We start from the raw sequence: 72089 nt of genomic DNA, 5'->3' as shown, positions 1-72089 counted from the left end.
ATACAGAGTTTTATATATTAATATATTTTCATGTAAAGTTAAAGGTACCCAAGTTTAATTTGACTTAGGACAAAAGCTTAAACAACCGATATTTTTAGTAGAGGGGGTAAAAGTGAACCCATTCGTCCAGATATAATATATGGACGTTAAAATTGTCCTCTTCTACATCTTTAAAATTTATTATTAACGCATGCATTTGCACTAGACATACCACACTCTGGCCTCTATTCTGCCAGTCCAAATGGGAACGCGCGAAAGATAGAGCACATTAATAAATGTGCAGCTCACCACGAGCACAAGCACAAGGATATTATTGTTTATAAATACTTTGCATATAGTGGCCCTTATCAGCGGAATTATTGCCAAATATTCTTGACACTAGCTCTAATCAGGAGCCGGAAACCTGTTAGGTTTAGTTCATTGGATGCAAGGTTGGCTTGGAATTAGGCATTGTGAAGATCGGAGGGATCAACACCTCGAACAATACACTAGAGCTACCGTTGAAAACCTACAAGACATGCTACAAGTCCAAGACACCAAGTAGAACAAGCCCAGAAGCGAAGACACTAAGAAAAGGAGCAAAATGAATTCCAGAAGGCGTCGCTGTTGTAATTCATCTGGCTTCGATGGATGTCACCTCTGGTGGTTGCCCTTCAATTCTCGGTGCCCGCTTGATGTGTGGGGGTTGGTCTTGTAGCGTAAAGTCGGAGCTGTTGCGTCAAGAGATGTGGCTAGGCAACGATGACATGGGACGAACTTGTTGCCCATCTCTGACATGCGGATCAGACTCCACCAGATCCCATCTGCATATCCCGCCATCACCATGCAAACCACCCTCTATTTATGTACCCCACGGCCAGTTGGCCATCGCAACAAGCAATAACACTTCATCGAAGACCAAGCCAGGTAGCATCACTACGCCAGATTTGCACATCACTGCCGGCCTCATCACTGTCGGATTTGTGAGAACCGGCAGTGATGTACCTTCACTGTCGGTTATGAGCTTGAAAATGAAAAAAAATGATTGGTGCTGGGCAAAAACCGGCAGTGAAGTACCACATCACTATCGGTTTTTGGCTTGAACCAGTAGTGTTTTGGCGGGCACTCATCACTGCCGGTTTAAGCCCAGTGATTTGGCACTATCACTGTCGGTTCTAGCCAAGAACCGACGGTGATAAGCCTACAACACAAAAAGGCTGCAGCCGTCCTCGCCTTCCTTCTCTCTTCCATCCCGAGAACAGAGGCGCGTATTTGGACCCTTCCCTCCATTGTTGCGGCTGCTCTTCACCATGAAGCTAGTGCTTGTATTTTGAAGAATGGCTTGATCTTTTTGCTTTAAGGCTAGTAACAAACATCCACTCCTTTGATTTTGTTGTTTAATTAGCTTCGTTTTGATGGCTACATTGCTTGATTCTCATTCTAGTTCTTTCTCCATTCTAGAGAGCACTTTTCTAATTGGACATTTGTGCAAGGCTCAAATTGTGGTGAATCTATCATCCAAAAGGTTGGTGTCTATGAACACATTTAAATTCCTAGCTAATTATTCCATGGTGGTCAAGATCATCATTGTTAGTATGTGATGCTATAATTAGTTCTTAGAAGTAGAGTAGAATAGTTGTTCTTCAATATTGTGCAATAATTATTTTTTACTACGATTTTCAATTTACAGGGCTGGGCTACCAATTTCAATTTTTCAATAATTAGTGTACAATAATGTTTTCAAAAATGGTACTTTCGAGCTACAATTGTTGTTCATGAAGCTCGATTTCTTATTAATTCTTTGTAATTACTGTCTCAGTATTTTTTTGTGCAGAGATGGATCGAGAGTAGATGCATCTGTCCCGAATGGACAAGCGGTACATGCATGGCGTCGGCCAGTTTATCACTGATGCCAAAGCCCATATTGGGAATGGGAACCCTGTCTTCTGCCCATGCAAAGATTACAAGAATCATAGGAACTTTCGTCAAATTAAGTCTATATGATCGCACTTGATTACTAGGGGGTTCATGCCAAACTATACGATATGGACTATGCATGGCGAGGTTGGTGTGAATGTTCTACAGAGAAACGATGATGATGTGGACATGCCTGACGTAGCCATCCATGATGCTGACGAGGAACCCGGTGTCAACACGGAACCTATGGCCACAGTTAATAATGTGTTTAGGAACACGCTAGCTGATGACACCGAGGATAACGATGGCATTTCTTAGCTGCTACGTAATGTTGAGACCGGATGTCTTAGTGAAAGACAGCTGGGAAAGCTAGAAAAAATAAGACAAGATGGCAAAACACTATTGTATAGGAATTGTCCAATGAGCAAACTAGAAGCCGACATCATGCTATTAGAGTTCAAATCGACAAACGGATTGAGCGATAAAGGCTTCAATTAGTTGTTTGGTATAATAAGGAAAATGCTCAAAAAATGAGTTGCCAGAAAAGACATACTTGGCCAAGCAAATGATTTGCCCCATCGGCCTCGAGGTTGAAAAAATCCACGCGTGTTCCAATGATTACATATTTTACCGTGGAGAAAAATACAAAGACTTGGACAAGTGCCCCAAGTGTGAAGCTCCATGGTACAAGGAAGGGCCGTCAGATGAGGGTACCAAGACCAGAGGAGGTCCCGTAAAGGTCGTTTGGTATTTCCCTATAGCTCCCCAGGTGCATAGGCTATTTGCATATGCAAAGGCAGCTAAGCGGTTACGCTGGCATGGTGAAGAGCGTAAGAAAGATACAATGATGAGGCACCTCGCCGATGGGCATGACTGGAGGACTACCAATACTATGTTCTATAAGGATATCGGTGGAGAGGTAAGGCACCTTTCGTTTGCTTTGAGCACAGATGGGATGAATCCTATCGACCAGGTTAGAAGTAATCATAGCACCTGGCCAGTGACGCTCTGTATATACAACCTTCCACCTTGGGTTTATATAAAGCGGTCGTACATCCAGATGCCACTACTAATCCAAGGACCAAGACAACCTGGGAATGACATCGATGTGTTTCTAGAAACCAGTGATCGATGAACTAGTGGAGATGTTTGAAAAGGGTGTGCCGGATGTTTGGGACGAGTACAAAAAAGAACATGTCACGATCAAGGGAGTACTCATCGCTACAATCACCGACCTGCCAGGTCGTGGTTTGTTGTCCGGAGAGAAGACAAAAGGCTATACTGGATGTGTCGAGTGCTTGGACAACACCGATGCGGTAAATCTGCCAAATAACTCAAACATAGTTTATATGGGACACCGTAGGTTCCTACCTAAGGATCACCCTTACCGCAGGAATAGAAAAGATTTCAACGGTACTATTGAGAAACGCTTAGCTCCAAAGTATCGAGATGGGCCTGCGATACTTCGAGAACTCAACAAACTGGAGGTTGTCCTTGGGAAGGGGGACAATGCAATAGCAGCGCCTGATGGGAGTGTTTGGAAGAAAAAATTGGTTTTCTGGAAACTACCTTACTAGCCATTTCTGAGTGTACGCCACTGTCTTGATCCCATGCACATCACTAAAAATGTGTGCGCAAACACTCTTAACACCTTGATGGACACCGAGGGGACATCGAAGGATTCACTAGCCACACGCCTGGACATGCAACACTTGGGAATCAGGAAGGAGCTGTATCTCGTGGAGCTAGAGAATGGCCAGTTCGAACTTCTGGTTGCATCATGGACATTGAAGAAGGAAGAAAAGTATGCGCTTATTTCTTTCTTCAATGAACTCAAAGTCCCAACAGGCTATTGTGCGAACCCAAAGAGGCTAGTGAACATGAGAGAACTCAAGTTCAACTATGGCTCCCTATTGCCCTACGTGGTATCCTTCTCCCCAAAGGTCCGTGCTCCAATCATAAAGCTTTGCTCGTTCTTCAATGCGATCTCAAAAAAGGTCATTGATGTGTCCACGCTAGAGCAGCTATAGCGGGACATAGCCAAAACTCTCATTAGGCTTGAGATGCATTTCTCGTCGACTTACTTTGATATCTCATTGCATCTGCTCATTCATCTTATTGACCAAATTAGAGCGCTTGGCCCAATGTACCTGCTTCAGATGTTCCATTTTGAAAGATTGATGAAAGTTTTTCAGGAGGTATGTTAGGAACAGATTCAGGCCAGAAGGGGGCATGGTTGAAGGATGGTCAACGAAGGAGGCCATTGAGTTCTACACATATTATCTGGATATCAAAAGGGTTGGAGTTCTAGAATCTCATCACGAGGGAAGACTATGTGGCAAAGGAATGATCGGAGAGAAATCTATTACAGTAGACGACCCTGTTTCTTTTAGACAGGCATAGTTCGCTGTTCTCCAGCAAGCCAAGGGTGTGCTGCCATACATTGATGAGCACAGGCAATCGCTGCAAACTCTATATCTGAGCAGGTCACAGGCTTGGCTGGATAAAAAACATAAGGAGGAATTTGTCAACTGGTTGCAACATCGCTTGCCTGGAATAAAGTTGGGTAATCAACTGGATGCCTTAGCCAAGGGACCTTTGAGTACATATCTTAAGTACCAAGGGTATGAGATCAATGGATTTACATTTTACACAAAAAAGCAAGATGGAAAGAGCACATACCAAAATAGTGGTGTTCATTTTGATGCTCATGACGAAAACGGCAACGTGCAGGCGACATAATATGGTTTCATAGAGGAGATATGGGAGCTAGCCTATGGTCCGTTGAAGGCAGCTCTTTTTCGCTGCCAGTGGGTCTGGCTCGAGGAAATCAACATTGACAGCGAAGGGTTCACTACCGTTGATCTCACTAAGACCGTATACAGAGACGACCCCTTTGTTCTTGCAAGAGATGTTATGCAAGTCTTTTATGCAAGGGACAACAAGACAAAAGAAAGGCTAAAAGTAGTCCTAGAAGGGAAAAAGAAGATTATCGGTGTCGATGGAGTGACGGACAAAGAAGACTACAGGGGCTATCCTTCAAGAGGGTAACGAACCTGCTTACGTACGAATTGATCACAATGAGACCCTCATTGTTGATGCACCTAAAGATAGTTAGATTATTGTTAATTATGTAATCATTATGCAGACGTTGTATCAGTAATTCGCACTGAATATTTAATTTATATTTTGTGCGCATCTCTACAGTTTAATTGTTGACTATGTAATCAAATATTAAGATGATGTTCACAAACACTATTATTTGATAATTATAGACCATTAATTAATTACCATAGAATTAAATAATTAAAACACAAATTTTTGTGTTATTTTAGAATATAAACTATTGCATTATTTCTATTAATAAATAAATAAAGGAAAGCAAACTAAGCGAACTCCCTATCCTAGCTCAGCGGTTAAGGCCGCGCACTCTATACTCTAAGACCCGCGTTCGAATCCCAGACGGGCCAAACTTTTTTGATTTTGCATTTATTATTTAGTAGTGCATTACAACAGGATAAAAGAAAAAAAACAACTAATTCTAACATAATCCCTATTCTAGCGTAGTGGTTAAGGCTCCAAACTAAGAACTCGAGACCTGGGATCGAATCCTAGGCTCGGAATTTTTTTTATATTTTTTATAAAAAGGCTACGAGACTGTGATTTTTTTAATATTTTTTTACTAAAAGGCTGCAATGGCGGCAGGGCCCTTCACTGCCGGTTTTGGTTTTAAAACCGGCAGTGATAGCGCTGCGATGGCAAGCTCCAAACCGATAGTCATTTTTTTTATTTTTTTACTAAAAGGCTGCGATGGCGGCAGGGCCCTTCACTGCTAGTTTTAGTTTTAAAACCGGCAGTGATAGCTTCTATCACAATCAGTTGCTCAAACCGACACAGAAGGCCCAATTCACTGTCGGTTTTTAAACAAAAACCGACAGTGATGTGTAGATGCTCCTCACATGCCAACAGTACTCCCATGACCACAACAGTTGGAACACTGCTCCCACCTACCCCGACAACTTTAGTTCAAAAATAAAAATGTACCACCACTGCTAGCCCCTATAAAATGGCCCTCGGCCAGGAGCTACCCTCTCCATGCATGTTGGTTTCAGCCAGGCCTTATCAGTCATGATATAATGTTTTTCTCTCACAACAAACCACAGATATCATTATGCATCGTAGTCCACAAAAATGGTGCACACATGAGGCCACCTTCACTGTCGGTTCTATTTAAAAATCAGTAGTGATGTCTATGCCTCCCTATATAAAACAAACTGCCAGCCACATACATCGATCCCATCCACCCATGAACTCTCTCAGTCTCATTTCTCACATTTCACTCTCACTTCTCAAGACATTCACTCTCTCTACGTGATTTGGTCATGGCTCCTACATTTTTCAATGGTATTGATATGTTGTCTTCTCCGATATTCTATCTATATTCATTTGATCTATATTTATATTCATGTTTCTTTGCATTCTACATTTATATATATTCTTATTCCTTGCATTCAATCTATATTTAATTATGTTGCCACATTTTATTTGGAAGAATTTTTTTATGCATATATTTTATGTTCATATTTTTTTTGCATTTTATTGATCAGGTGGCATGAACAACGGACCTCCCCCACCACAAGAACTAGGTTTCCACCCTGGTGATGAGCCATTCGCTCCTAATGTGACCATTCCACGGTTCCCTGTTCCAGCTATTGCATGAAATATTTTCCAACATGTTTTGTTTTTTGATGCTAACAAATAAGTGTAATTAATTTAATATCATTGTTGCATGCATATATGTCGCAGACTATATCACTAATAGATTGGCTGCGAATAGCACTTAGCTAGTTCTTTATCTTAGACATTGTCGAGAACACGACATCTAATGCAAGTGGTCGGTTATGGACGTGCGAACTCAGTTTTTTTATCCCTGTGAGGGGTTCAAATCATCGGAACCATATCCACGGGACAGGAATACAGAGCTCGGACATGATAAGCGCCCAATTAAGTGTCGTGCGCATTTGTTTAGAGGCACTTCGACGTATTTGCTATGATGTGCCTGATTTCTCACACTTAAAGGCACTTTCTTTGAATGCTGCTGATATCCCCGTCTCGTAAGCAAGCGAATGGTTTGCGAGCTACAACCATGTGGATGTGGTAAAATGGTCACTTATACCTGAGTCATGGTTATTTGTTGTTCATTATTGCAATAACATTCTCTAATTTTTTTTCTTTTTCTGTGCATGCAGATTGCGCTACAGGACCTTACCTATGTTGCATGTGGCTTGTGGGCTATTCTAGACTAAGCTATGGAGCAACTCAGGTACGATTGTGACTTCTACAATGGAAACCTCGGCCAGCTCACTATAGAAGGATGCCAGTACTACATAAGGATTACTAAAAGGAGTAGTGGTTGTTTAGTAGGTTACATCTATGGCCGATCATTCTTTTAGTATTGTGAGACATGAGAGAGTGCACTCATACGGGCATTGGATTTCATCGATACAAGCGGATACATAATCCATGACATCAATTACCATATATGGCTACAGAGGCATGTTAGTGTGCGTGGCACGATCGATCCTAGCAGTGATTCCGATAGTAATTAATGTTTATTTAGCTAGGTTTTCAAGGTCGTAGTTTAATTGGGTTCTAGTTTTAATAAGTATGGCTTTGTGTGTTTAATTATTGTCATGCATGTAATTCATGTAACATTTGTTGGGTAACTAGAAATATACATTCTGGTGTTGTATTGGTCTTAAAATTATTCTCAGGCTTGCATGTGCCATGTGTGAAGGAAACACCAAGTTTGGGATTTTTCGGAGATGGTTTGCTACTTTCTAAGGTTTAATTGAATTTCCGCGCGACGACACCTATTAATTATAGGTTGAACTGAGTCTATCCATGAAAAGATCTGAAATGGTGCCAAACCTTTACACAGACTCTAATGTGCCCTAGGGATAAGAATTTTGTGGAGGTGGATGAAAAAATCTATTGGGTCCAAGATGAAATTCGCCCTCTTTTGTCTCATTTGGCACAGAGAAAAATATAATAAATAAAAAATTGATCAGAAAAACCTTAGATCCTATGTGGGGTCTTAATTTGTGTGTACATGCTTGCCAAAAAAATTTCAAGCCATTTCAACATAGGCGGAGTATACATGCTTCACAGAGGTACATTTGTCTTTTCATCGAACCATGACTATACACATAGGTTATCAAGGTTTCTGTGGTTCATAGGCATTGCGGTGTTGTATTGGTCTCAAAATTATTCTCAGGCTTTCACGTGCCACATGTGAAGGAAACACCAAGTTTGAGATTTTTCGGAGATGGTTTGCTACTTTCTGAAGTTTAATTGAATTTCCGCGCGACGACACCTATTAATTATAGGTTGAACTGAGTGTACCCAAGAAAAGATCCGGAATGGTGTCAAACTTTTACATAGGCTCTAATGTGCCCTAGGGATAAGAATTTTGTGGAGGTGGATGAAAAAAATCTATTGGGTCCAAGATGAAATTCACCCTCTTTTGTCTCATTCAGCACACAGAAAAATATAATGAATAAAAAATGATTAGAAAGACCTAAGATCCTGTGTGGGATCTTAATTTAGGTGTACAAGTTTGCAAAAAAAAAATTCAAGCCATTTTGACATAGGAGAATACATATGCTTCTATTTATTCAGCATATAAAATAATTTTTTAATATATATAAACATCATTGTCGGTTTCAAAAAACCAACAGTGATGAGAAGAAACTGACAGTGATGCTGGTTATCACTGTCGGTTTATTTTGAAAACCAACAATGATGCTAGTATAGGATGTGTGCCAAGGTTTATTTTTTTTTATTTTTGACCTTTAGACCGTTTAATAAATTATAAAATTAAACCAAAAAATGTATGTCGCCTGGGATTCGAACATGAGTATCGGGGGCTAAGTTGTGGGGTCTTAACCGTTGAGCCAGTAGGAGGTATTCAAAAGAAGTGGAAAAGATAACGTAGTTATTCTGTAACCGCTACACGGCAATCACTGCTGGTTTAAAGAATGGCCCTGCAGTAATATTTCTTCATCACTGTCGGTTTATACTTACAACTGGCAGTGATGTACCCCTATCACTATTGGTTTATAATTAGAACCGGCAGTGATGAGGTCTGGTGTAAAAGCCCGGCGCGGGTTGAAATTATCCAAATTTCAACCCCGCACCAACCATTCCTAGCCCCGCACTCCTCTTCTTCGACGCCGACGCCCGTGCACCGCCCCACGCCGGAGCACCCTTCCACCGCCCCCGCGCCGCCGTTCCTAGCCCCGCGCTCCTCTTCTTCGACGCTGATGCCCGTGCACCGCCCCACGTCGGAGCACACGTCCACCACCCCCTATGCCGCCGTTCCCAGCCCCACACTCCTCTTCTTCGACGCTGACGTCCATGCACTGCCCCACGCCAGAGCACTCCCCACGCTGTCCACCGCCCCACGCCAGAGCACCGCCGAGGCCCTCAGGAGCGCGTAGATAGCAGCTTTCCCACCCCCAAAGGTAAGTGCACGGCTCACTACCCGCTAAATGTTTGATGAAATGCCCCACGGTTGTTGTCTTCCCAATAGCTGTCGATTCCTATTCGATTGAGTTACATGTTGTTACTCCTTGGTTTAGCTATCCTTATATGTACATGCTATTACATAAACCATTTAGTTTTTCCCTAAAGAGATTATGCTACCTACTGATTTGTTGAGGACCTAGTAATCGTGGCCCTAAACTATTTAAGAACCATTGGTGTTATTTGCATGTTGTCGCAACAAGTTATTCCCTCGAGTCACAGCTAAGTGACCTTTTGCGCTGTGTGTAGTCTAAGTATTTAAACATTGATCATCAACACCTCTTGACATAGTTAGATTGAATATGTGACAATGATATGAGTATATCTGTCTCGAATAGTAGTTGCATAATGTTATGATATCTCTATACTTTGTAATTATTGCAAGCAATGGAAACTAGCAGTCAAAGGTACATGTTAATGACTGTGGATGTCTTATTTGTGACGGTAGGGAGTGTTCTGTTTATGTAAGAGTTAGATAAGAATTTCTGCTCTTGCTTAAGCAATGATGGATTCTTGTCAAATGTGTACAGGTATAATCGCTATAGGTAGAGTGTTAATTGATTTTGATGGAATGTATAACATGCTTTAAAAAAGGCATCTGTAGATGTTTGTTCCTGAAAAAAGTTAAATACAACTTTTAAAATTGGCTCGGCGGCAACAGCAAGTATGATTACTAAACCACATTGATCTCCGAATAATAAACAATCCAATTATCGAGGTAATTTTTTATCATGTCAAGGATAAAGAACATTAAATAGATTTAGTTTGGCCATATAACTTGAATAATAACTCTTGTTCAGTGAGTTACCATTACCACTTACCACATGCCTAATTTACTTAAATGTATAGACAACCATGGCATCGTATGTAGTGCATGTTGGTCATGTGCCTAGGATTTATCGAACCTAGGAAGATTGCTATGCTCAAGTCAATCGCTATCTTGGTAATTTGCACAAAAAATACAACACAGAAGCAGAAGCTTTGAGGTCCTACTATAGTCATCCGGCCTACCTTGCAAACCATGGGCAACCGGCCTACTATGGTCTAATGAATGCAAACCATGGTCATCCGTTGGCACTGGAGATCGAAGAGAAGCCACCCGCCGGAGATGTGAAGATTAGGAGAATTGCTCCTTGGTCTTGGAAAGATGTCATGCTTTTATTTATGACTATGGTCATCGCTTTTCTTATTTGGAAGTTGATGTAGGCATAGTTTCGTAGAACAGTAGGTTGACTTTGTTGTATGTGGTCAATCAAACAATGAATTTGTTCTAGGTGAGCATATTCTATTATTTGACTTTGTTGTATGTGGACTTATTATTAGACTTTGCATTAAACATATTATATATATAATATGAACATATGCTATTAGTAGTTGTCCGCAACCAAAACTAACCATGATCGTGTCACAGCCATGACTCGTTGTCACCTGTTACCCCATCGCCGAAGAACAGATCGGCAACAAGAAGCGACTGATATCGTTGGGACGGGAGAGCCGCATGATCCGACAAACGGTGACTGTGTCAATCAAGACGGTGATTAGCTTAACTACCAATTATCCTTTGATGATGAGGATGACTGCGAGTCTTCGCCCACCCTTGATGATCACTCACCATCTCCCAACAGAGATCACTCCCCTCCTCATCCCTTGCTATCACCCCCGAGAAGACAGAGGTCTCCTTCTATTCCTCCTCGTTCGACTCCATCTTCATCAGCACCGAGAAAAGAGAAGACTCCTCCGCCTCCTCCTCCTCCTCCTCCTCCTCCATCTTCATTAGCCCTAGGGAAACATAATTCTCGTCGTCATCCTCCTGCTCCTCAACCTCAGCCCAAAACAAGATCAAAGGCATCCTTGCAGTCACAGAAAAGGTCCTTGGATTCAGTCGCTAATGCTCCCAAAGTGGACCAACAAAAAAGAAAAAGGTCGTTCAGTGGCAGTGTTACAAACTTGATGAAAGAAAAAATTACAGCACACATCTCGAAGGATGATTGTGTTAGTTTCTTCAATCTCTGTGCCTCACTGCCTTTGTTTTTTTTGAAGTCCGAATTCGAAAGGCAAACACAGAATAAATATGCTATAACAAGAGATGAAGAAATACACAATAAAGATTTAAGGAACATACATAAGTACCTCGAAGACAACCTAGGATTAACCATGGAAGAGGCCACGACCATCTATTATGATGTACAAGGGATGGCAACACCGGCAATGAAGTATGAAAGGGGCAATCTTTTAGTTCCCGATCATGAGTATAAAAATCTGACAACATATATGCGCTAGTTACATGAATATTACATGGCTCAAGCAACAGAGATGGATGACTTTGGTTTTGAGGTTATTATCCGTTCGCCACATGTTTTCCATTATCCTAAAGAAGAGAAGTTCGATGTCGAGTGGGAGTGCTTGTTCCAACTATACTAGAAACGCTCTCTTGATGTTCAAATGTTGACGCTGTGGACTATGTAAGTACCCTACATGCCTGATTTTACAATTAACTACTCTCTTAAGACAGAAATTGTTAACATTTGAGCACTTCCCATGATTTTATGTAGGTGTATAGCAAAATTATGCATTCTAAAAAGCAAATGGGATTACATAGGCTTCGTGGACCCCATGCGAGTCAATGAGAGGACATGTCTGGGCCTCTATGGATATGATGTGGAAGACCTGAAACAGAGATTGATTGCTGTTTTTGACGAATTCACGATGAAGAAGAAAACCAACATACTTCTAGCCTACAACTGCGAGTATGTGTTCTCGGCTTTTAATTTTATGCTTCATTTTTTGTTAAGATTATTTGATAATTAGGATTCTATGATTGCAGCATCCATTTCGTCTTCATTTGTGTTAATCTTGTCAAAAATCTGCTCGAGGTGTGGGACTCGAAGAAAAAACCATTTCATCATCTGGATGCACTGGTGGCAGTGCTGAATTAGTAAGCGATCCTAATAACATATTATTTTCTAATCACACATACCGCTTTCTAATGTTTCTCCTTTTAATGTTGCTCAGTGTCCGAAGAAGACATATCGGTGGGACGCCGGTCCCATTTAAGCTTGTCAAAATGGAGGTGAAGTACCTATCATAGCCGGCGGGAAACAATGAATGTGGGTTTTATGTAATGTGGGCAATGCTTCGCTACATCAACAGGAAATAGGAAGAAACTGATAAGTTGGTGTGTATAATCCCCATTTCATTTATGTCTGTTAATAATTCAACAAAATGATTTACTATTCCTCTTTGGATATCATCTTTTTTGAACGACAGCGCAAGAAATATAACCACGAAAGGTTGTTAGACATGGAGATCATCGCACTACAATCAGAGCTGACAAAATTCATCTTAGCCGAGGTATTAAAAAAAGATGGAGTATTTTCCATTGCACAGTCCGTGAAGTACAAGGACAGGTATGACCCAGAGCGGCTCGCCAGATTATTGTAAGAAGTCCGAGAAGCATGTGTGAAGTCCAAGAACATTTCTTTTTTATTTTGAGGGATCGAGATGTGGATAAGAACATTTGAATTGTAACCGTAACATTTGTAATGTTTAATATTGATGTACCTGTCGTCTACGTAGCGTATATAAAGCAAAACCTGATTCCAAAAAAATATAAATTAAAATCAATTATAAAACAATAAATTGCAAATGTGAAATCACTGCCGGTTATCAGAAAACCGGCAGTGTTGTCGTAAACATCACTATCGGTTAGCAACAAAACCGGCAGTGATGGCACTGCCGGCTCGAGCCACAAATCGGCAGTGATTCTTACTACAACACTGCCGGTTGAAACACAAACCGACAGTGTTGTTGGAACTGAGCCCTACCAGGTGGTCTTATGAACCGGCAGTGTTGGTTGAAATGAACACTACTGGTTGTGTAAAGAACCGGCAGTGAAGTTGAAGAACACTGTCGGTTTGTAGGAACCGAGAGTGATAGCTTACCCTCATCACTGCCGGTATGGTTGTGCCGGTTCAAAATCCGGTAGTGAAGGGGTATTTTGAACCGGCAGTGATGGGGTATTCTAATGTAGTGCATCATCTACCAATGGTGATGGCGGCCCAGCTCATCCTGCTCATGGCTGCTCTCATACGTGGCCATCGGCAGCTGCTCCTGTGCTGCATGGGATCTAAACATTATCCCGATGCCCACAATACGAGCGATAGAGGATGCTGTGGCCCGTCTCCAGGAAGGCATGGCCACGCCGCTAATCCACATGCTGCACACGCTGCAAGGCTTCGGTGGATACCTGGGCTGGCTCGCCGATGTGCTGTGCGACAACTGGCGGCTAGCCGTGGAGGCCTACAACAAGCGAGACTGGAAGACGGTGCCTACCAACTATGGGGACTACATCGACCACTACATGCACGGCCAGCAATACCGCCGAGACTCCCGCGTCTCATTGATGAGGCCATCGTGTACGCCAAGGGGCTCAAGGTCGCTAGCAACGGCAAGGAGGTGTGGGTGTTCAATGTCGATGAGACCTCGCTCTCCACCCTCCCCTACTACGCCAAAGAGGGCTTCGGGTACATACACACACGACATGATTCAACCAACGGATGTAATCTATATCCATATCTACATCTACATCTATATGTATCACTATGCTAGATTTGGACATCACTGTTGGATTTGTGACAACCGGCAGTGATGTACCTTCACTGCCGGTTATGAGCTTGAAAATGAAAAAATAATTGGGGCTGGTCTAAAATCGACAGTGAAGCACCACATCACTGCTAGTTTGTGGCTTGAACTGGTAGTGTTTCGATGGCCACTCATCACTGTCGGTTTAAGCCAAGAACCGATAGTGATTGGGCTCTATCACTATCGGTTCTAGCCAAGAACCGACGGTGATAAGCCTACAACACAAAAAGGCTGCAGCCATCCTCTCCTTCCTCCTCTCTTCCATCCCGAGAACAAAGGCGTGCGTTTAGGCCCTTCCCTCCATTGTTGTGGCGGCTCTTCACCATGAAGCTAGCGCTTGGATTTTGAAGAATGGCTTGATCTTTCTGCTTTAAGGTTAGTAACAAACATCCAATCCTTTGATTTTGTTCTTAATTAGCTTCGTTTTGATGGCTACATTGCTTGATTCTCATTCTAGTTCTTTCTCCATTCTAGAGAGCACTTTTCTAATTAGACATTTATGCAAGGCCAAGAAAATGATCTGCCCCATCATTCTCAAGGTTGAAAAAATCCACGCGTGTTCTAATGATTGCATATTGTAGTACGGAGAAAAATACAGAGACTTGAACAAGTGCCCCAAGTGTCAAGCTCCATGGTATAAGGAAGGGCCGTCAGATGAGGGTACCAAGACCAGAGGAGGTCCCGTAAAGGTCATTTGGTATTTCCCTATAGCTCCCCAAGTGCATAGGCTATTTGCATGTGCAAAGTCAGCCAAGCTATTGCGCTGGCATGGCGAAGAGTGTAAGAAAGATATAATGATGAGGAACCCTGCCGATGGGCATGACTGGAGGACTATCAATACTATGTTCTATAAGGACACCAATGGAGAGGTAAGGCACCTTTGGTTTGCTTTGAGCACAGATGGGATGAATCATTTTGACCAGGTTAGAAGCAATCATAGCACCTGGCCAGTGACGCTCTATATATATAACCTTCGACCTTAGGTCTGTATGAAGCGGTCATACATTTAGACGCCACTACTAATCCAAGGACCAAGACAACCTGGGAATGACATCGATGTGTTTCTGGAACCAGTGATCGATGAACTAGTGGAGATGTTTGGGACGAGTACAAAAAGGAACATGTCACGATCAAGGGAGTACTTATCGCTACAATCACCGACCTGCCAGGTCGAGGTTTGTTGTTCGGAGAGAAGACAAAAGGCTATACTAGATGTGTCGAGTGCTTGGACGACACCGATGCGGTAAATTTGTCAAATAACTCAAAAATAGTTTATATGGGACACCGTAGGTTCCTACATAAGGATCACCCTTACCATAGGAACAGAAAAGATTTCAATGGTACTATTGAGAAGTGCTTAGCTCTAAAATATTGAGACGGGCCTATGATACTTCGAGAACTCAACAAATTGGAGGTTGTCCTTGGGAAGGGGGGCAATGCAGTAGCAGCACCTGATGGGAGCATTTGAAAGAAAAAAATGGTTTTCTAGAAACTACCTTACTGGCCATTTCTGAGTGTACGCCAAGTCTCGATCCCATGCACATCACTAAAAATGTGTGCGCTAACACTCTTAACACCTTGATGGACACCGGGGGGACATCAAAGGATTCACTAGCTACACGCCTGGACATGCAACACTTGGGAATCTAGAAGGAGCTGCATCCCATGGAGCTAGAGAATGGCCATGTCGAACTTTCGGTTGCGTCATGGACATTGAAGAAGGAAGAAAAGTGTGCGCTTATTTCTTTCTTCAATAAGCTCAAAGTCCTGATGGGCTACTGTGCAAACCCAAAGAGGCTAGTGAACATGAGAGAACTCAAGTTCAACTATGGCCCTATGAGGGCCCATGATTGTCATGTCATTATGACTCAGCTGCTCCCTGTTGCCCTACGTGGTATCCTCCCCCAAAGGTCCGCGCCCCAATCATAAAGCTTTGCTCGTTCTTCAATGTGATCTAAAAAATGTCATTGATGTGTCCACGCTAGAGCAGCTACAGCGGGACATAGCCGAAACTCTTGTTAGGCTTGAGATGCATTTTCCGCCGACTTACTTTGATATCTCATTGCATCTGCTCATTCATCTTGTTGACCAAATTAGAGCCCTTGGCCCAATGTAGCTACATCAGATGTTCCCTTTCGAAAGATTGATGAAAGTTTTTAGGAGGTATGTTAGGAACAGATTTAGGACAGAAGGGGGCATGGTTGAAGGATGGTCAACGAAGGAGGCCATTGAGTTCTACACATATTATCTAGATATCAAAAGGGTTGGAGTTCCAGAATCTCGTCACGAGGGAAGACTACGTGGCAAAGGAACGATCGGGGAGAAATCTATTACAGTAGACGACCCTGTTTCTTTTAGACAGGCACAATTCACTATTCTCTAGCAAGCCGAGGGTGTGATGCTATACATTGATGAGCACAAGCAATCGCTGCAAACTCTGTATTCGAGCAGGTCATAGGCTTGGCTGGATAAAAACATAAGGAGGAATTTGTCAGCTGGTTGCAACGTCGCTTGCTTAGAATAAAGTTGGGTAATCAACTGGATGCCCTAGCCAAGGGACCTTCGAGTACATATCTTAAGTACCAAGGGTATGAGATCAATGGATTTACATTTTCCACAAAAAAGCAAGATGGAAAGAGCACATACCAAAATTGTGGTGTTCGTTTTGATGCTCACGACGAAAATGGCAACGTGCAGGCGACATACTATGGTTTCATAGAGGAGATATGGGAGCTAGCCTATGATCCATTGAAGGTTGCTCTTTTTCGCTGCCAGTGGGTCTGGCTTGAGGAAATCAACACTGACAGCAAAGGGTTCACTACCGTTGATCTCACTAAAACCGCATACAGAGACGACCCCTTCGTCCTTGCAAGAGATGTTATGCAAGTCTTCTATGGAAGGGACAACAAGACAAAAGGAAGGCTAAAAGTAGTCCTAGAAGGGAAAAGGAAGATTGTCGGTGTCGATGGAGTGATGGACGAAGAAGACTACAGGGGCTATCAGGAAATGCCTCCATTCGGGGCGAACGTACTCGTACCTATCCTTCATGAGGGTGACGAACCTATTTACGTACGGCTTGATCACAATGAGACCCTCATTATTGATGCACCTAAAGATAGTTAGATTATTGTTAACTATGTAATCATTATGCAGACGTTGTATCAGCAATTCACACTGAATATCTAAATTATATTTTGTGCGCATCTCTATAATTTAATTATTAACTATGTAATCAAATATTGAGATGATGTTCACAAACACTATTATTTGATAATTATATACTATTAATTAATTATCATAGAATTAAATAATCAAGACACATTTTTTTGTGTTATTTTAGAATATAAATTAACTGCATTATTTCTATTAATAAATAAATAAATAAAGCAAACTAACCGAACTTTCACTATCGGTTCTATGTAAAAACCGGTTGTGATATTAACTTTAACTGTCGGTTCTACTTAAAAACCGGTGGTGATGTCCATGTCCCCATATATAAAACAAACCACCGGCCACATACATCGATCCCACCCACCCACAAACTCTCATAGTCTTATTTCTCACGTTTCACTCTCACTTCTCAAGAAATCCACTCTCTCTCTATGTGATTTAGTCATGGCTCCTATATTTTTCAATGGTGTTGATATGTTGTCTTCTCCAATATTCTATCTATATTAATTTGATCTATATTTATATTCATGTTTGTTTGTATTCTACATTTATATATATTCTTATTCCTTGCATTCGATTTATATTTAATTATGTTGCCACATTTTACTTGGAAGATTTTTTTTTGTGCATATATTTTATGTTTATTTTTTTGGCATTTTATCGATCAGGTGGTATGAACAATGGACCTCCCCCACCACAAGAACTAGGTTTCCACCCTAGCGATGAGCCATTCGCTCCTAATGTGGCCATTCCACAGTTCCCTGTTCTAGCTATTGTATGAAATATTTTCCAACATCTTTTGTTTTTTGATGCTAACAAATAAGTGTAATTAGTTTAGTATCATTGCTACATACATATATGTCACAGACTATATCCCCAATAGATTGGCTGTGAACAACACTTAGCTAGTTCTTTATCTCGAACATCATCGAGAACACGGCATCTAATGCAAGTGGTCAGCTATGGACATGTGAACTCAGTTTTTCCATCCCTTTGATGGGTGCAAATCATCGGAACCATATCCATGAGACGGGAAGACAGAGCCCGGACATGATAAGCGCCTAATTTAATGTCGTGCGCATCTTTTTAGAGGCACTTCAACATGTTTGCTATGATGTGCCTGATTTCTCACACTTCAAGGCACTTGCTTTAAATGCTGGTGATATCACCGTCCCGCAAGCAAACGAATTGTTTGCGAGCTACAACCGTGCAGATGTGGTAAAATGGTCACTTATACCTAAGTCGTGGTTATTTGTTGTTTATTATTGTAATAACATTCTCTAATTTTTTTCTTTTTCTTCGCATGCAGATTGCGCTCCAGGACCTTACCTATGCTGCATGTGGGCCGTTCTAGACCAAGCTATAGAGCAACTCGGGTACGATTAGGACTTCTGTAATGGAAACCTTGGCCAGCTCAATATAGAAGGACGCTAGTACTGCATAAGGATTACTAATAGGGGAAGTGGTCATTCAATAGGTTACATCTATGGCCAACCAATCTTTTGGTATTGTGAGGCACGAGAGAGTGCACTCATACGGGCATTGACCTTCATCGATACAATCGGATACATAATCCGTAACATCAATTACCATATATGGCTATAGAGGCATGTTAGTGTGCGTGGCCCGATCGAACCCGACAGTGATTCCGATAATAATTAATATTTATTTAGCTAGGTTTTCAAGGTCATAATTTAATTGGGTTCTAATTTTAATTTGTATGGCTTTATGTGTTTAATTTTTGTCATGCATGTAATTCGTGTAACATTTGTTGGGCAACTAGAAATATACATTCCGGTGTCATTTGGTCTCAAAATTATTCTCAGGCTTGCACGTGACACAGGTAAAGGAAACACAAAGTTTGGGATTTTCCGGAGATGCTTTGCTACTTTCTGAGGTTTAATTGAATTTTCACACGACGGCACTGATTTATTATAGGTTGAACTGAGTCTACCCACGAAAAGGTTTTAATGTGCCCTAGGGATAAGAATTTTGTGGAGGTTGATGAAAAAATCTATTGGGTCCAAGATGTAATTCACCCTCTTTGGTCTCATTCAGCACAAAAAAATATATTAATAAAAAAATGATTAGAAAAACCTAAGATCTTGTTTGGGGCCTTAATTTGGGTATACATGCTTGCCAAAAAACTTTCAAGCCATTTCGACATAGGCGGAATATATATTCTTCACAGAGGTACATGAGCCCTTTCATCAAACTATGACTATACACATAGGTTATCAAGGTTTCTGTGGTTCATACGCATTCCGGTGTCATATTGGTCTCAAACTTTTTCTTAGGCTTGCACATACCACGTGTGAAGGAAACATCTAGTTTGGGATTTTTTAGAGATAGTTTGATACTTTCTGAGGTTTAATTGAATTTCTACGTGACGACACCGTTTAATTATAGGTTGAACTGAGTCTACCCACGAAAAGATCTAGAATAGTGCCAAACTTTTACACCGACTCTAATGTGCCCTAGGGATAAGAATTTGTTGAGGTCAATGAAAAAAATCTATTGGGTCCAAGATGAAATTCACCCTCTTTTGTCTCATTGAGCACAGAAAAAATATATTAATAAAAATGATTAGAAAAACCTCAGATCTTGTTTAGGGCCTTAATTTGGGTATACATGCTTTCCAAAAAACTTTTAAGCCATTTTGACATAGGCAGAATATATATTCTTCACAGAGGTAAATGAGCCCTTTCATCGAACCATGACTATACACATAGGTTATCAAGGTTTCTGTGGTTCATACATATTCCGATGTCATATTGGTCTCAAACTTTTTCTTAGGCTTGCACATACCACATGTGAAGGAAACATCTAGTTTCGGATTTTTCAGAGATGGTTTGATACTTTCTGAGGTTTAACTGAATTTTCGCGCGACGACACCGTTTAATTATAGGTTGAACTGAGTCTACCCACGAAAAGATCTAGAATAGTGCCAAACTTTTACACTGACTCTAACGTGCCCTAGGGATAAGAATTTTGTGGAGGTCAATGAAAAAAATCTATTGGGTCCAAGATGAAATTCACCCTCTTTTGTCTCATTCAGCACACAGAAAAATATAATAAATAAAAAAACTAATCAGAAAAACCTAAGATCCTATGTGTGGTCTTAATTTAGATGTACATGCTTGTCAAAACAATTTCAAGCCATTTCGACATAGGAATACATATGCTTCTATTTATTCAGTATATAAAAGAAATTTTTTAATATATATAAACATCACTGTTGGTTTCAAAAAATCGGCAGTGATGAGACGAAATCGACAGTGATGCTGGTTATCACTGTCGGTTTATTTTTAAAACCGGCAGTGATATATAAAAAATTAAAAATATTATGCAAGCCCTTAGGTTCAAGCTCGGGTCTCGGACTGCATAGTTCTGAGACTTAACCGATGCGCTAGTATAGGATGTGTGCTAAGGGCAATTTATTTTTTCTTTTTGACCTTTAGACCACTTAATAAATTATAAAATTAAACCAAAAAATTAGGCCGCCTAGGATTTGAACATGAGTCTCGAGGGCTAAGCTGCAGGGTTTTAACCGTTGAGCCAGTCGGAGGTATTCGAAAGAAATGGAAAAGTTATCCTACTTAACCCCTAACTGCTACACACACATCATTGCCGGTTTGATGGCACGGTTTTGTGTGGCTGCTATGCATTCATAGTCGCCACTATTTATACTGGGGCAATGGACAAGATTTGACTCTGTTGAATCACGACTTGTCCTGCTTATTCGTCTGATAAATCGCACATCAGACTCTAGCTTGCATTTGGTCATTCACCATGCACGCTTATATTCTCTAGTCTCTAGATATATGTTACATAAAAAGAATTAAGGCTGTAGTATAAAGATATAGAACGAAAAAAGAGAGCGAAGGATCACCCAGAACACAAAAGTAACGATAAAATGATTTCACGTAGTATCATGAAACAAAAAAGATAGCATAATTTTGAATTCGTAATTTTCCCTCTTGTGTCTTACTGCTCACATGGAACTACAAAAGCATATATACTATATATATTATTTGTATGGGTGCATTTTTCCTATTCTTACATGTACATACTCATTTATTAGTTTGAGTATGTTTATATACTCATTTTATGATACTCCAAATCATACTATGTGAATTTTTTTCAAAACAACAAGTATTTTTAATATGTTATTCTAATCCTATGACAGTAGTATACAAAATAAGTATAACCATATACTCAATGCATACTTAACATACATACTACCATAGATGGTCTAGTATGATCATATACTTCGTCAACGTACACTTTGTCGGGCCATATAGACCTTAAATCTAAAGATATACACATGGGAGTAGGAGCAACTACTCCCTGAGAGTAGGAAATAATTTCCCTTCTCTATATTAACACAAATATGAGTAATCTAGGCAATCAACACCAAAACTCCAGGGAGCATGTCATACTTTTTCATACATGTCCTTTTTTCCTCGACACTCTGCCAATTCAATTTGATTGATATTGCAACGCTTTGTCCATGGAGATAAGTACGTGGGTGTAGAAGTATTTTAATTTACTCTTAAATCACTAGCCAGAACCCCATGGCAATTGTCGCGGGCTAGACAGAGTTAGCTGGCATTTTGGGTTTTCCCCCTCTAAAACATTTATGCATCGATTATTTGTGGCTTGCATAGGTAAAGGTAGCAAAAGAAACAACATCAATTCCATTTATTCCAATCCTTTTAACAAAAAGAAAAAGGATAAACATATCCATGTCCCTAAATTAAAGCAAACATATGCTAATAGATAATTGAGCAGAGCATGGCACATCAGCGATGATAATGGAAGGAAAACTGCCAGTGCAAAAAATTGGGCCACCTAGGATTCAAACATGGGTCACGAGGACTAAGCTGTGGGGTCTTAACCGTTTAGCCAGTCGGAGGTATTCGAAAGAAATGGAAAAGTTATTCTACTTAACCCCTAACTGCTACACAAACATCACTGCTGGTTTGAGGATTGACCCGACAGTGATATTTCCTCATCACTATTGGTTTAGACTTGCAACCGGCAGTGATGAACAATTTCCCAAAGTCATTTAATAATTTATAAAATTGAAACAAAAAAATTGGACCGCTTGGGACTCGAACACGGGTCTCGGGGGCTAAGTTGCGGAGTCTTAACCGTTGAGCCAGTCGGAGGAATTCAAAAGGAAGGGAAAAGTTATACTACTTAACCCCTAACTGCTACTCTCCCATTACTGCCAGTTTGAGGAGTGACCCGGCAGTGATGGTTCCTCATCACTATGATTTATTATTAGAACCGGCAGTGATGAAGCTCATTGGTATATATCAAGGCGCGGGTTGAAATCTTCCAAATTCATTTCAACCCCGCGCCAACCCCTCCCCCTGCACCGTTAGAGCACCACCCCACGCCGACGGGCACCACCGTTCTCCGCGCACCCGTCCACCGCCCCCGCGCTGCTGTTCCTAGCCCCACGCTCCTCTTCTTCAACGTTGATGCCCGTGCACCGCCCCACGCCATTGACTGCCCGACGCCAGACCACCATGCTATCAGTGCTCTCGTTCCTTGTCCACGACGCCGGTCATGCCCCTCCTCCTCCAAGCCTGCACTCCCACCACCGAGGCCTTCAGGAGCGCATGGACAGCTACTTTCCCACCCCGCACGGTGAGTGTGTGGCTCACTGCCGTCTTTGTGTTTGATGAAATGCCCCACCATCTTTGTGAGGCCTCTTAGTGATTGCTCAAGCTCGAGTTGAATTTGTTAATGAAAATGGTTATACTGAGAACATGTCCATTGTTGAAATATGTTTGTTATATAAATATGAGCACATGTCCATGCCAATGACGATTGATTATATTATGAGGATTTCTCTATACCAAGCACATGTCTATGCTTAAGATGGTTGTTTTTAATTTGAGCATTGATCCATTGCCAATGGTGTCTTCTTACTTCTTAGCACTGTCCATTTCCTATGATGTCAGTGCCGATGACAACTATATTTAATCTGAGTGTTTTCTCTTGTCTATGATGGGACTTAGACTAAGGTTATGATGACTTAATATATTAATTGGACTGAGGCTATGGTCATGTGCAATGATGATATAATCATAAGTTGTAGTAACTATTACTAAGGCTACAAACATATGTGCTATGGTCATGTGTTGTTATCTTTTTGATATAATCATAAGTTGCCGTAGATTCCACAGTCATGATTAGTGAGTGAGTGTGGATTGCAGCCCAGTAGCTAGGAAGGAGCACCACATAGTGGTCCTGTGATGCCACAACCTGCTCCATCCATGAGCACGCTTTGGGAATGCACCAACAGCTTGGTGGGTTAGCAGATAGCAGAACTAGATTTTTCATTGTAGTTGCTGTTCCGAATCACGACCACTTATGGCGATTCAAATTTCCCACCAGTTATATAACCCATTCTGATAACCCGGGATCAAAATCATGAAAATAGGTGTTTGTCTTTTTATGATACAGAGAGAACTTGGCACATGACCATGTTTCCAAGTTGTTATTAATTGTCTTAATCTATTAGAAACGCCCTTGTATTTATTGGAAATGGCTAGATACTGTTCAACTGACTTTGATAGCATCGGAGTGGACTACAATGTTGGTCCTCCTTAAAATATTACGTGTGCATAGTAAAAAAGTAATGACATATGATGCTGCATGCTAGCAAGTATAATTACTAAACCACATTGATCTCCGAATAATAAATAGTCCCATTATTCAGGTAATTTTTTATCATGTCAAGGATAAAGAACATTAAATAGATTTAGTTTGGCCATATAACTTGAATAATAACTCTTGTTCAGTGAGTTACCATTACCACTTACCACATGCCAAAAGACTATAAATTGAAGCTCACTAGCCCAGCCTCAACAAGTCTATGCAGTTCATATCTAAAAGGATGCCTATAACTAGATAGTGCTTCCCAAGCCTAAAAAGTGCTCAAGTTCATGTCTTAGGCTTGAACCACTGTAAAAACTTTTGGTCCCTCTTTCGGAACAGGTTGTAACTAATAGTTGTTTTCCAAACACTCCTATCTATGCAATGGTTGTGTGTTATTCATAAATATATTAAATTTTATAAGAATACATCATGTTTGAATGACAACCTAATTTACTTAAATGTATAGACAACCATGGCATGGTATGTAGTGCATGTTGGTCATGTGCCTGGGATTTATCAAACTTGGGAAGATTGCTACACTCAAGTCAATCGCTACCGTGGTAATTTGCACAAAAAATAAACACACAGAAGCTGAAGCTTTGAGGGCCTACTATAGTCATCTGGCCTACCTTGCAAACCATGGGCCACTAGCCTACTATGGTCCAATGAATGCAAACCATGGCCATCCGCTGGCACTGGAGATTGAAGAGAACCACCCGCCGGAGATGTGAAGATTAGGAGAATTGCTCCTTGGTCTTGGAAAGATGTCATGCTTTTATTTATGGCTATGGTCATTGCTTTTCTTATCTGGAAGTTGATGTAGGCTTAGATTCGTAGAACAGTAGGTGGACTTTGTTATATGTGGTCAATCAAATAATGAATTTGTTCTAAGTGAACATATGCTATTATTTGAATTTGTTGTATGTGAACTTATTATTAGACTTAGCATTAAACATTATATATATATATATATAATATGAACATATGCTATTAGTAGTTGTCCGCAACCAAAACTAACCATGATCGTGTCACAGCCATGACTCGTTGTCACCTGTTACCCCATCGCCGAAGAACAGATTGGCAACAAGAAGCTTCTAATATCGCTGGGACGAGAGAGCCGCATGATCCGACAAACGGTGACTGTGTCAATCAAGACGGTGAGAACGAACAGCCATGGACCACGTCCGCCCTGCTCGATCTGGGTCAAAATGACCAAGATGACCAGGTAACTTTGGTATCATGTGACTATGTAGCCACACATGCTAATCAACTGAGAGGGTCATAGCTTACTTGGTGTCTCTAGCAGGAGCCTCCGCCGGCCGAGGAGGCAGAGGGTTTGGGTAGCAGGAAGGCCAGATCCAAGCGAGGCGTGTCAAAGATTCCTGTTGGTAGAAATGCACACTAGCACATCACTGAGTTTGATGAATTCGGGGATCCGCTCTCACCGCCTATAGCTTTGACCAAATACAAGATTATACTCAGGTTACCTATAAGGGACTTCATCCCGATTAGGTACTGGAAGTGGATTGGGAAAGATGATGACCTGTGGAGGGTTCCCAAAAGTGAGAAGGATTACATATGGGATATCAAGATCCCAGAGTATTTCACTTTCCCAACGGAGTATGATAAGGAGTTAGTGAAGAAAAAAGCAAAAGAAATCATGGGGACATGCTTCAAGAATTTCAAGGGGACATTGTACAAGAATTTTGTCCTCTAAAATAAAGAGCCAAATTTTGATGGAGGACGATTTAGCTAGCAGAAGGACTTCTGGCAGGATTTCAAGAAATATAGGTTATCCGAGGAGTACTTAGAACTGAGTAGGAAGAATAAGGAGAACTCATAGAAAGCGATGAATCCTTATCATCTCGGCTCTCGTGGCTATGCCAAAAAGATGCCAGAATTTGAAGCAAAACTTGAAAAGATAGATCGCCTTGCTGAGGAAGGTGTTTAGGTTGAGACCGCCGATTGGGAGCCAAGATCGGTAATATACTGTATGGGGTGAAATGTACGCCACACAAAGGATGGAAGCTTTAGCTCCACAAATCAACCCATGAGCGAACTCCTCCAGATGATCTCCTAGGTAACTGAGGAGGTGAGGCAAGGGACTCGCACTTCTAATAGGGAGAAAGATGTGCTCATCCAAGCACTCGGAACCAAGGAGCACCCTGGTCGCACTAGAAGAACCGGTGTTGTTCCTTGGAAACTAGCATTCCCCCAAGAATCTAACACTTACCAGAGCCGCTCGAGGGGTAGAGCGGACCAGGAGGCAGAGTATTTGAGGCGACTAAAAGAGATGGAAGAAAGAATGGTTGCACGGATTGAGGCGACTGTTGAAGCATGAGTCCCACAAATTTTGCTATCCAAGGGGTCAGGAGTACCACAAAACCCTACTCCTACTGCCTTTAGCCCATAGTTTAGGGGTCGCAGCTGCTGCAGATCGACCCCGCTCGGCAAAGAAGATGCAAATGTGCCTCATCTGGTGGATGGCATCACTGAACCCATCAATGTCAAGTTGTAGATCCATTAGGAATAGACAAAGGACAAGGTGGCGCTTGGCTAGGCCTAGCCTACGGGAGACAGGACCATTAATGCCCGCCCAATTCCACAGGGGTACGCTCGTGTCACCATTAATAGAATACTTGATAAGAAGTATAACAAGATACACATTGAGTACCCCGTAGTAGAAGACAGGCCGAAACTTGGTCATAACAAGGCTCTCAAGTGGCCTAGCGCAAGCGCTTCATTAAGCTTGACTACCAATTATCCTTTGATGATGAGGACGACTGCGAGTCTTCGCCCACCCTTGATGATCACTCACCATCTCCCAATAGAGATCACTCCCCTCCTCATCCCTTGTCATCACCCCCAAGAAGACAGAGGTCTCCTTCTATTCCTCCTCGTTCGACTCCATCTACATCAGCACCGAGAAAAGAGAAGACTCCTCTGCCTCCTCCTCCTCCTCCTCCTCCATCTTCATTAGCCCTAGGGAACCAAATTCTCGTCGTCATCCCCCTGCTCCTCAACCTCAGCACAAAACTAGATCAAAGGCATCCTTGCAGTCGCAGAAAAGGTCCTTGGATTCAGTCGCTAATGCTCCCAAAGTGGACCAACAAAAAAGAAAAAGGTCGTTCAGTGGCAGCGTTACAAACTTGATGAAAGAAAAATTTACAGCACACATCTCGAAGGAAGATTGTGTTAGTTTCTTCAATCTCTGTGCCTCACTGCCTCCATTTTTGTTGAAGTCCAAATTCGAAAGGCAAACACAGAATTAGTATGCTACAACAAGAGCCAAAGAAGTACACAATGAAGATTTAAGGAAGATACAGAAGTACGTCGAAGACAACCCCGAATTAACCATGGAAGAGGCCGCGAACATCTATTATGATGTACAAGGGACGGGAACACCAACAATGAAGTATGAAAGGGGCAATCTTTTGGTTCCCGATCACGAGGATAAAAATTTGACAACATATATGCGCCAGTTGCATGAATATTACATGGCTCAAGCAACAGAGACGGAGGACTTTGGTTTTGAAGTTATTATCCGTTCGCCATATGTTTTTCATTATCCTGAAGAAGAGAAGTTCGATGTCGAGTGGGAGTGCTTGTTCCTGCTATACCAGAAACGCTCTCTCGATACATAAATGTTGACGTTGTGGACTATGTATGTACCCTACACGCATGATATTACAATTAACTACTCTCTCGGGACACAAATTGTTAACTTTTGAGCACTTCCCATGATTTTATATAGGTGTATAACATAATTTTACATACTAAAAAGCAAATGGGATAACATAGGCATCTTGGACCCCTTGCGAGTCAATGAGAAGACATGTTTCGGCCTCCATGGATGTGACGTGAAAGACCTGAAAGTGAGATTGATTGTTGTTTTTGATGAATTCAAGATGAAGAACAAAACCCACATACTTCTAGCCTATAACTGCGAGTATGTGTTCTCGGCTTTTAATTTTATGCTTCTTTTTCGTTAAGATTATTCGATAATTAGGATTATGTGATTGCAGCAACCATTTCGTCTTCATTTATGTAAATCTTGCTAAAAATCTGATCGAGGTGTGGGACTCAAAGAAAAAACCACTTCATCATCTGGATGCACTGGTAGCGATGCTGAATTACTAAGCGATCCTAATAACATATTATTTTATAATCACACATAACGCTTTCTAATGTTTCTCCTTTTAATGTTGCACAGTATCCGAAGAAGACATCGGTGGGACGCAGGTCCCATTCAAGGTTGTCGAAATGGAGGGGAAGTATCTAAAACAGCCGTCGGGAAACAATGATTGCGGGTTTTATGTAATGTGGGCAATGCTTCGCTACATCGGCGGAAAATCGGAAGAAGCAGATAAGTTGGTGTGTATAATCCTCATTTCATTTATGTCTGTTAATAATTCAACAAAATGATTTATCGATTCCTCTTTGGATATCATCTTTTTTGAACGACAGCGCAAGAAATATAACCACGAAAGGCTGTTAGACATGAAGATCGTCGCATTGCAATCGGAGCTAACAAAATTCATCTTAGCCGAGGTATTGGAAAAAGATGGAATATTTTCCATCATGCAATCCGTGAAGTTGAAGGACCAGAGCGGCTCGCTAGATTATTATAAGAAGTCCGAGAAGCATTGCACAATCCGTGTAGTCGGGGAACATTTCTTTTTTATTTTGAAGGATCGAGATCTTGATAAGAACATATAACCGTAACATTTGTAATATTTAATATTGATGGACCTACCGTCTACGTAGCGTATATAAAGCGAAACCCGATTCCATAAAAAATATAAATTAAAATAAATTATAAAATAATAAAATACGAACGGGACATCGCTGTCGGTTAGCAGCAAACCAGCAATGTTGTTATAACTATCAGTGTCGGTTAACAACAAACCGCTAGTGATTGTCATGATGGCACTGCCGGCTTGAGCATCAAACCGGTAGCGTTAGATTAGCTATCACTGTCGGTTCTTGTCACAACCGGCAGTGATTCTTATGATAACACTGCCGGTTGAATCATAAACCGACAGTGATGTTCGCGTTTACACTGTCGGGCCGGTTCTTTTCACAACCGGCAGTGATTCTTATGATAACACTGCCGGTTGAATCATAAACCGACAGTGATATTCGCGGTTACACTGCCGGGTGGTCTCATGAACCGGCAGTGTTAGTGGACCTGAATTCTACCGATTTTAGTAAAGAACCAGCAGTGAGTTAAAGAACACTGTCGGTTTGTAGGAACCGACAGTGATAGCTAACCCTCGTCACTGCTGATATGGTTGTGTCGGTTCAAAATCCGACAGTGATGAGGTGTTTTGAACCGGCAGTATTGTCGTGATCTGGGGTAGTGTATATCTAAATCTATATCTACATCTACATCTATATCTACATCTATATCTATATCTATACCTACTAATAAAGAGGGAAAAATTTTGTTAACTTTTTTTTTCTGCTCCATGTTGGATTTAAGAAAGAGTTCATAAATTAAGCGGATACGGCTCACCTGCTTTTCGTTCAAGGAAAGTCCGCAGCAGATAAATGTATTCCGTTCCATTCGGTTGCCCCCGCAGTATCGCACCGGAGAAATTTCTCTACTCCGGTGGCCATCACATCACAGGGAAAAATAGAAAAATACATCCGACAAAATTTCCCTGCCCCGGTAGCAATCACATCACATGGAAAAAAAGAGAAAACTACTAGCACTATAGAGTTCGAACCAGATGGTTTACATACCACCGTCATATTACTAGACTAAGGGCAGCTTTAAAGCTTAGATCTTTAAATAGGCGGTCTAAAGTTAACTCTAAATTTTAGTCTATCACACATTAAAGCTTTAGATCTCAAACGTGAGTTAATCTATACCTAATAATGCTAATCTATATCTATACCTAATAATAAAGAGACAAAATTTCTACCGTAATTTTTTCTATCTCTCCTTCCCGTGTTTTTTTTCTATCCATCTATTATGTTTCCGTGTCCATGTTGGATTTAAAAGAGAGTCCATCAATTAATTAGATACGGCTCACCTGCTTTTCCGTACAGAGAAAGTCCCATTCAGTAGTTCCCGCAGTTTCACTTCGCGCCGGAGAAAAATTTTCTACGGTGACCATCGCATCACGGCAAAAAAGAGAAAAACACTAGCAATATATGTAGAGTTCGAACCAGAACGTACGCAAACGACAGGATGGTTTACATATATACCACCATGGTATTAGTAGACTAAGGGCCTGTTTGGATCTTCTATTCTAAACTTTAAAGCTAAAGTCTTCAAACAGATGGTCTAAAGTTAGGTCTAAATTTTAGCCTACCTCACATTAGAGCTTTAGACCTCAAAAATGAGCTAAAGTGCTCGAAAGTTTTTAGACCTCTTAAGTTTAGAGAAAGAGATCCAAATATACCATAAAGCTCATTAAATTAAGTAATAAATAGTAGAAATAAAAACCCCAATCAATATATGAAAATATGGTTGCATATTGTGGAGAATAATAATCTTGCCAAAATCAGGATAAGGCACATTCAATGTTGGAGGGAGAACGCTTTTAGAGTACGAGGCCCGTTTATGCAGACTACATATGCACAGAGATAATAATCTTTATATATATGTAAATATATCTATATATATATTCTTTACCTATAATATATTTTCCATTTCTAAAAAATACATTCTCTACCTATAATATAAAATATGGAGGCTTTTCATAATATAGCAACCCACCATATATGCACAGGTCGAATTAGAATAGATGACACAACCATGATCCTGTTTCCGCCAATAAATATAGAAACGGAAATGAGATAAGGGTTTTCGCACATGTTTCTGGCCGTTTTCATCCCTACCTTCAATAGACACGTTGTATTTTGCTTATGTTGAGGTAAAGAGTGTACCACAGTTAGTATTATACAGTAGCAACATATGTATGGTATGAAAAATAAAGCCATGATATATTTACATATAGATATTTTTGATATTTGCAATTGAAAAATATATATCAAGGTTGTATTTTAATTTGATACATGCTTAATAGGATATTGATATATTATTGTAATAATTAACTTATATTATAGATGTCATGGTTACCATAAAATAAATTATACCTTTTAAATTTTATAGAAAGGGTAAACCGTAAATAATATATATCTTTCATGTCGTTGTTTTTTACGATCGTTTTATAGTTTTTTCTCCTGTTGCGATGCACAGGTGCATTTTGCTAGTAAAACTATAACATGCTACGTACGTGCTGCCTGGTCATGACGTATGTATACACGTACTATTACTGGCACACGAGTACGCTCCAGCGAAGTTTGCATCCACATATCCACGGGAACTTGAATGAAGTCGTCAGAATTAAGGCCAAAGGTAACCGATGTATCGATGCTTAATTTTTTCATTTTTTCTATATTTCAGGAGCGTGATTACGTATCATTAATATTAATTATGAAATATATTTTCACAATAAACCTAGTTGAAGATCTAAATATATATAATCTTCTATATAAACAAAAAACATTCAACGTCTCTCCTTTCTCCACTGTACAGTACGTCTGAGGCAGGGAAGGACAAGTGGTGTTGAACATTTGGACGGCAATCCATGTGATCATTGATAATTTGCATTAGCTCAGCTGACGAGTGGTTAATTGGTCCACTCGACCAATAATGCGGGGCTACAAAATTTTATATATTAATTAGCCGTCACCCACTTCTGATGCATGGCTGTATGATTTGTCACGCCCAATTTTATAGAGCAAAATCAAGTACTCATATATGTGCGTTCAGGATGTCCAAACACACATATACCAACAAATTATAATAACATCAAAGTAAAGTACTTATTACATTGCATATCTCATCATAATGTTAATACATAGTTTTGTTCATTGGCAACATTATTACACAAGCAGAAAACTAGCTCAATCTGTCACAGGGACTCCAACTGTTGTACATCATCCTAGTAGTCCTGGACATCCTCCGAAAACTACTCATACATGTTATCTGTTATCCATCCGGGATTTTCATTGAATGTAAAGCAAGTGTAAGCTCACCATGCTTAGCAAGTATATCAAAGAAATCTATGAGGCTCAAAGGCTAGACATGGTTTGACTGCGGTTCGCAATTTTAGTTGTTCAAGTTTTAGCATCCTGAATCGCTACTTTAGTGAATAACCCCAAATCCCAAGTTATATTAATATATAATCAAGATTATATCAATTCCCAACCATCCATACTAACCACTAATCATGAAGGATCTAGATCGCTCGTATCCGTGAGCACGACTATTATAACAGGTCAAATATTTCTGCAAAAATTGTACAACTTTACCCACCGAGCCATGATTCCCAATGCTGGGGTTTGCAAAGCCCACGACACCTCTACCTAGGAAGTGTGGCAGGGTTTCACTACGTAATCCTTCGCTAGTTGCACTAACAAGTCGTAGCTGCTAAGGTTTCAGCCATCTAGCCATATGTGGCCCTCCTCTAGGAGTGACACGCGTGGTCGCGGCACGGTACACACACCCTAGCAAGAAAGGAAACATACCAACTAGTGCCCCCCTCTTGCCCTTATGGAGAGCTAAAGACGAGCTAGTACAATCTAGTTAATAGGTTAAAGTCAGAGTCATATGACACTCGGGTTGTACGAAACCTCCTAGGTGGCCGCTTTAGGATTAAGGCCTTATGGAGAGGCACTAGAGTACTCAACCCCGTACTCTATCCCCCTAATTGTTGCTAAAAACTCCATTTTATCACATTGCATAATGGCTTTAGTCATGTTTAACAATTATTTTATGCTAAGCGCTGCAACATCTATCCAAAATGCATACCCAAACCCTAGGTAACAAGGACATGTGGTACAAGTAATAATCTAGGTAAAGTCCTTAAGGTATTTCAAATTAGACACATGCATGACTATGAATTGTAAAGTTCATAGGTACAAGGGGCCTTTGCTACACTTGCCTTCCTCAAAGTTCTCTTCTGGGTACTGCTGATCTTCTTGTTGATCCTCAGTCACCACGTACTGCTCACCCTCTAAACGTGTTCCAATTCACCAATCAAGCATCCAGTCCAATCATTACATGCATAGAAATAGACTTCTATTAAAATACTACACCAAACAGTAGAAACATAGATTGAAAAGCTTATAAATCTATTCGATGTACTGCTACGAACACGTGAGCGAAAGAATCACTCAAATCGGACTTAAAACGCAAAAGTTATGCATAAAATAAGGTTCAATTGCATTTCTGTAAATAAACTGAACTCAAATTTGAATTTAAACTAATAAAATCTGAATTTGAATGATTTATGGAAGGCACGCATTATTACCGAAAACTACAGGGTCTAAAATGAATAAAAACAGGACTAAAAAACAATTCATTTGAACTGAACTGGACCGCGGGTTGATTCTCTGGAAACCGAGGGGCTAATTTGCAAAATGTGCGTGGCTGACCGTGGGTTGACTATGTAGTTGTTGACTGGATGGCCACGTGTCAGCGTGTGAGTGGCGTGGTGTACCACGTGTGCATGGGCGCGCGCTGACACGGTGCTGTGGACCGAGTCCACGGTCCGTGGTGGACCGGTTACACACCGAAGCGGTGCGTTTTAATCCCGGCCGTTCATCCAAGATCTGATGGCGAGGAGTGAATAGGATACCTCCCGTCGCCTGCACTGTGCCTCTGGCAAGCCCGCCATGGAGAACGGCGAGCCGTGCGCCACGCCGAACATCGGTACAGCGTTCTGGACCACCCTAGGTCAAACCGAGCACACAGGAATGACGTACAAGCTCACACGAATTCATTAGGGTGCAAACCTAGGGCAGGAAACATGTCGAACCGATAGTCCCCACGGTGACGCCATGGCTGGTGCACTTGGAGCTCGCCGATATGGCTCTGTAGGGCATTATTCGAAGGAATAGGGGCACAGGAAGGTGGAGAAGCTCACTGTGAGTTGGATAGAGGTGGTCGCGGCGTCCAGGAGAGCTCCAACGGGTAGGTAAAACAGCGGCGGTGAACTAGAGAGAGAGAACAAGGCGACGGGTTACCAAATTGAAGAATCGAGGATACCTATGGCTCTGGTGGGTCACGATAGATCTTCGAGGCACGTCGGTGTCAATGATTGGGCTCGGGAACAGCGGATTGCAGGGTGGCAGTGAGTGAGCTCAAGCGGATGAATGGAAGGGAGAGAGGTATGGCTCAGCTACTGCTTCATAGGTCGGACGGGTGCTATGGTAGGTGGAAGGGACGCGCGCGGAGCTGCAGTGGAAGGAAGAGAACAATGCTCGAGCAGATTTGGTTGCCTTCCATGCAGGTGTGGGCATGGCGGCGTGTTGCCGTAGACAGCAGTGCCATCATAGGCAGCGAAGAAAGGAAGGGGATGAAGGGCGCTGACGAGCGGGCCCTGGTCGCTAGAGAAAGGGAGAGAGGTCGGGCGTGGGCGTGATGCGGGGCACACCGATGTGGGCTATGGCGTCGAGCTAGGCCACACGGGGAGTAGCAGGCACGTGCAGGGAGTGACGCGAAGTGGGCCACGAGCGGGCCCATGTGGAGCAGGCCACGTGCAGGAGGAGAAGGAAGGGAGGGGAGGCGCTGGCTGGGCTACCAGTAGGCTAGGCCGGTTGCCGACACGGGAAAAGAAAAAGAAGAACTAGGCTGGTTCTGGAGTTAGGCCAGAAAGGGAGAAAAGAAAGTTTTTCAAAATCAAATCCTTTTCTATTTCTAGTTTTCAAATCCAAGCCAAATTCAAATGAAATTTGAATTCAACTTCAAACAACCTAACCCTACACTCAATGAAAAATAGTATGCTTCGGCATAAATGTAACAAACATGTTTTTAGACCTTATAGTTAATTTTAATTAACCAAAATTTATTATTTGGCCTATGTTAAAAATACATAGAAAATCAAATAAATGCTCAAAGTTAATTATTAATTTGCAAATGACATTTTAGGGTGTTACAAACCTACCCCCCTTAAGTTGAATCTCATCCTCAAGATTCAAATGGTTTGAAAAGATTGAGATAGTCAGATTTCAGGTCATCTTCTCTTTCCCAAGTTGCCTCATCCACAGAGTGTCTGTTCCACTGAACCTTACACATTCTTATTATCCTGCTTCTTGTGATTCTCTCCGCTATTTCTAAGATTCTCACTAGATATTCTTTGTATGATAGATCCTCTTGGATATCCAGTTCTTCCAAAGGTAATTGTTCCTCAGGTACTCTCAAACATTTCTTAAGCTGTGATACATGGAAGACATCATGAACACCTAAGAGTTGTTCTGGTAATTCCAGCTGGTAAGCAACTTCTCCTCTCTTGTTGATGATCTTGAAGGGTCCCACGTACCTAGGTGACAACTTTCCCTTGGTATGAAACCTCTTAACTCCTCTCATAGGTGAAACTTTGAGATAAACAAAGTCACCAATCTCAAACACCAAATCCCTTCTTCTCATATCAGCATAGCTTTTCTGTCGAGACTGTACAACCTTCAAGTTTTGCCTTATTGTTTGTACCTGTTTCTCCGCCAGTTGCAAAACTTCTGGTCCAAAGACTTGACTTTCCCCAGTTTGATTCCAAAACAATGGTGTCCTGCACTTTCTGCCATATAACGCCTCAAAAGGTGCCATCTTAAGACTTTTCTGGTAGCTATTATTATAAGAGAATTCAGCATAGGGCAAACTTTTATCCCAACTTGTTCCGTACTGTAGAGCACAAGCTCTCAGCATATCCTCTAAAATCTGATTTGTTCTCTTTGTTTGCCCATCTGTTTGAGGATGATAAGCTGAGCTAAAGTTCAACTTCGTATCCATGGACTCATGCAATTTCTACTAAAAATGGGATGTGAACTATGTACCCCTATCTGAAACAATCTTCTTTGGTACTCCATGTAAACATACAATCCTTTCCATGATAGCTCTGCCAACTTTGCACCAAAATAAGTTGTCTTGATAGGAATGAAATGTGCTACTTTTGTCAGATGGTCTATAATTACCCAGATACAGTCATATCCCCTTTATGTACGGGGGTAATTCCACTATGAAATCGATTCCAACTTCTTCCCATTTCCACTCGGGTATGTTCATAGGTTGTAATAAACCTACTGGCCTCTGATGCTCTGCCTTTACTCTTTGGCACGTATCACATATGGCCACATGTTTAGCTACATCTCTTTTTAGTCGATACCACCAATATCTCTCTTTAAGATCAAGATACATTTTAGTACTCTCTGGGTGAATGGAATAGGTCGAGTCATGAGCTTCCCTCAAGATAGACTCTCTAATAGACTTCACTTCTGGTACACAAATCCTTTTACCAAACCATATTGTTCCCTGATCATCCATGTGGAAACTTGGGGCTTTACCAATCACTATACGTTCAGCAATATCTTTAATCCTTTCATCATTCAACTGTCCTTTATGAATCTCTTGTTCTAGAGTAGGTTCTACCTCTAACTCCATGGTGTTAGCCACAATACCCAAATTCATGTATTCAAACTCCTCACACAGCTCTCTAGGTAGCTGAGTTGTATAGGCCATGTTCACATAACTGCTTCTACTCAAAGCATCTGCTACAATGTTAGCCTTTCCCGGGTGATAGTGTATCTCCAAATCATAATCCTTGATTAACTCTAACCATCTGCACTGCCTGAAATTCAGATATGACTGTGTGAATATATACTTCAAACTCTTATGATCTATATAAATCTCACACTTATGATCAATCAGGTAATGCCTCCAAATCTTGAGAGCATGCACCATAGCTGTTAACTCAAGATCATGAGTTGGATAATTTAACTCATGTTTTCTCAGCTGTCTGGATGCATAGGCAACAACTCTACCCTCTTGCATAAGAATGCAGCCTAGACCTTGCCATAAGGCATCACAATAGATAGAGAAGCTTTTGGTAAGATCAGGTAAGATAAGCACTAGGGCAAAAGTCAGTCTCTTCTTCAACTCCTCAAAACTATCGTAACATTGCTTAGACCATACAAATTTGGCATTCTTCTCTAATAGAGCAGTCATAGGTTTGGCTAACTTAGAAAATCCCTTGATGAATCCCCTATAGTACCCAGCCATACCAAGGAAACTCCAAATCTCATTGACATCCTGAGGTGGCTTCCAACTCAACACATCTCTAACCTTCTTAGGATCTACTGCTACTCCTCCATTAGAGATTATGTGACCAAGGAAAGATACTTCTTTTAGCCAGAACTCACATTTGCTAAACTTAGCATAGAGCTGATGTTCTCTAAGCTTTTGCAATACTAACCTCAAATGTCCCTCATGTTCTTCTTCATTCTTAAAGTAGACTAATATATCATCGATAAACACAATGACAAACTTGTCAAGGTACTCCATGAATACTTTGTTCATCAAATACATGAAGTAAGCAGGTGCATTTGTCAGACCAAAGGACATGATTATGAACTCATATAGTCCATATCGGGTCAAAAAAGCAATTTTAGGAATGTCAGAATGTCTTATTCTCAACTGATGGTATCCAGATCGGAGGTCGATCTTGAAAAACACACAAGCTCCTTTCAACTGGTCAAACAGGTCATCGATTCTAGGCAGTGGATACTTGTTCTTAATTATGACCTCATTAAGTGATCTATAATCTATGCACATTCTTTGTGTACCATCTTTCTTCTCTACAAACAATACTGGTGCACCCCAAGGTGAAGAAATAGGTTGGACATAACCCTTATCTAGCAATTCCCTCATTTGTTTCTTAAGTTCTGCTAATTCATTCACTCCCATTCTATAAGGTCTTTTAGCTATGGGTGCAATTCTAGGTAAAAGTACAATTATAAACTCAATATCTCATTCAGGTGGCATACCTAGTAACTCCTCAGGGAAGACATCTGGATACTCGTTTACTATCCATATATCCTCTATGGTTGTGCCCTCCAATTGATTAACTCGACAGATTTCTATGGCTGACTGTGTTGCCACATACTCAACTTTCTCTCTGGATGGAGTGGTAAGATTCATGGAACTATTCCCATAATTAATAACTGCCTTCTGGGACCTCAACCAATCCATACCCAAGATAACATCAATACCAGATGAGTCTATGACTACAAGGTTGGCTTGAAATTCTACCCCCCTTATGTTGAGACTAGCAGCTAAGCATATCCAATTTGCTTTCATTTCCCCTCCAGGTGAGTTTACTAACATGGGATTCTTCATAACACATACGAGAATATCATGCTTCTTTATGAAAGTATATGCTATGAAGGAATGCAAAGCACCAGAATCAAAAAGTACTGTAGCTGAGTTTGAGTTGACTAGAAACGTACTGATCCCTACATTCGGTGCCTCCTGAGCTATTTCTACAGTTACATGGTTGACCTTTCCTTGAACATAGTTCTGCTACATGTTAGCCATCCTCTTAGGGCATCTGTTGGAGTAATGCCCTGGTACTCCACCATTGAAGCATCTGTTATCATTGGCTACATTTGGCGCCTTTGGTGCTCCATTCTTATGTGGAGCATTGGGGACATTATTCCTCACAGGAACATTGTTGACTTGCTGCTGGCGTAGAACTGGTGTTTTATACTGTTATTGTTGCGCACGGTGTGGTTGCTGGTTGTGATTGACCAGACTAGACTGACCATGATAGCGCTGCTGTGGGTAAGCTTGCCGAGGAGCAGTGCGGACATGAGAGTTACCCCTTGTTGTTGCCCCTAGAACTTTCTCTTCTTGTCTTCCATTTGGCGGTGCTTGTTTTTTATAACCAAGGCCTTGTCCACCAGCTGCTGAAAACTAGCAATGGAATGGGACAGCAGTTGGTATTGGAGACCATCATTCAAACCTTCCATGAGTAGCTCATGTCTCTTCTCATCATCATTCACCATAGGAGGTACGTACCATGATAATTGTATGAACTTGTCATGATATTCAGCAACAGACATGCTCCCCTGCTTGAGAGCCAAGGATTCCTTCTTCAGCTTCATCAATCTAGCAGGCACATGATGAGAGCGGAAGGCACCATAAAACTCTTGCCAGGTGATGGGATTAGCTTCGGTACGGCCAAAGCGGAAGGAGTCCCACCAATCAAGTGCAGCTCCTTGCAGCTGTCCAGAAGCATACACGACCTTCTCTTTGTCATCGCACTAGGCAATCTCAAGTTACCTCTCAATAGCACATAGTCAATCGTCAGCCTGGAGTGGGTCAGTGGAGTGCTTGAAGACGGGTGGATGTCCTTTTAGAAACTCTACCCTCTTGTCTCTGACTTGAGGGGGTGCATTCCCATTCCCATGCCCATATTCTACATGTTTCTAAGCCATCTGCTGAAGCAACTGGGTTTGCATCATCATCCGCTGCTCCATAGTGGTAGGTCCTCGCCTCCCTGGTTGTTCCTCCTGGTGTTCACCATCTGTAGATACATCATATAAGTCTTATATGTCCATAATATATAACCTTGAAGAGATAATGGTCTATTAAGAGTAGGTATCACAAGATCAAGACAAGGGATATATGTAGGGTATACTAGAAGATAATTGTTCTGAACTTTTCCGGCGAGTTGAACAAATAATAGTGTAGTAAAACGAGCATATCTCACTCTCTGTTTATCATCAGGATGCAAATGTTACCTTTATAGAAAGCTTATGAAATTCTCTACAACTTTAATTTAGAACACTTTTTCAGATTCTGAAGTTTAATTGGGCAAAAACAGATGACAATCAGTACTGCTCCAGATTTCTGACAGCACAGAAATACCAACTTACAACAGCTGTATCTCACAATTTATAATAGGTATTGAGGTGATTCCAGAGCCAAAAGAAAGATGTAGAGGTCTACTTATCTCCATAAAATTTTCATGACCATTGAACATCTAGAACATGAGAATGGACAGCAAGTTAAAAAGAAACCCAACTATTTATTCATATCATTCTTAGGCCTTAATCTTAAACTAAATGACCGTGGATATGCCCACAAGTCATCACAATCATGTCAAAAATCCAAATCAAACATTGTTCATCATGACAATCATCCAACCATTCAAATGACAATTGTTCAACCATTAAAAGAAAAAGAAACTAAACACCCTCTCGCGCATCTACGTGTTTATTACATATTTTTAGGAAATCCTCCTATGGGTCGATGTTGGTGCTGGTGTTGGGGACTCCAAATTCTTCTCTGTTGCTCAGGGGCAATTGAGTAGGAACACCCGGCGTTTCCACATCAGGACCTCCTTGATGTTGCTTCAATGTAGTATTCTCACAGGCAAACTGCATGTATGCCTTCCCCATGACATCTAGCTCATCCAAAGCCTGATCCAAGTCGGTGTTGGTCTATGCCAAGCTCATCAAGGTAGGCCTAAGCCTAGGATTCACCTCTCCAAATGGTGCAGCAATGTTGCAAGTAGACTGGCCGCTCCAATGGCAGGGAAGATAATGATCCTCCTCCCATGCGATGTTGACGAAGTGGTGGTTGCGGTTGACCACCAACACCTATCGAGCAGCATCCTAGATGGTAGCTGCACGTGTGAGTCATGCTGTGATGGCACGGTGGATGTAGCGCACCTGAGTCCCTTCATGGATATACACTTCAGTCTCCCAGAAGCCGGTGTAGTCAGGGTGGGTCCAATGCTCCGTCCTGTACTGAACAGTGCACCTAGCGTGTTAGCGGCGTACGAGTGAGAGAAGCTTAGGTTAGTAGTAGGCATCGCCCTCCAAATTGTAGTGGATCTCCGGGTCCACCCCTGAGCCAGTAGTATATCATGGTCATCATCGCCATCATCTCCACCATCTCCTCCATCTCCGTCACCATCTCCACCATCATCTCCATTACCATCTCCACCATCACCACCATCTCCTTCATCACCATCATTATCCCCATCATCGGAATCAAAATTATCAGAGTAATCTCCATCATCAGGATCACCAGCTCCTTCCTGACCACCCTGTCCATTTTCTTCCATGGGCTCCTCCCTAGATTCTTCTATCTCTATGGGCTCATCAAACATGGGCCCCTCTTTCGTCTCTTCGTCCATGGGCTCATCTTCCATCATGTCCTCTAGAGGTTCCCCCATGGGCACCTCCATAGGTGGTTCCTCCTCCACGCTCCTCAGAGCCTCCACCAGATGTGCAGGAACGCGCTTTCCAAACATGAACCTTGTCCTCCTTGTGGGCATCACAATGGTCCTCTTGCGGGGTGTCAGCTTGGTGCGGACCATCTATAATATTGAAAAGGTTGAGGATTAGAATAAGATAATTTTTGCAATAGATAATGGATAGAATATAAACAAAAATTTTATAGCAAATTAAAGGTAGCAAAATAAAGATAATGTGATCCTAAAAACGTCCATTTTTAACTAGGTTGATCATCCTATAGTCAGTTATAGCTCTGATACCAATTTATCGCGCCCAATTTTGCATAGCAAAATCAAGTACTCATATATGTGCGCCCAGGATGTCCAAACACACATATACCAACAAATTGTAATAACATCAAAGTAAAGTACTTATTACATTGCATATCTCTTCATAATTTTAATACATAGTTTTGCTCATTGGCAACATTATTACACAAGTGGAATATTAGCCCAATCTGTCACAGGGACTTCAACTGGTGTACATCATCCTAGTAGTCCTACACATCCTCCGAAAACTCCTCATACACGTTATCTGTTACCCATCTAGGATTTTCATTGAATGTAAAGCAAGTGTAAGCTCACCATGCTTAGCAAGTATATCAAAGAGATCTATGAGGCTCAAAGGCTAGACATGGTTTGACTGCGGTTCGCAATTTTAGTTATTCAAGTTTTAGCATCCTGAATCACTACTTTAGTGAATAACCCCAAATCCCAAGTGATATTAATATATAATCAAGATTATATCAATTCCCAACCATCCATAGTAACCACTAATCATGAAGGATCCAGATCACTCGTATCTATAAGCACGGCTGTTATAACAGGTCAAATATTTTTGTAGAAATTGTACAACTTTACCCACTAAGCTGTGATTCCCAATTTTGGGGTTTGCAAAGCCCACAACACCTCTATCAAGGAAGAGTGGCAGGGTTTCACTACGTAACCCTTCGCTAGTCACACTAACAACTCGTAGCTGCTAAGGTTTCAGTCATCTAGCCGTATATGGTGTGGCATAACTGCCTAATCTAATTCCTCCTAGGAGTACTTGCCTTCTATTGGACACTAAGTACTCAAGGGAGCACATCAAATTGTGTGGTCCCATCGGGCACACCCCAGGGGAGAACCCGAAAATCCATATTTTTCTTTCAGGATCACAAATGAGATAATAAAGCTTATATCATTATTAACCATTTCCTACATCACTTTCCATGTAACATCAGAGTATAATGTTTATTGTATATAATCGTGGAATATGATCATGTTATCAGAGTTATGAATAATTTAATTTAACAGCAGAATATAAACTTGTGATCAGAATTACAGCAGAAGTAAATATCTATTCATGAAATGATGAAGCATTGATATTTATAAACTATGACAACAAATTATAAAACTTTTATTTATAAAAACATTTAGTGAGAGTTATAAATAAAGACTATTATCACAGCGTAAAGGAATCCTCTCTAAGCCCACCAGGAGAAATCCACAAAGAAGAGTCAGCACTAGCATCCGCATGTCACCTGCAATAGGGGAAAATAAAACCCTGAGTACTCAATTGTACTCAGCAAGACTTACCCGATAGGAGAAAAGAAAAGACTCTAAAGATATGCAAAGCTATCTGGCTTGTGGGTTTATTGCATCTACAGGAAGCATTACTAAGCGTGCGTCCTTATATTTGATTTTTATTAGCAGTCACAATAGTTCATTAACTAACCATTCTATGTAAGAACCTATGCTACTTTCAAGTAGGTGGTAAGCAATCAGAATCATTTTTACCAGATTTCATCTTCTAGTTCTTACTATGTTGCTAGACTGTAGATAAGTCGTACCGACACGGTGGCGATTCGTGAATCAATGAGCCTAGCTGGGTACCCAGAAAACACACGCCCCACTTATACCCCAGGCACAAGCAGGACCAACCCACTACCCTCCTATCACAGGGTCTAGATCCCCGTCCAAACTAGGACTCCAAGCCCTCAACCCTAAGTCCCAGACTCAGTGCAATGCAAGGAACTCCACCCAAAAAATACCACCCTGATAGTCAGTCCGAAAAGAGCCAGAACCCATGACAAGAGAGTAAGAAGTCCTCCCTGCGCCCATACCCAAGTATGTGCTCAGGATAATAAGTCTATGACCTACCTAGAACCCAATGCAACGGCCGGTCCTTAACCAACACAGACAGGGAAAATAGTGTAACCAAGCTATGCCCCATTGTCCAATGGACACAACCTCTTACAACCACTAGTACCCAAACCATATCCCTGCTTGGTCTCCATTTTTCCTTTCACCATTTATATATATAAGTGATAATAATACAGTAATATATTTCCTATCTCTTGCGAGTGACAAGCAATCACTCGAGTTCTATCGGAGTCCTATAGCACAGCCATAGACATGACCCTATCATACTAGTCAGACTCATAGGATATATATATATATATATATATATATATATATATATATATATATATATATATATATATATATATATGCAAGTGGGATCATGCAACTCCTTAAAACTTAATGCACAAGTATAATTTAACGTGTAGAAAAGTAGGGGTTATGCACCAGGGCTTGCTTGGGTAAAATATAACCAAAAGTTAGTATCACATATTTGTGTCCTACTCCCTGGCATGATCTTTTCCGATACTCCAGATGACTCCATGATCCATCATCGTCCCTATAATGGTATGCAATGCGATGCAGAGATGATGCAACAGTTAATTAACCAGGCTACAACAACTCCTAAAACAGAGTACATACTATGAACTAACAAGCTAGCTCTAATGACTAACGTACTAATCTACGCATCAACATCGTCAAGAAAGGTGTCATTTCCCAACAAGTGTTTTAGTTATACAATTCCAAGGTGTTTCCTTATTTCATTTATTCGATTTACTATATTCAAAATAGGACATCATTATCTATCTAGCAAACTAATTATTCTAGAGCTACAAAAATTATACTGAGCAACTAATAATATTAGTAATTTACTGTAAAATTTTTAGAGTCAATACTATCACCGATTTATCACGAAAATTCCTACAAGTTCACATTTTTAACAATATAAAGCATGTTACAATAATTAGATAAATCTAAAAAACATATCGAACCTATACGAACAAAATACACTATTAAATGGATCATGATTTTAGAAGACTAACAAAATTGGTTTGACATTTTTATGATTTTTCTATGATGTACTATGAATTTCCAAGCATTCAGTCGATATTAAAATTAAAAAAACACCGAATTAGAAAGAAGGATCCTTGGGCCCTAAGCGACCCAGCTCGGCCTGGACCAGCGGCCAAGGCAGCCTAGACGGGGCAAGCGCACGCGTGGACATGAGCGGCCCAAGGCACGGCAGTAGCCCGGGTGGCATGGCTCGGCCCACAAGTGCGCATGTGGCAGCGGCCCAAGCGGCCACTCGGCGTGGCCCAGCCGGAGCAGGCTGGCCCACGCGGGACGCATGACACTAGGCCCAGGGGCGGCATAAGGCTAGCCCAGCACTGATGAGCCCAGAAGGGGAGGCCCAGGGCGTGGATGCATTTTGCATAAAACCCCCGATCGTTTTTCTAATTGCCAAACCCTATTTGCACTATTCATTACTCTCACTGTCTTATCACAATAACCCCCTATACTTACTTATATTTTCAAACCCCGGTCCATAAGGGACTCCAAAGCAGAGCATCAGTAAAGATGGTCCAATGGCGGTCAAGACCGGCCGGGGATGGCACACCAGAGGCGCCAGACCACCGTAGGGTTTGAACAACTACACAAGACCATGATGGCCTGTGGTGGCATGCAGGGCATGTCTGTCCATGTACAGACATGGATGGCGGCAACGACGCGCATGCTTCGGTGAGAAGGCTATGGAAGAGGCTAAACGAGGAGTTAGGGAAGGAACAGTGACTCACCACGAACATCGCTGTGGAGTTGGTTAAGGCAGCAATGGCTCAAGGTGGACTGGCCACGTGTGCGATGAAAGTGCAGCGGGGCACCAAATTGGCACCCGAGCGCACTCCATCTCCGGCGACGTCTACCGCCAACTATGATGAGCATCGACACCGACAGGTCAAGGGCAGTACAAGAGTGCGAGCAATCAAACTAATGCCGATCGTGGAGGCTTACCCCCAAATGTGCTCTATAACGGTGGCGAGCTGACTGGCGGTGACGGAACTCAGAAATTGGCCATCGCTAAAGCACGACTGTGGCTACCTATGGGTCAGGCGGTTGGCCAGCTTCATGACCTAGCTACTGACATGAAGAATTGAACTGAGACGGCCCATGCATCATGAATTAGAATGGCGCACGCCGACAATAGCATGAGGGCGCGGCAGGGCACAATGGGCAGCTGTACGCGACATAGGACGTGATTTGTCTTGCTGTGGCATGAGAGCGACAGGGCGGCCACACTATGGGACAGTGGAGACGGGCGGCTACTTGATGGGTAGGTAGCTAGCATGGTGGGGAAGGAGCCACATTAGCTGGATGGTGGACACCGTGACAACGACATAGCCCTACGCTTGGACACGTCGGTGACGACCCCAACACAACCTCGAGGAAACGAGCGTTGCCTACCCCGACACGAGGAGCAGCCGGTACCAGCAAGGTTGGCCAGTGGGGCAGTGGCCATGGCCAGGAGTTGTCGAGCAGTCGCGGTGCCAAACATGGCGTGGTGACCGCAGCCATGGAAACATGACGTCCAAAACAGCAATGCGCACAAATTTTAAAGCGATCCCAAAGTTGCCAAACAGTGCAGTTAAAGTTTGACCAACCTCACTAACCCAATTTTCACGCCACCAGCTAGCTAGGGAAGCACTCAGCGCGACCAAAGAGTGACTAGGGAAAAAGAAACAAGAAGGCCAAGATGAGTTCATCGGGCAGTGCGCCGGTTCACGAACAGAGCACCGAACGTGGTTCTTCATGCGTTCTAAAGAGTTTGGGCAATTTTTATGGGTGCAACGTGACCCCCATCGGGACTACACCCTATACCATACTCAAGTACTCACCTCAACACAATCAATGGTTCAATTACATGAAGCGAGTGTTTAGGTATTTTAGCTATAATTTAATTGCCAAAACAGCATTGTCTACTATCTTTCTAAATTTAGAAAACCACAGGTTTTAGTTTGAACTAACATCTACTAGCGCTTGCCGACTTAACGAAATTTGATCTTTGTGCTATCAAAAATACCATGGAACAACACCTATTCACCAAATCAATTGTTGCATTTTCATCTACTAAACTTGCACTTCGAATTTATTTAAGTACTAAATACAAGTTATATTTTATTTTGGTTTATAAAAATTGTTATCATGCTCAATCCAATAGAACAGGCCATTTGCAATTTATTCGCTATCAGACATTTTTAAGCGCTTTCTTCATACTTTTCCAAAAAAGTCCTAAACAACTTTTGTCTGCAAGATTATTTAAAAGTTTCTAAACACCGAGACAAGTTGACTAACGACACTTATTTGCTCGTTTTATTTACAAAAGTGAGCCACACAAGATTCATTTATAATTCCATGTGCTTCAAACTTTTAAACCCAAAAATTTGTTTTACTAATTACTCTTAGGCATTAACCTAGGTGCTAAGCAAGCTCATAACACCAGAGGTGTTACAACCAACCCCCCTAAAAAGAATCTCGTCCCGAGATTCAAAGCAAGAACCAGAAGAGGGGAAACGCGATTACATTTTGTAGATTAGGGATTACGCGAAAGATTACACAACTTCAAATGCTAACCACATAGTGATTCAGAGATACATGGTTAAGAGCAACCTAATACAACCAAGGCTTAATCTAGAAGTCGAGATAGATGAGGGCAATGGAGAAACAACAAGATAATGATTATCCAAAATATAGTGTATGACCAACAGATCTAGAAATAGAAGACTGAGAACTCGAATATCGTGAACCCTAAGACCGAACTAACCAATGGTAGACTTGAACTTCTTTGAAACCTGATCCTTTCTTCTTCCCAGATTACACCATCACCTCTGACTGACGAACCTAGTTCCACAATAATGACTGGATCTCATAGCTCTGCTTTAGATTTGAGAGGATGGGGATGAAAAAGAAGGGCAAGGACCAAGGGTATCTTATAGTGGTGAATGGAGGTGGAACATAATGCACCGGAAGTGGAGACGACGTGGATGGGATACACAGATGGTTCATGCTATGGGGATAAGGTCGGACATGGTGTGCTCCCTACGTGAGCGAGCAGAGGATAAGGAAGAGGAGAGGAGAGGGGGTTCGCTCGGTGAGGGAAGGCATATAGGCGATCGTGTCCCCAAAAGAAGAAAGAGGGAGGGGAAAGGGGGGGTCTAGTATAGGGATGAGGGCGTGGGAGTCGAGAGCCGACCGGATGCCAGGAAAAGGAGAGGTGCACAGTGCACAAAGACGGTGAGTGCGGTACAATGCCGTGGCCACGCGAAAATGGGGTGCTAATGGTCCCAACACAGATGGCGTTCGCAGGGCACACAGCAAAATAACCTGGCATGCATAGTGCTGTCAACTAAACACATGGCTTGAGACATGATGTCCACTTAGGCTTTTACAATCACTCCCGACTACCTGAGGCTAACTTTTCTTACTACTCTTCTTTTTCTTTCCCTTCCTTGACCACATCCGTCTTTCATGTAGACTAAGACCATGTCACACGTTCTTCCTCCAAAAGCACCTCCTCTTGTTACCTAGAGGGAACACTATTTCATCAACCCGTTGTGGATTTCCTGTTTGAACACCCGAATATTTCCAAGGAGAATATTTTGTATCAAAAATGGTACGGCAGTGTAACTTGGTAAGGGTACTTGGTCAATGACCTCGATACCAGCGCATGCCAAGCAGCATCACCATGTGGCAACTCTTCCACAGGGAGTCATCAGTTTCGTTGCGGCACCATAAGCTATTAGCCAGGCAACTATTACCAACTTACACGCCATGAAGACAGTGGGGTCATAGACCACAGAGCAAGAGGAGTATTGCAAGGGAAGATTCAAACAACAAGGGTTCCCTTGACAATAAGGGACAAGGAATTCAAATCCAACGGTGGATTTGATTTAAGAAGATTCAAGTGTTCTACTGGGACATCCACAATTAGTCGATATAGTGTCCTATGTCATCCAATCGCGACTGGTTTGCTGGCATCTGAATGGTAACTCCTCTTGTAACCCACTTAACATCGTCCTTGAAAACTCTAAGCACATCTCATGAAACTTAAGGGTAGATGGACGCAATCAACACAGCGAAATAAATAAAATGCATATTCCAACGGTCTTATATGGGTACAACATACATCCACTCTCCCATTCATGACTCATCATCCACTATGGTCGGACTTCCTCAACACTACAAAAGAAATACAACTAAAGATTATAATACTGGAGGACAGTGACGAAAAGCACTACTACTATGGGTACAACATCCCAAGGCAACTAATGTACTCCGGACCACACATCTTCATTCTCGGGCTCGGCGGATTCTTCTATTGCCCTGACTATGGATCTGCCTCCTCTCTTGGTAGTGGCTGAGTGAGAGGAATCAAGGGTTCTACTTCTAACACTTCATGGGGTGGTGGTGCTGGAGGAACTACAACACCAGTTTTCCTTCTTTCTGGTGGGTGGATAGGGATCCCCTCCACAATCAAGGGATCCTGCCATTCCACAGCTAGCATCCTCTGCTTGGCCCTGGTGACCAGATAGGCATCTCCCAATTGATGGACATGCTGATCTTCAGCCTCCTTCAGGGCTACTGATATGGCAGTCTCCCGACTCTCAGCAGTTGCTGCACTAGCATGTGCTTTAGCTAGCTGCACCTGGAGCATCCTAGAGAAGATCTCGGCTTCTTCGGCTCATCGGAGGCACTTGCTCAGCTCCAAGGCTTGCCAGTCATACTGCTCATCTAGAGCAAGTAGGTACGTGGTCAAGTGCACCACGGTTGGACTATCCTCTTGCGCATCCTACCCTTGTAAAGCCTCCATGCGAGCCCTCCATGCCCATCGATTGTTTTCCAAGGGTGGAAAGAACCTCATGGGGGTACAAGCAATGGGCTCTTCATAGATCTGACAAAGGTACTGCAAGGCTTAGTGGGCCACAACCTGGTAGGTATCGACGAAGCGAAACCTGGTTGCAGTCACATTTTAGGCTCCAGTGATGTCAGGGAACTCTTCACTCTTCCCAATATAGACGGTAACCTCACACCGCTTAGTGCCATGCTTCTCATACTCATGGCCCTCATACTCGGGATGATCTTTGACTCCAAGCTTTTGTAGGGTGGCATGTAGGATTCTAGGAAAACCCTCAAAGTTCAGGCAGTAACTACTAACCTAGGCTCCTGCCATTCATGGTGATGGATGTGAAGAAGGACTGAGCGAAAAGCTTGCTCAAAGGAAAAGCTAGGCGATCTAAAGTGCGTCGAGTGGTGGTACCAATGGCTAAGCCAGGCCCTACATATAAAGGCAGAGCGGCAGTGGGCCTGGTGCAGTCCACCAGGGTTCCTATGCGGGATCACTACGAATGAATCGACCAAAATTCCACCCTTTTGAGGCAAGCGATGTCCGAGGCCATTACTGACTAGTATGACTACAAGGCAAGTGTCTGACAAGAGGGCAGAAAAGAGTATGGGGAGACGTGGGTCATGACAAGCGTGAACCCTGGGCGAACGTGGAGCACGAAGCCATGTTTTACAAATAACTCTGAATAGGAATGAGTCAGTCGTGCACAATATGACACGCGTGACACCTATGGATGGCGTATCTGCAAGTAATACGATCGCTACAATGCACAAATAGGATATGCATGAATGAACGTACTATACGTCCTTCCATTGTTGTCAACATATAGGGCAACCGTTCTTAGATTTTTGGCATAGTGTTCTCTCCCTGTAGCTAGTCGATACTATCAAACTAGGCATCGGGGTCAGTGTGCCTACAGAAAAATTGATTAAACCTACCTAAGTCAACAGAGTGCCATCTATCCTAGATACATAACCATAGTAATAGGGCTACTTATATAACTTCGCATAAAAACTTCTTATTCTTTGAAAAGAATTTGTTGTCAAATATTATTTTAAAAAAGGTTTTTGAAGCTTTATTTCCTCATTTATGCTCTGATACCACCTGTGGTAGAACCACCTAATCTAATGCCTCCTAGGAGTACTCGTCTTCCATTAGACACTAAGTACTCAAGGGAGCACATCAAATTGCGTGGTCCCATCGGGCAGACCCCAGGGAAGAACCCGAAAATCCACATTTTTCCATCAGGATCACAAATGAGAGAATAAAGCTTACATCATTATTAATCATTTCTTACATTTTTTTCATCTAACATCAGAGTATAATGTTTATTGTTTATAATCGCAGAATATGATCATGTTATCAGAGTTATGAACAATTTAATTTAACAGCGAAATATAAACATATGATCAGAATTATAGCGAAAGTAAATATCTATTCATAAAATGATGAAGCATTGATATATATAAACTATGACAATAGATTATAAAACTTCTATTTATAAAAACATTTAGTGAGAGTTATAAATAAAGACTATGATCGCAACATAAAGGAATCCTCTCTGAGCCCACCAGAAGGAATCCACACACAAGAGTCAGCTCTAGCATCCGCCTATCACCTGTAATAGGGGAAAATAAAATCATGAGTACTCAATTGTACTCAGCAAGACTTACCCAATAGGAGAAAAGAAAAGACTCCAAGGATATGCAAGGCTATCTGGCTTGTGGGTTTATTGTATCTGCAGGAAGGATTACTAAGCGTGCATCCTTATATTCAATTTTTATTAGCAGTCACATTAGTTCATTAACTAACCATTCTATGTAAGCACCTATGCTACTTTCAAGCAGGTGGTAAGCAATCAGAATCATTTTTACCAGCTTTCATCTTCCAGTTCTTACTACGTTGCTAGACTATAGACAAGTCGTACCGACATGGCGGCGATTCACGAATCAATGAGCCTAGCTGGGTACCCCAAAAACACATGCCCTGCTTGTACCCTAGGCACAAGCAGGACCAACCCACTACCCTCCTATCATGGGGTCTAGGTCCTCGTCCAAACTGGGACTCCAAGCCCCCGCCCCTGAGTCCCGAAATCGGTACAGTGCAAGGAACTCCACCCCAAAAAAACCACCCTGACAGTGGGTCCGGAAAGAGCCAGAACCCATGACAAGAGAGTAACAAGTCTTTCTTGCACCCATACCCAAGTATGTGCTCGAGATAATAAGTTCGTGACCTATCTAGAACCCAATGCAACGGTCAGTCCTTAATTGACACAGACGGGGAAAATAGTGTAACCAAGCTATGCCCCGTTGGCCGCAGGAGACAACCTCTTACACCCACCAATATCCAAACCATATCCCTACCCGATCTCTATTTTTCCTTTCACCATTTATATATTCCAAGTGATGATAATACAGTAATATATTTTTTTATCTCTCACGAGTGATAGGCAATCACTCGACTTCTACTAGAGTCCTGTAGCATAGCCATTTACATGACCCTATCATACTAGTAAGACTCATAGGATAAAGATATATATATATGCAAGCGGGTTTCATTCAACTCCTTAAAACTTAATGCACAAGTATAATTTAAAGTGTAGAAAAGTAGGGGTTATGCACCGGGGCTTGCTTGAGTAAAATATAACCAAAAGTTAGTATCCCATCTTTGTGTCCTGAAACCTGGCACCATCTTTTCCGATACTCTAGATGACTCCACGATCTATCATCGTCCCTAGTATGCAATGCGATGTAGAGATGATGCAACAGTTAATTAACCAGGCAACAACTCTTAAAACAGAATACATACAACGAACTAACAAGCTAGCTCTAATGACTAACGTTCTAATCTACACATCAACATCATCAAGAAAGGTGTTATTTCGCAACAAGTGTTTAATTATACAATTCCAAGGTTTTTCCTTATTTCATTTATTCGATTTACTATATTTGAAATAGGACATCATTATCTATCTAGCAAACTAATTATTCTAGAGCAACAAAAATTATAGTGAGCAGCTAATAATATTAGTAATTTACTATAAAATTTTTAGAGTCAATACTAGCACCGATTTATGACGATAATTCCTATAAGTTCACATTTTTAACAATATTAAGCATGTTACAATAATTAGAGAAATCCTAAAAACATACCAAACCTATGCAAACAAAATACACTATAGATAGATCATGATTTTAGAAGACTAACAAAATTTGTTTGGCATTTTTATGATTTTTCTATGATTTACTAGGAATTTCCAAGCATTAAGCCGATTATTAAAATTAACAAAACACTGAATTAGAAAGAAGGATCCTTGGGCCCTAAGCGACCCAGCTCGGTCTGGACCAGCAGCCAAGGTAGCCTAGACGGGACGACCACGCGCGTGGTCGTGAGCGGCCCAACGCGCAGCGGAAGTCCAGGCGGCACGGCTCGGCCCACAAGCGCGCACGCGGCAGCGGTCCAAGCGACCAAGCGGCGTGGCCTAGCCAGAGCAGGCCGGCAGACGCGGGACACATGGCACCAGGCCTAGGGGCGGCACAAGGCTGTCCTAGTGCAGACGAGCCCAGGAGGGGAGGCCTAGGGCACGGGCGCATTTTGCTTAAAACCCTTGATCGTTTTTCTAATCACCAAACCCTATTTGCATTATTCATTACTCGCACTGTCTTATCACAATTACCCCCTATACTTACTTATATTTTCAAACCCTGGTCCATGAGGGACTCTAGAGCAGGGCATCGGTAGGGACGGTCCGATGACAGCCAAGACCGGCCAGGGAGGGCATGGCGGCGGTGGAGGGGTGGTCGCCAGAGGCGTAGGACCACCACAGGGTTCGTGTGACTACACAGGACTACGACGGCCCAGGCATGCAGGGCATGTCTGCCCGTGTGCAGACATGGATGGCGGCAATGGCGCGCGTGCTTCGGTGAGAAGGCTATGGCAGAGGCTAAACGGGGAGTCAGGGAAGGAATAGTGACTCACCACGGACACCGCTGCGGAGTTGGTTAGGGCAAGAATGGCTCGAGGTGGACTGGCCACGTGCGCGGTGAAAGGGCGATGACGCACCGAACTGGCACCCGAGAGCCACTCCATCTCCAGTGATGTCCCCTCCAACTATGACAAGCATCGACACCGGCAGGTCAAGGGCAGTACAAGAGTGTGAGCAATCGAACTAATGCTGATCGTGGAGGCTTACCCCCAAACATGCTCTGTAATGGCGGCGAGCTGACCGGCGGCGATGGAACTCAAAAATTGGCCATCAATAAAGCATGGCTGTGGCTAACTACGGGTCGAGTGGTTGGCCAGCTTCGTGACCTAGCAACTGACGTGAAGAATTGAACCGAGATGGCCCATGCGTCATGAATTAGAAGGGCGCACACCGACAACAGCACGAGGGCGCGGCAGGGCACAGTGGGTAGCAGTGCGCGACATAGGGCGTGATTTGTCTTGCTGTGGCGTGAGAGCGACAAGGCGGCCACACTATGGGATAGCAGAGAATGGTGGCTACTCAATGAGTAGGTAGCTCGCATGGTGGGGATGGAGCCACGCCGGTCAGATGGCGGACGCCGTGACAACAACACGGCCCTACGCTCGGACATGTCGGTGATGACCCCAACACGACCTCGAGGAAACAAGCATTGCCTACCCCGGCATGAGGAGCAGCCGGTACCAGCGGGCAGCGGCCACAGCCAGGAGCAGCCACAGCGCCAGACATGGCATGGTGACTGTGGCCACGAAAACTCGACAGCCGCAACAGCAATGCGCACAAATTTTAAAGCGATGCCAAAGTTGCCAAATAGTGCGGTTAAAGTTCGACCAACCTCACTAACCCAATTTTCAAGCCACCAGCTAGCTAGGGAAACACTCGGCGTGACCAAAGACTGACTAGGGAAAAAGACACGAGAAGGCCAAGATGAGTTCGTCACGCAGCGCGCTGGTTCATGAACAGAGCACCAAACGTGGTTCTTCGTGCGTTCTAAAGAGTTTGGGCAATTTTTATGGGCGCAAGTTGACCCCCATCGGGACTACACCCTATACCATACTCAAGTACTCACCTCGACGCAATCAATGGTTCAATTACATGAAGCGAGTGTTTAGGTATTTTAGCTAGAATATAATTGCCAAAACAGCATTGTCTACTACCTTTCTAAATTTAGAAAACCACAGGTTTTAGTTTGAACTAACATCTACTAGCGCTTGCCGACTTAGCGAAATTTGATCTTTGAGCTATCAGAAATACCATGGAACAACACCTATTCACCAAATCAACCGTTGTATTTTCATCTACTAAACTTGCACTTCGAATTTATTTAAGTACTAAATACAAGTTATATTTTATTTTGGTTTATAAAAATTGTTTTCATGCTCAATCCAACAGAACAAGCCATTCGCAATTTATTCACTATCAGACATTTTTAAGCGCTTTCTTCATACTTTTCCAAAACAAGTCCTAAACAACTTTTGTCTGCAAGATTATTTAAAAGTTGCTAAACACCGAGACAAGTTGACTAGCGACACTTCTTTGCTCATTTTATTTACGAAAGCAAGTCACACAAGATTAGTTTATAATTCCACGTGCTTCAAACTTTTAAACCCAAAATTTTGTTTTACTAATTACTCTTAGGCATTAAGCTAGGTGCTAAGCAATCTCGTAACACCAGAGGTATTACATGTGGCCCTCCTCTTGGAGTGGCATGCGTGGTCACGGCACGGTACACACACCCTAGCAGGAAAGGAAACATACCAACTAGTGCCCCCCTCTTGCCCTTATGGAAAGCTACAAACGAGCTAGTACAATCTAGTTAATAGGTTAAAGTCAGAGCCTTATGACACTCGGGGTTGTATGAAACCTCCTGGGTGGCTGCTTCAGGATTAAGTCCTTATGGAGAGGCACTAGAGTACTCAACCCCATACTATAGCCCCCTAATTGTTGCTAAAAAGCTCCATTTTATCACATTGCATAATGCCTTTAGTCATGTTTAATAATTATTTTATGTTAAGCGCTGCAACATCTATCCAAAATGCATACCCAAACCCTAGGTAACAAGGATATGTGGTACAAGTAATAATCTAGGTAAAGTCCTTAAGGTATTTCAAATTAGACACATGCATGAATATGAATTGTAAAGTTCATAGGTACAAGGGGCCTTTGCTACACTTGCTTTCCTCAAAGTTCTCTTCTGGGTACTGTTGATCTTCTTGTTGATCCTCAGTCACCAGGAACTGCTCACCCTCTAAACGTGTTCTAATTCACCAATCAAGCATCCAATACAATCATTACATACATACAAATAGACTTCTATTAGAATAGTATGCCAAACATTACAAACATAGATTAAAAAGCTTATAAATCTATTCTACGTACTGCTACGAACATGCGAGCGAAATAATCGCTCAAATCGAACTTAAAACGCAAAAGTTATGCATGAAATAAGGTTCAATGGCATTTCTGTAAATAAACTGAACTCAAATTTGAATTTAAACTAATAAAATCTGAATTTGAATAATTTATGGATGGCGCGCAATATTACTAAAAACTATAGGGTCTAAAATGAATAAAAATAGGACTAAAAACAATTCATTTGAACTAAACTGGACCGCGGGTTGATTCTTTGGAAACTGAGGGGCTAATCTACAAAATGTGCGCCGCTGACCGTGGGTTGACTACGTGGTTGCTGACTGGACAGCCACGTGTCAGCATGTCAGTGGCGCGGTGCACCACGTGTGCGTGGGCGCACGATGACATGGCGCTGTGGACCGAGTCCACAGTCCGTGGTGGACTGGTTACACACCGAAGCGGCGCGTTTTAATCCCGGCCGTTTATCCAAGATCTGACGGCGAGGAGTGAACGGGATACCTCTCATCGCCTACACTATGCCTCTGATGATCCCGCCATGGTCGACGGCGAGCCGTCCGCCACGGCGAACGCCAGTACGGCGTTCTGGACCACCCCGGGTCAAACCGAGCACACAGGAATGACGTACAAGCTCATGCGAATTCAATGGGGTGCAAACTTAGGGGGGAATATGTCGAACTGACAGTCCCCACGGCGACGCCATGGCCGGTGTGCCTGGAGCTCGCCGATACGGCGCTCCAGGGCGTTATTTGAAGGAATAGGGGCGGGAAGGTGGAGAAGCTCACCACGAGTCGGATGGAGGTGGTCACGGCGTCTAGGAGAGCTCCAAGCGGCGGTGAACTAGAGAAAGAGAACAAGGCACGGGTGAGGGTTAATTCGAGCGACAGGTTACCAAATTGAAGAATCGAGGATACCTATGGCTCTGGTGGGTCATGGCGGATCTCCGAGGCGCGTCGGCGTCGATGATTGGGCTCAAGAACAGCGGATTGCAAGGTGGCGGTGAGTGAGCTCGAGCGGACAAACATAAGGCAGAGAGGGAGGGCTCGGCTATGGCTTTATAGGGCGGACGGGTGCTGCGGTAGATGGAAGGGAAGCGTGCGGAGCTGTGGTGGAAGGAAGGGAGCAATGCTCGGGCGGATTTGGTCGACTTCCATGTGGGCGCGGGCATAGTGGCGTGTTGCCATAGACGGCAGCACCATCACCGGCAGCGAAGAAAGGAAGGGGAGGACAGGCGCTGACGAGCGGGTCTCGGTCACCAGAGAAAGGGTGAGAGAGCGGGCGTGGGCGTGACGCGGGGTAGGCCAATGCGGGCCACGGCGCCGAGCTGGGCCGCGTGGTGAGTAGCAGGCGCGCGCGGAGCGACGTGACGCGGGCCGCGAACAGGCCGGTGCGGACCAGGCCGCGTGCAAGAGGAGAAGGAAGGGAGGGGAGGCGCCGGATAGGCCGCCAGCAGGCCAGTTGCCGACGCGGGAAAAGAAAAAGAAGAACTAGGCCGGTTCCGGAGTTGGGCTGGAAAGGGAGAAAAGAAAGTTTTTCAAAATCAAATCCTTTTCTATTTCTAGTTTTCAAATCCAAGCCAAATTCAAATGAAATTTGAATTCAACTTCAAACAACCTAGCCCTACACTCATCCAAAAATAGTATGCTTCGGCATGAATGCAACAAACATGTTTTTAGACCTTATAGTTAATTTTAATTAACCAAATTTTATTATTTGTCCTAGGTTCAAAATACATAGAAAATCAAATAAATGCTCAAAGTTAATTACTAATTTGCAAATGACATTTTAGGGTGTTACAATGAATTGTTTCGAACATGCATTTTGAAGTCAGGGCGCATCCCTTTCTAGACGGGGAAGTACCAGAGCATCTCTAACAGTCTTCCGATTCCACCTCTGATCTCATTAAAACAATTATATTAGGGGAGATAATTCACTTCTTCTTCTCCAACAGTCCCCAATATGGCCCTTTTTTGTGACCGCCTAAAAACACCCCTTCAACCCTCAAATAGAGGGTTGCATCTCCCCCAATAAGCTGGGCCCACCTCAACTGTCACTCTCCTCCCTCCTCCCTCTTGCCTCTCTCTGCCATGGAGTCAAGCACACCCATCGGGCACCGCTGCCACTGCTGCCAATGGACGGCCCGCTCGCCGCTGCGCCTCGGCCTGCCAATAGCCATGGCCGCCACTGCCCTCAGCTAGGTCCGCACGCCGCTGCCGGTGCAGGCCATGGCCGCCGGAGCCACCGGCCAAATCCACCAGCCACGAGGACAAGGCCCCGCCATCATGCTCGGAGCTGTTGGAGGGGCGCTTTTGCCCGAGCTTCTGCCATGGTCGGTGTGCTCGCGTCTGTGGCTGGCCAGCGTGCTCGCGACCATGGCTAGCTGGCGTGCTCATGACCGTGCCATTGCCGGGTGGAGGGGCACCATGGCTGCTGCGCCTCCGACGCGACGTGATGTGCGGACAAGATGAATCGACGGAAGAGGAAAAAAGGGAAAATAAATAAACAAATTATAACTGAAAGGTGGGTCCCACATTTTGGGAGGGATTTTAGACGGTATATGCTGTAGCACCTCCCCAATAATCTAAAAAAAGTTATTGGGCTACCCAATACTATTTTATTGGGGGAGTTATATTGAGGAGCTGCTGGAGATGCTGTTAACATAGTAGTTAGTAGTGAATATATGAGCCGTATATTGAGACCAGTAATATATTTGTTGATCTATGGTCTAAACTATACGTTTAACAACCTGCAGCCTTGCTAATCAGCATGTTTCTTTACTTGATCACAGTACTAAGCCGTACAACGCGACGAGCTTCAACGAGTACGTGCTGGAGGGGAGCGCGCCGGTGCTGCCGGAGACGCTGCGGCTCTTCAAGAAGCTCATCTCGCTCGGCATCAAGCCGGTGCTCCTCACGGGCCGCAGCGAGGACCAGAGGGCCATCACAGTGGCCAACCACCGCCGCCAGGGTTACTCCGGCTGGGAGAAGCTGCTGCTCAAGCCCATCGGCTTCAAGGCCACGGCCATCGCCTTCAAGTCCGGCGAGCGGCAGAAGCTCCAGGACGCCGGCGACGTCATTGTCGGGAACATGGGCGACCAGTGGAGCGACATCCTCGGCCCACCGGAGGGCGCGCGCACCTTCAAGTTCCCGACCCCTTGTACTACATTGGCTAAGCTAGGAGGACACGCAACGCAACTTCGAGCTGCGTGATCATCCAATGGCCGATTTCCGTCCTGTTGCAGTGCTTGTTTGAGATGAACTGCTTTTAGATTACTGTTATATCTGCCCTCCGTGCTTGATTAATAATAACGAACTCCATGTTATCGTTTACTATTTGCCGTTGGTTTTCTGCTTGAACATAATTGCATTGCAATAAAAATCGTTGAACTATTGAAGAGGTTAACAATAGGCTGATAACATTGTAATGGAGAGGACGGAATTTTTCATTTTCTAAAAAAATGAAGATATCCGCAATAATGTTCAAAAAGAAAAGATAGATACGCTTGGTTCGGTGTTTTGGTACTGCCTATGTTTATAAATGCAGGTTGTTCTAATTTGGTTTTGTCCTAACCATAAAATTCCCTTTAACTTTGACCAATGAAGACATAATTTAAGGAATAAATTAATCCAGCATTTTAGATATTAATATATTTTCCATGTAAAGTTAAAGGTACCCAATTTTAATTTGATTTAGGACAAAGCTTAATGTGGGGTGACACCTGGCCTCCCACCCTCGTTAGAGACTAGGCGGGGGGAGGACGAGGGTTTCCCACAGGCTTTGTGTGATGCGGGTCTTGAGTTCGGTGAAAGCGATGTGGGAACACTACCGGCTGACTTCGGTTTGCAAGCATCGTACGTGACAACTTGCGCGAAACCTGCTCAATTTTTTTATCACAGCCTCCACATATGATATCTTGACATATTGACAAGTTTCTAGATTTTCGGACTTCGTTTGCTTTTTATAGAATTTAAAAACAACTCGACCGCAAGTTTGTGGTCATGTTTCGTGAACAAGATGTTCAAAATTGGTGGTCTATTCCTGGATACGGCCTCACATTATACTAAATAACTTGAATATCATTTTTTCATTCATTTTTTTCATTATTCAAATGACTAGTAGTTATAATTTGAATTATCCAAGAAAATTTAATTAAATGAAATAAATTAAAGAAATATAGAAAAAGTCTGAGAAATGTGCCACATTGGAACATAGAGTACCAGGTATCGTCTGAGGACTGTAGAAAAACTTTGGAGGTCAAAAGTGAAAAGAAAAATATGGTTTGCCTAGTGTCAAAAAATGACACTCGGCAAAAGAGCGTCTTTGCCGAGTATCAGGAGAAGACACTCGGCAAAGGAGTCTCTTTGCCGAGTGTCAGGACCTATGGCACTCGGCAAAGATTTTTTTAAAAAAATTAAAAAACCCCTCTTTGCCGAGTGCCTGGCCAGGTGGCACTCGGCAAAGAACTAAAAAAAATAAAAAAAAACTTTGCTGAATGCCAGATCGGGGGCACTCGGCAAAGAGGGGATTTAACCTCCTGGCCCAGCCAGCCCACACACCGTACGCACGCACGCCCGCGCCAGCGCGCCCACGCCGCCCGCGGCAGCGCCACCGTCGCCTCGGCCCGTGCCCGCGCCGCCGGAGGAGGAGAAAGAGAGGAGGAGGAGGAGAGGAGGAAGAAGGAGGAAGAGAAGGAGGAGGAGGAAAGAGGAAGGAGGAAGAAGAAGGAGGCGCCGGCCCCGCCGCCGCCCGCGCCCGCGCCGTCGCCTTGTCCACCGGCGCCCTGGCTCCTTCACCACCGTCGCCCTATGACGCCCACTAGGTATGCACTACCGTCGTCGTCGTCGTAGTTTTACTAGTAGTTGCGGTAGTAGTAGTGGTAGAGTAGCAGTGGTGGTAGTCGTAGGAGTGGTTGTGACATTGTTATATATATGTGGTTGGATATAATCTTGTGCATGTCGGTCATCGTACCATTCATATATATGTGCATGTCGGCCATCGTGCCGTTGGTTTTCTTGCAGGTTTTGGAAACCTCACCTTTCAGGGGAGGTGCTGCCGAAATTTTGTATTGACAGTTTTATGTTTCTTTTTTTGTAGAGAAGAGCCCGTCGGAGCGGAGCCGGAGTACCTCGGCGACCCCGATCGCCTTCCTCGCCGCTGCGGGTCTGCCTGCACCACGTCGCCTCGCCACTGCACCGACCCACCACGGCCCCACTAGCCTGACTCCACCGCCACCCTAGGTATAACCCCTCTTTCCGTATCATGGTCGTAGATCATGTAACCCAGTTAGGCGTCTCCCGTTCGAAAGAGATATGGTAGGAAATATGCAGATATTTCCATATCTAAAACAGTATCTATTTTGAATTGTCCACATTTTTTGGACAGCCCGCGGATGCATAGGTGGGGTTAGTTTCCATGGTCTGCTCCGATCCAAGACAGAGTTTCGGCATCAGCTCCCTGTTGTTCTCTAGATACACACTCTCCCTGGTAGGACGTGTATTTGGAGAACAGCGGGGAGGTGCTGCCAAAATTCTATCTTGGATAGGAGTAGAGCATGGAAACTAACCCTAAATATGCATCCTTGCATGGGATTAGGACCTATCCTCACCTATTAGATAGTAGGAACGTCGTCTAGATGCAATTGATGTTTATATTACTTGTCGCTATATACGTTAGAGGATGGAGGACCATGAGTGGATGTACATGGGCCACGCAAGTCAGGGTCAGGTCACCAATGAATGGATCAACAAGACCGATGCTTTCTTAGAACGGGTATTTGGCGTGGCTACTAAAGGAGTGAGTAAAATTTGCTGTCCCTGCAGCAAATGTGCAAACAGGAAAAGACAAATGAAGAAGGTTATGGGGAAACATCTTTGGAAGAATTGATTTATAGCAGACTATACCCGGTGAGTCTACCAAGGTGAAGCCGATCGTATGAGAGAGGAGGTGGTGAGACCACGTGTCGAGGATTATGATGCTGATGTGGGGGTAGCAGACTTGTTAAATGACTATCATGAGGCACAGTTCGCTGAAGGACGTACGAAGGAGGAGCCAGAGGCAACCGCAAAGGCATTCTACGACATGTTTGCCACGCCATAGAAACCCCTTCATGGCCAGACAAAGGTTTCTCAACTAGATGCCATTGGACGCATAATGGCGTTAAAGTCCTAGTATAGCCTGAGTCGAGACGCCTTCGATGGTATGTTGACAGTTATTGGCCGCCTGCTTCCGGAGCGTCACCTTCTGCCAAAGAGCATGCACGAGTCACAGAAACTCCTTTCTGCACTTAAGATGCCGTATGAGCAGATGCATGCTTGCCCAAAGGGGTGCGTCCTATTTTGGAAAGAATACGTGGAAGCAAAGTACTGTCCAAAGTGTAAATCCTCTAGGTCCCTAGAGGTAGATTCTGGTGATGGCCAAAAGAGGTAGCTTGACATTCCTATGACAATCCTATGGCACCTTCCATTCATACCAAGGATCCAACGGCTATACATGACCGAGGAATCCGCAAAATAGATGACATGGCACAAAAATAGCAAACGATACAATCCTGACAGGATGGTACATGCATCCGATGGTGAAGCATGGACCCACTTTGATGGCATTCATCATGAGAAAGCTAAAGAGGCTCGTAATGTACGTGTTGCACTGGCAACAGATGGGTTCAATCCTTATGGAATGATGGCTGCCCCATACACATGTTGGCCTGCATTCGTTATCCCCCTCAATCTCCCCCCAGTGTATGCTTTCAATGACAGAACGTATTCTTGTCGTTGATAATTCCTGGACACCTGGGGAATAATATGGGTGTGTTCATGCAAAGTCTTGGCGCTACTACGGGTGTAGCTCCGCCACCTTCGCTATTCACTCAACCTCCACCTCCATCTCTACCTCCTCACTATTCTACTCCTATGAGTATAAATGTTTTAGTTTGTATGTTCATGCTTACGATCAAACCTAGTGGAGTATGAAAGTTTTATTCATGTATGGTATATATTTAACTTGTCTCACACATGCAATCTCTTCTCCTTTGTGCAGAATCAATCGGCGGCATCGAACGATCCTCATGCTTCAGCGAATCCTTCACCAAATCAGTGATGATACTTGTGGTTGTTAATGATACTTCTATTTGCAATTGTGGTTGACGATGATGGAGCACTTGGATTGCTTGTGAATTTATTTGTGATATATTCTGAGACATGTGACGTTTGTGATATATATGTGATGTTTGTGATATATATGTGGTGTTGGTGATATATATGTGTTGTTGATGATATATATGTGATGTTGGTGATGTTTGTTATATATATCTTCTGTTTGTTTGGATGGGATGTAAAAAACAAATAAAAAAGGCGGTTTCAGTCACTTTGTCGAGTGCAATGGCCATGACACTCGGCAAAGTGACCATCTGGGAACTACCTGGGAACGTGCTTTGCCGAGTGCAATGGACATTGCACTCGGCAAACATCACAGATTTGCCGAATGCCACGGTCTAGGCACTCGGCAAAGGTCGTCACTTTGCCAAGTGTCGCCGACAAGACACTCAGCAAAGTGGCCAGCTTTGCCGAGTGTCTAAGTCAATGGCGCTCGGCAAATCGGGTACCTTTGCCGAGTGCTTGACCTTGACACTCGGCAAAGCCGCCGTCACGGTGGCGCTCGCCGTCACGGCCACTTTTCTTTGCCGAGTGTTGGATTGGCACTCGGCAAAGCCTTTCCAGAGTGCCCGATATAATGCACTCGGCAAAGAGGTCTTTGCCGATAAACTGTTTACCGAGCTACCTTTGCCGAGTGTACATCGGCCTTTGCCGAGTGCCACTCGGCAAAGAATCCGTCTTCGGTAGTGGAAACGGAATAAATTTGGAGTAAATGCCCATTAATTCATAAAAACATCTTGTTTGTAACAGTGACGCCCCTAGGTATTTATACTCAATACCTGGAGATGATGCGAAATTAAATTAGGGCTGAGCCCCGAGAATAAATGTGGCAGAACCGCCTAATCTAATGCCTCATAGGAGTGCTTGTCTTCCATTAGACACTAAGCACTCAAGGGAGAACACTAAATTACTCGGTTCCGTCGGGCACACCCTTGGGGAGAACCCAAAAATCTACATTTTTGCCATCAGGATCACAAATGAGAGAATAAAGCTTACATCATTCATAACCATTTCTTACATCACTTTTAATACGTCAAAGTATAACATTTATTATTATAATAGCGGAGTGTAATCATATTATCAGAGTTATAAATAATTTAGTGGAACAACAGAATATAAACATGTGAATAGAGTTACAGTAGAAATAAATATCTATTCATGACATGATGAAGTATTGTTATATAAGCTATGACAACAGGTTATAAAGCTTTCATTTATAAAAGCATTTGGTGAGAGTTTTAAATAACAACTACGGTCGCAGCGTAAAGGAATCCTCGCTGAGCCCACCAGGAGGTATCCACACACAAGGGTCAGCTCTAGCATCCACCTGTCACCTACAACAGGGGGAATAAAACCCTGAGTACTCAATTATACTTAGCAAGACTTATCCAACAGGAGGAAAGAAAAGACTCCAAGGGTATGCAAGGCTATTTGGCTTGTGGGTTTATTGTATTTGCAAGAAGCATTACTAAGCGTGCGCCCTTATATTCGATTTTTATTAATAGCCGCATTGGGGTCATTAACTAACCATTTTATGTAAGCATCTATACTACTTTCAAGCAGGTGGTAAGCAATCAGATTTCCTTTGTCCATCTTTCATCTTTCAGTTCTTACTATGATGCTAAACCGTAGACAAGTCGTACCGGATCGCTCGGTGATTCGCGAATCAATGCCCACAGCTGGGTACCCCAAAAACACACGCCCCACTTGTACCCTAGGCACAAGTAGGACCAACCCATCACTCTCCTGTCCTGGGTGTCCAGGTCCCCGTCCAAACTAGGACTCCAAGCCCCCGCCCCTGAGTCCCTGACTCAATGCGGTGCAAGGACCTCTTACACTCACCAAAACCCAAACCACATCCCTGCCCGGTCACCATTTTTCCTTTCCACCATTTTATGTTTTTCCAGTGATAATAATCCAGTAATATATTTCCTATATCTCGCGAGCGATAGACAATCACTCGACTTCTACCGGAGTCCTGTAGCATAGCAATCTATACGATCCTGTCATACTAGTAAGACTCATAGGATAAAGATATATATGCAAGTGGGTTTCATTCAACTCCTTAAAACATAATGCACAAATATAATTTAAACTACAGAAAGTAGGGGTTATCCACCGGGGCTTGCCTGGGTAAGATATATTAAAAAGTTAGTGTCTGCATCTTCAGATCATCCACCATCAACTGGATAGAAGCCCATTGCATCATCTCCTAGAGAGAATACCCTCACACCATCTTCGGGTTCCCAATCATCGTTCGATCGATCTGTTGATCCATCATCGTGCCTATATGATATGCATACGATGCAATGCAAAGATGTAATTAATCAACTACAATCACGACTCATAAAATACGACGTATGCCTCTCGAGTTAACGGGCTAATTCTAACGACAACCGTACTTAGGCTACATATACATGTTGTCAGATAAGGCATTATTTCCCACAATCATTTTAGTTATATAAACCAAGGTGTTTCTTCATTTTATTCTATCGATTTAATCCTTATTCGAAATAGAGCATCATTAGCTACATAACAAACTAATTATTCTGGAGCTACAATATTTACCACGAGTACCTAAGATTGCTAAGAGCCTACTATAAAAATTTCAGATGCAACACTATCACCGATTTATCACAACAATACCTACAAATTATCTTTTTACCATATTAATAACCTTAAATTAATTATCTAGCTCCCAAGAATATTATCACACTATGTGAACAAAATACCCTATCAGATAGACCATGATTTTAGAAACTTAACGAAACTGGTTTGGCATTTTTATGATTTTTCTACTATTTACTACGAATTTCCAATCATTCAGACGATTACTAATATTCACAAAATACCGAAGAAAAAGAAAAGATCCTTGGGCCCAAAGCGGCCCAGCCTGCCTGGACCAATGACCATGGCAGCCTAGGCGGGACAGGCGTGGCCCAACGCGTCGACAACCAACTGGCCCACCATGCGGAAGCGAGCGGCCCGGATAGACCGGCCCGGCGTGCGACGGCAACAGGCCGGCGGACCAGTGAGGCCGGTAGCCCATGCAGTGCGAACGGCCTAGGCACGGTGTCGGCAGGCCGGCCCAGCTGGGAAAGCCTAGGGCGGGATGTTTGTTAAGCAAAAGAGACCTCGTAGTCTTTCTAATTTTCCTTACGACTATGGACACTATTTACTTCAGTCACATGTTTTGCATTTAGGACCCCGAAGTCACTCGTCTTCGCATTACCCTGGTCCCCGATCACCCCCGGGACAGAGCACGGCACAGAGCTGGCCGACCGGTGGCTAGACCTGGTTAGGGGAGGCTCCAAGGCAGCGGGACGCCAGCTGCGAGCGATGCATAGCTAGTGCGGGGTCCACGCGACCACGTAGGACTGCAACGACCCATGGTTAGGGCAGCGGCATGCAGGGGCATGTCTGCCCATGTGCATACGCAAATGGCGACCAAGGCGCGCGCGTTCCGGCGATATGGCTACAAACCTAGGAGAGCGGAGGGGTAGAGAAGGTACCAGGCCTCACCTAGGTCCCGCTGCAACGGTTGGTTGGTGCTGTGAACCCATGGAGGAGGCTGGCCACATGTGCGGTGAAGGGCGGCGGCGCACCGAACTAGCACTAGTGCACCATTCCCAACGCCAGAGACACCACCCGCCAAACTGTGATGAGCATCGACACCGGCAGGTCAAGGGCAGTCCAAGAGCATGAGCAATCGAACTAATACCAATCGTGGAGACTTAACCCAAGCGTGCTCTACAACGGCGGCAAGCTGACCGACAGCGACGGAAATGCCAAATAGGCCGGCCACCATGCACTTCTGGTTCTCTATGTGGGTTTGGCGTTTAGCTAACTTCATGACCTAGCTATAGTGGACAACAGTGCGCGACACAGGGCGTGCTTTGGCTTGCTGTGGCGTGCGAGTGACAAGGCGACTGTGCTATCGGACAGCGGAGATGGGCAGCTACACAACGGGACCACCTGACCATGTCCGGGAGTGGGCGGCTGAAGTGAAATGGTGAACACGTGGGAAGGGCAATGACAAACCGACACAGAGGTAGCTCGACGAGATGGCCACAGCGCAGGCACAGCGACACAGCGTAGCAGCAGCCACCGTATGCGCGATGTCGTGACGTACATAAATGCGGCAGGCTGACCGAGCACGGTGCGACGGGACATGACAAGGCACGAGCACAACAGCCCAGCACGACTGCCCATGCGCGCCCAGCCATGCAGCAGTGAGGTTACAACGGCTCGCGGCAAGGCAGGCAACACCGGTCAGCTGGGACGCAGACCTATGCCGGGGCGTGAGAGCAGAGCTCGGCCGGCGATAGCTCACACACAGCAGGGAGTGGCTGCGGCCATGTCTAGCCTAGAGTACAGCCGATGGCCACAATGCTTGCATGAGGGGTAGCGGGGCAAGGCACGGCAGGAGACGATCAGGCACTCGGTGACAGCCGCGTGGCGACGACGGCTGGCTCGGCCAGGCGACCAGTCGGTAGCCAGGCAACGGCGTGGCCAGACACGGCAGATCGCACAGAAACGCATGGTGACCGCGGCCAAAGACCAAACAGCCAAAACCTATGCCATGCATGCTTTTTAAAGCATTGCCAAGGCCACCAACCAGCACGGTTAAAGTTTGGCCAACATTACTCTAGGGAAACACTCGGTGTGACCAAAGAGCTACTAGGGAAGAAGATACGAGAAGGCCAAGATGGGTTCATCGCACAGCGCGCCGGTTCAGGAACAGAGCACCGAACATAGTTCTTCGTGCGTTCTAAAGAGTTCCGAAAAGTTCTTGAGATCACCCCGCTACATCAGACCATCCTATGAACCACTCCAAGCCAAAGTACTCACCATGATGCAACTAGCGATGCAAGAATATAAAGTTAGCGTTCAAGAAAATTAGCTAGAATTTAAATACTAATATGTCATTGTCTATCATTTCCAATTCAGAAAGTTATAACTTTTAGTTTTGAACTACATCCAAGAACTACTCAACTAGCTAGTGCAATATAACTCGCCACGAGTGATACTTTTAAACCCAAGTTAAAATTTTAAAATTCAAGAAACTCATTTTAGTAAATCCTGTTAGGTCTAAATCGTGGTGCTAACAAGCTCGTAACACCAGGGGTGTTACAACCAACCCCCCTTAAAAAGAATCTCGTCCCAAGATTCGAAGCAAGAACCAGAAGGGAAAACGCGATTACATTCTGTAGATCAGGGATTACACGAAAGGTTACCCGACTTCGAGTACTAAACCACATGGGGATTTAGGGATACATGGTTAAGAGCAACTTGGTACAACCGAGACTTACTCCAGAATTCGAGATAGACGAGGACAATGGAGAAACAACAAGAAGATGATTATCGAAAACATGGCGTAGCACCAACAGTTCCAGAAACAGTCGACTAAGAAGTAAAACAACGTGAACCCTAAGATTGACTACCCAAAAAGGGAACTTGAACTTCTTCGACGAACCGGATCCTTTCTTCTCCTCAGATTACACCATCACCTTAGACTAATGACCCTAGCTTCACAATGGCGACTGGATCTCATAGCTATGCTCGGATTGAAGTGGATGGGGATGAAGAAGAAGAACAAGGAACAAGGGTATTTATAGAGGTGAACGGAGGTGGGGAGCAACACACCGGAAGTGGAGGCGGAGTGGATGGGATACACAGGTGCTTCATGCCATGGAGATAAGGTCAGACATGGTGCGCTTCCTGCGTGAGCGGCGGAGGGGAAATAAAGGGGAGTATAGGGGGTCCGCTCGACGAGGCAAGCGTGCGGGCGATCATGTTCCCCAAAAGAAGAAAGAAAGGAGAGGGAAGGGGGGGGTCCGGTATGAGGGACAATGCGTGAGAGTCAAGAGCCAACTGGATGCTGGGAAAAGGAGAAATGTACAATACACAAGGGCGGCGGGCACTGCACGATACCACGGCCATGTGAAAACGGGGTGCTATAGATCCCGACACAGGCGGCGTTCGTAGGGCACGTAGTGAAATGACCCAGCATGCATAGCGCGGTCAACTAAGCATAGGGCTTGGGACAAGGCGTCCACTCAAACTTTTTAATTACTCCCGGCTACCTACTGCTAACTTTCCTTACTAGTCTTCTTTTGCTTTCCTTTACTCGACTGCATCCGTCTTTCACATAAACCAAACCATGTCATATTTTCTTTCCGCAAAACCATCTCTTGTTTACCTTGAGAGAGCACTTCTGCATCAACCCATTGTGGATTTCCCATTTGAACACCTGAACATTTCCAAGGAGATTTTTTTTAAAACCAAATGGTGCGGCGGTGTAACCTGGTACAAGTACTTGGTTAACAACCAAGATACCAGCGCGTGCCGAGCAGCGTCACCATGTGGCAGCTGTTCCATAGGGAGCCCTCAGTGTCGTTGTGGCACCATAAGCTATTAATCAGGCAACTACTACCAACTTACACGCCATGAAGGTGGTGGGGTCATAGACCACAGAGTAAGGGGGGTATTTCAAGGGAAAAAATTCAAACAACAAAGGTTCCCTTCACAACAAGGGACAAGGAATTCAAATCCAACGGCGGATTTCTTTTAAAGCGATTCAAGTGTTCTGTTAGGACATCCACAGTTAGTCGACATAGTGGCCTATATTCATGGCTGATCTGCTGGCATCTAAATGTCAACTTCTCTTGTAACCCGCTTAATATTGCCCATGAAAAACTTTAAGCACATCTAACAAATTGAGGGTAGATGAACGCAATAAACACAGCGAAATAAACAAAATACATATTCCAATGATCTTGCATGGGTACAACGTACAGGCATTTAGGCTCCCATTCATGACATAGCATTCACATACGGTCAGACGATCTCAACAACTACGGATGACAACAATGGCAAGAGTACCATACGGAGGATAGTGACAAAAAACACTACTACTATGGGTACAACATCCCAAGGCAACTAATCCACATCTTCTCGGGGCAATGGCTGAGTGGGAGGAATTATGAGCTCTTCTTTTGACACTTTCGACGGTGGAGGTGCTGGCAGTTCTGCATCACCGGTTCTCCTCCTTTTAGGCGGGTGGATAGGGATCCCTTCCAAGACTGGGGCACCCTGCCTTTCAACAGCAAACGCCCTCCGCTCAGCCCTGGTGACAAGATAGGACACCCACAGCTAATGGACATGCCGATCTTCAACCTCCTTTAGAGCTTCCTCCATGGCAGCCTCTCGGCTCTCAGCAGCTGCAGCACTGGCATGCGCTTCGACGAGCTACACCTGGAGCATCCGGTTAAAGACCTTGGCTTCCTCAGCGCGCCATAGGCACGCCCTCAGCTCCAAGGCTTGCCGGTCATACTGCTCATCTAGAGCAAGCAGGTACGTGGTCAAGTGCACTATGGTTGGACTGTCCTCTTGCACATCCCACCCTTGCAAAGCCTCCATGCGAGCCCTCTATGCCCGCTGATTCCTGTCCAAAGGTGGAAAGAACCACATGGGGGTACAGGCAAGGGGCTCCTCATAGATCTGGCAGAGGTACTGCAAGGCTTTGCGGGCCACAACCTGGTAGGTGTCAGTGAAGCTAAACCCGGTTGCAGTCACACTCCAGGCTTCAGTGAGGTCGGGGAACTCTTCACTCTTCCCGATGTAGACGGTAACCTCACACCGCTCGGTGCCATGCTCCTCATACTCACGGCCCTCATACTCGAGATGATCCTTAACTCCGAGCTTTTGCAGGGTGGCATGCAGGATTTTGGGAAAACCCTCAACATTCAGGCACTAGGTACTAACCCAGGCTCCTACCATCTCTGGCGGTGGTTGCAAGGAACGCTGAGCGAAAAGCTGGCTCAAAGAAAAAGCTAAGTGAGCTAAAGTGCATCGAGTGGTGATGCCAATGGCTAAGTCAGGCTCTACTTATAAAGGCGGAGCATTCAGTGATCCTGGCGCGGTCCGCCAGGGTTCCCGTGCGGGATCACTACGGCAAATCGACCAAATTCCGCACGTTCGAGGCGAACGACGTGCGATGCCATTACTGACTAGTACGACTGCAGGGCAAGGGTCTGACAAGAGCACAAAAAAGAGGTATGGGGAGACATGGGTCACGATAGGTGTGAACCATAGGCGAACACAAAACATGAAGCCATAGTGCAGACCTAACTCTGGAACAGAAACGGGCTAGTCGTGCGCAACACGACACGCGTGACACCTGTGGGTAGCGTATCAGTAAGTAATATGAGTGCTACAATGCACACACGGGATATGCATGAATGCACGTCCTCTATGTCCTTTCACTGTTGCCAACATATAGGGCAACCGTCCTTAGATTTTTGGCACATCGTTCTCTACCTGTAACTAGTCGATATTATCAGACTATGCTCGAGTTAGTGTACCTGTAAAAAACTTAATTAAGCCTACCTAAGTCAGTAGAGTGCCATCTATCCTAGATACATAACCATAGTAATAGGGCTACTTATATAACTTCGCATACAAACGTCCTAACTTTTTGAAAAGAATTTGTTATCAAATTTTAGTTTAGAAAAGGTTTTGAAACTTTATTTCCTCGTTTGCGCTCTGATACCACCTGTGGTAGAACCGCCTAATCTAATGCCTCACAGGAGTGCTTGTCTTCCATTAGACACTAAGCACTCGAGGGAGAACACTAAATTACTCGGTTCCGTCGGGCACACCCCTGGGGAGAACCCAAAAATCCACATTTTTGCCATCAGGATCACAAATGAGAGAATAAAGCTTACATCATTCATAACCATTTCTTACATCACTTTTAATAGATCAGAGTATAACATTTATTATTATAATAGCAAAGTGTAATCATATTATCAGAGCTATAAATAATTTAGTGGAATAGCGGAATATAAACATGTGAACAGAGTTACAGCGGAAATAAATATCTATTCATGACATGATGAAGTATTGTTATATAAGCTATGACAACATGTTATATAGCTTTCATTTATAAAAGCATTTGGTGAGAGTTTTAAATAACAACTACGGTCGCAGCGTAAAGGAATCCTCGCTGAGCCCACCAGGGGGTATCACACACAAGGGTCAGCTCTAGCATCCACCTGTCACCTGCAACAGGGGGAATAAAACCCTGAGTACTCAATTATACTCAGCAAGACTTACCCGACAGGAAGAAAGAAAAGACACCAAGGGTATGTAAGGCTATTTGGCTTGTGGGTTCATTGTATTTGCAGGAAGCATTACTAAGCATGCGCCCTTATATTCAATTTTTATTAAAAGCCGCATTGGGTTCATTAACTAATCATTTTATGTAAGCACATGTACCACTTTCAAGTAGGTGGTAAGCAATCAGATTTCCTTTGTCCATCTTTCATCTTTCAGTTCTTACTATGATGCTAAACCGTAGACAAGCCGTACCGGATCGCCCGGTGATTCGCGAATCAATGCCCCCAGCTGGGTACCCCGAAAACTCATGCCCCACTTGTACCCCAGGCACAAGCAGGACCAACCCATCACTCTCCTGTCCCGGGTGTCTAGGT

The 72089-nt window shown here is 43.4% G+C and overlaps 1 pseudogene; it reads left to right on the top strand.

Annotated features, from left to right (window-relative positions):
- The first annotated feature begins 13527 nt into the window (after positions 1 to 13527).
- On the top strand, positions 13528 to 58613 carry LOC136514782 (stem 28 kDa glycoprotein-like; annotated as a pseudogene).
- Positions 58614 to 72089: the final 13476 nt, after the last annotated feature.

The sequence above is a fragment of the Miscanthus floridulus genome, chromosome 17 (genome assembly GCF_019320115.1).
Source record: "Miscanthus floridulus cultivar M001 chromosome 17, ASM1932011v1, whole genome shotgun sequence".
Taxonomy (NCBI): Eukaryota; Viridiplantae; Streptophyta; class Magnoliopsida; order Poales; family Poaceae; genus Miscanthus; species Miscanthus floridulus.
The sequence above is the reverse complement of the archived record's forward strand: the minus strand, read 5'-3'. Positions and strand labels throughout refer to the sequence as shown.